We start from the raw sequence: 70,644 nt of genomic DNA, 5'->3' as shown, positions 1-70,644 counted from the left end.
TATAGCCTGTATATACGCTGGTTTATGCCTTTTTTCGATAGTTAGAGGCATTTGCTCGATTTCCGTGGGAATCCTAACCATTGAGGCTAATCTTGCCAAGGCATCAGCAAATTGGTTTTCTTCTCTAGGTAGATATGTATATTCTACCTTCTCTAACTGATCGGTAAGAGTTTCCAGATAGGTTTGGTAAGGGGCTAGGCTTTCGCTCCTTACTTTCCACCTTTTAGATATTTGATTGATAATCAGAGATGAGTCTCCGAATATCCTTAACTTCTTTACTCCCAATGCCAGGGCTGTTTCAAGGCCTACCACACATGCTTCATATTCAGCAGCGTTGTTGGTAACGTCGAAATCAAGCTTTATTGAGATTGGGACGTGTTCTTCTTTAGGTGACACTAGTAGCACTCCGACGCCACATCCCTTTTTGTTTGAGGCTCCGTCGAAATACAAGGTCCAAGTATCATCTTCGGTGACCATCAAATCTTCGTCTGGAAATTCATTGTCCTGTTTTGGTGTCGAGTCTTCTATTGGAAAGTCTGCCAGAAAGTCTGACACCACAGATCCTTTAATAGCTTTTTGTGGCATAAACCGCACATCAAACTGGTCTAGGTTGACTATCCATCTTGAAATACGTCCATTGAGTGTCGATTTCTCGAACAAATATTTGAGTGGATCCAATCGGGATACTACGAAAACGGTATGTACCAACATGTAATGTCTCAACTTCGTTGTGGCCCACACCAAAGCGAGGCACAATTTCTCGAGTGGTGTATAGCGTGTTTCGTATTCGAGCATCTTCTTACTTAGGTAATAGATTGCATTCTCTTTGTTCTCTACTTCTTGTGCTAACATGGCTCCCATTGTCTCTTTGGTAACCGTCAAGTATTACCTAAGAGGTATTCCGGGAAGTGCTAGCGCTAATACGGGAGGGTTTGTGAGGTAGGCTTTGATCCTATCAAAGGCTTTTTGACACTCATCATCCCATATTACTGGTACATTCTTCTTGAGCTTTTTGAAGATTGGTTCACATATCGTCGTCAGTTTTGATATGAACCTACTTATGTATTGTAACCGGCCAATAAATCCTCGAATCTGTTTCTCGGTCTTGGGCGGTGGCATTGACATGATTGCTTTAATCTTGGTTGGATCTATCTCTATTCCTCTAGAGCTTATGACGTATCCCAAGAGCTTGCATGAGGTGACTCCAAAAGCACATTTTGATGGATTCAACCTCATATTATATTTTCTTAGCCTTTCGAAAAATTTCCTTAAGGATACTTGATGGCCTGGACGGTCCTTTGATTTCACAATCATGTCATCAACATATACTTCAACTTCTTTGTGCATCATGTCATGGAGTAAGGCAGTTGCTGCACGTTGGTAAGTAGCACCTGCGTTTTTCAACCCAAATGGCATTACCGTGTAACAGTAAGTGCCCCACGGTGTGATAAAGGTCGTTTTCTCCATGTCTTCTTCTGCCATGAGAATCTGATTGTACCCTGCGTATCCGTCCATGAATGAGAGAAGTGCGTGATTTGCCGTGTTGTCTATCAGAATATCGATGTGTGGCAAAGGGAAGTCGTCCTTCGGACTTGCCTTATTTAGATCTCGATAGTCGACACACATCCTTACCCTTCCGTCTTTCTTTGGAACTGGGACGACGTTGGCGACCCATTCGGGGTATTTGGATACCTTGATGAAACCTGCAGTTATTTGTTTTTGAACTTCTTCTTTTATTTTAAGTGCTACGTCGGGTTTCATTCGACGCAACTTTTGTTTTACAGGTTTCATTCCTGGGATTAATGGTATAGTGTGTTGAGCTATTTCTCTGTTAATGTCTGGCATATCTTCATACGACCAAGCGAATACATCGATAAATTCTTTAAGTAAGTTAATTAAATCGGTTCTTTCTTGTTTATTCAACATTAGTCCGATTTTAACTTCTCTTTTATTAGTCGAATCATTCGAGATGTCGACTGTTTCAGTCTCTTCAATTACTGGTGTTTTCTTTTCAAGTGTTTCCATTGCTTTAATAATTTCTTTATCTTTTTCATCGTTAGCTAAGCAATGTTTGTCATCTTGGGTTAGGGAAGAACACGAGAAATAAGGAGAATGAGAAGTATTATTATACTCTGAGATCATTACATCTAAGAGTGATATGTCCTCAGGGACTGGATCACTAACTATCCTAGGAGAAGAAATAGGAAGGGGAGGCATTATTGTTAAAGACCTAGAAGATTCTAAAGGGAAAGACTCTGACTCAGACTCTGACTCTAACGATTCTTCGAACATTGGCCCTTGCCCTGTCGTGATTGATATCTTCCTTCCACTCGGAGTAGTCACTTTGATAGTCTCGCGCCACCCTTGCAATGATCCTTCGGCTGGAGTAATTAGCTTCGAGGGGTCGAATTTTTCGCTTTGTAGGACCGTTTGAATGAGTGAGGAGTTATCTTTCTCATAAGATGGCTCATTCTTTTCTCGCCCAAACAGTAATCCCATGACGTTAAAGTCAAAGCATGGGGGTGCTTTCTCCTTATGGACGGGAGTTGGGATTTCGTCAGTGAAGTAGCAATCCAAGAAAATCTCGAATCTCGGTTGTTGTATGCCATTTACAACAAATGGTTCGGGAAATTCATAGCATGGATAGTCCTCTCCTTCTTTTATAAACTGACCATTAAGCGTAAGAGGGTACTGATCCATTGGAATTGCCTTCTTTTGAATGCGAGCGTCCCTACGTGCTTTCCACTTGTCTTGGGCTCGCTTGAGATCTTTCCGAGTCGGTTCGAAACCAAGTCCGAAAGTATCTAATTTAAGGAGGCCAGGTGACTCCACCGATTTTTCTATCCCCTTCTTCTTTCCTAAGGTCATCCCAGGGAAGTGTCCTTGTTTCTTCAGCATGGTGTTGATAATCATGTTGGAATGGGGGTCGCGGCAAAGAGATGTCCTTTCATCCTCTTGGATTAAGGAGACTTCTTCGTTAAAGCCCCATAGGTCTTCGTCATCTTCGTCATGCTCCACATTGATGATTGGATTTTCTATTGATTTGATTCTCATCGGCGAAGCGTCAATAGTGATTGGAATTCCTCCAACTATGGCTTTCACTTGTTGGTGGAGAGATGAAGGGACGGCCTTTAGATCATGGAGCCAAGGGCGTCCTAACAACAGATTGAATGAGGCTTTGATGTCTACCACTTGAAAAATAGTAGCATGTTCTATTGCTTCTGCCGTCACATTTAGGGTTATTTTGCCAAGAGCTTGACGACGATATCGTAAGCTCTTATTCCTTGTGTGGACGGAGTTAAATCCTCATCCCTTATGCCAAGCATCCTCGCAGTCCTAAGTGGACAGACATTGATAGCTAATCCATTGTCTACAAGAGTCATGGGAACATTCATCCTTTTGCAGACTACCGTGAGGTTTAACGCCTTGTAGTGTTTGTCACCTTCTGGGGGTAAATCTTTATCAGAGAAGGTGATTAGATTAATCGGACTAGGGAGGTCACTTGTGAGGAATTTAGCTAGTCCCTCAGGAGTGGTGTTAGAATCTATCCCGATTTTATCCAAGGCATTCATTACAGCCAACCTATGTTCTCGAGATGTTGCCAGGAGCTTCCATACATTCATCTCAACTTTTGTCTTTTTAAACTGTTTAACGATGTCGTTGTCTTCGATGATAGGTATGGGAATTTGTTGTACAGTAGGCATAGGTTGTGTTAAAACGGGAGGTTGCATTCTCCCGGATCTTGTGAGGACGCCTATTGATGAGTCTTCTTCAGCCCAAATGTCGTCTGTGGTGTATGATACAGAAGGTGAAGGTCCAACTATGTCCTTTAGGTAGACATCTTCTTCATCACTGTCCCATACTCCATTAACAGTTATGTCCTCTTCTTGTTGAACTTGGATTAACTCCTTTTCATCAATCATTTTCTGCACCAAATCCTTGAATTTGAAGCAGTTTTCTATGGTGTGCCCCCCTGACTGATGGTACTGACAGTAATATCTATCTGTCCTTTTTAATGATTCAAATGGTCTCGGTTCGAGAGGTTTGACCTTGCCACTCTCGGAGAGCATTTCGAACATTTGTGCATATGGGATCCCAATTGGAGTGTAAACCCTATTGCTCCTCTTGGGTTTTTCGGTGACTTGTAAGGGAAAATACTTTGCCTCATAATTCGTTCCCTTGCTAGCTAGAGGTAAAGAGATCTTGTTAGCTTCCACAAGGTCTTGAATGAGGTTTTGAAACCTGTAGCATTCATTTGTGGTATGACCGTTTCCTTGGTGGTACTTGCAGTAGGATTTGGGATCCCATCTTGGAGATCGCTTTTCTGGTGTTGGATCCTCTGTTGGACCAATAGGTTTGATTATTCCTTGATCATAGAGGCGATCAAAAGTAGCATCGTAGGTCATTCCTATGGGTGTGAATTCTCTTTTAGGTTTATCCTTTGGACACGGAAGTTCATCATATTTCTTGTGAAGTTCGTTCACAACTTTGAGAGTTACACGTAATAGTTGCGATGTCTCCCTCATAAACAGTGTGAGCAATTGTATGTCTTCCTTGTTTGCTGGTTCCGGAAGGTTATCTCCGACATCGAAAAAGATCTCTTCTTTTCCTTCTTCGACATTGGTCGCTTTGACAGGCTTAATGAGAGATGAGGGGTCAACTTCGCTATCTTCATCGGAGATAGCCAAAGTATGAGCTAGAGGTGCATTGTCAATACTTGGCTTCTTACTGGAAGGGGGCAACGGCAGCTTGTTATTGTCAATTAGGTCTTGGATAGCTTCCTTGAGCTTCCAACAGCTTTCAGTAGAATGACCCCTACCTTGGTGATATTTGCAATGTGCATTGGGGTTCCAGTTAGGCGATCTCTTCTCAACTGGTGGATCTCCGAATGGTCCAATGGGAGTTATAAGACCTTTTGCATTTAATCGATCAAATGCGGTGTCATAACTCATGCCAATAGGAGTGAAATTCCTCCTAAATGGTTTCTTTTGTCCTTGATTGTTCATGGCGAGGACTTCTCCTAGATTAAAGGTGCTAACATTATTTGAGTGGGCAGTTTTGGAAGAAGAAGGATTGTCGTTCTTCTTTCCTTTCTAGCCACTGTTGGAACTATTGTTGGCAGCTTTAGATTTAACCAAGTCATCTTCAATATTGATCCCAATATCATAAACGGCCTTAAAAGTATGAAGGTTATTTTGATATTTAAGATGTTTGGAATATTTTTCTTGGAGATTTTTAATGAACATTCTCACGGACTCTTTTTCACTTGGTACCTCGATCATTTTAGCTGAGGTTTCTCTCCACTTGTTAAAGAAAGCAGTGAAGCCTTCATTCTCTTTCTGTTTGAGGATTTCAAGTTCTCTATGGTTAGTTTCGACTTGAATGTTGCATTTGTACCTATCAACGAAAGTGTTTGCTATGGATTCCCAGGTAGAGGTCTTTTCTTTGTCGAGAGAAAAGAACCATTGTTGGCAAACGGTCTCGAGAGATAGTGAGAACAGAGAAGGGAAGACTTTCTTATCGATACCCTTGATACTCATTATTGTTTCAAATGCTCTTAAATGGAAGTAAGGGTTGTCAATTGCCCTAAATTTTGGGATGTCGTTGGCGCTGAACTTCTGCGGAAGAAGATCTTTATCCACCGAGACCCCTTGGGATGTGAGTTCTTGAAATTTGTAGTCGCTGGACAACTTGCTTAGGCTCTCTTGCATGAGGTCCATTTGTTGTTGTTTCACGGGATCATCGATCTTAAGTGCGAGAAGCTTCAGTGTCTCAGTTACAGTAGCCAGTTGATTCTTGAGGTCATTGACTTCTTCTTGAGTTGCCATTATAACTCTCGCTTTCCTCTTGCGGGCTATAGGTTTGTCGAAAAGTTGGACTTGTACGAAGAGGTTATCTTTGATTAATCGTCCTTCCTTTCTTGACCACGCGCTGTAAATTAAGCCAATTTGCGTTTTAATTACTTGACTCGAATCAACTTGACTTTATGGTTTTTATTTTTATTTTTTTTTAAAAATAAAAAATGTACATATTTTTTTAGGGAACTAAGTATTATTATTTATTGGAGAATTAATATCCGACTTACCCCCCTTTAAAAAAAATGACGAAAAAAGCGCGCACACAAGACTTTCTTAATCATGGTCAAACATGTGTGTTGGTGTGTGCATTGAGTGTAAGTGACATGCTTGGACTCTTGTGTAAGACCATGGGACTTAGTGCCTAAACTCGAGCATTGATTCAATTAAGCATTAATGGTCAGCAAAATTAACCGAATTAAACAGAAAACTGATTAATTAGACATTAGGTGATGACTCGACAAATAATCCGAACTGTCGGCCAAGCGACAGGACTGGCGTCACACTATGGTGATTGGCGCCGACAATTTAGAAAATGTCTGGCGCTACACACTATACTGTGGCGCTACAGCTCAGACTTTGGCGCCAATATTGGAGCTTCGGTCCGGGACTGTTTTCGGTATTATTAGTCAACTGGGGTATGCCTAAAGTCGTACTAGGTCAATTTCGATTAAAAAAAAACTTTATTGACTCAAATTAATTAAATAATTAATTAATTAGGCAAAGTTCTTTAAGTCATTAATTTTAGTCTCAACACAAATCAACAAACGGTTAAGAGAAACATAGAATATATATGCACAATAAATAATGCACAATTAGTCAAGTAGGCACAATATGATGCAATGAGTTTGCAACCTAACCATGGCTCTAGTTCTCTAAAGTTCGGGATATGGTTTAGTCAATAGAGGGTCCATGGTTAATTGTCCGGATGCACCGCGCGGAAGCCTAACCGTGAAGGGTTGGCGCGAGTGGATGGGACACCGCGAGTTTTAGAAAAAAAAACTCGCTTCCATGGTTTGGTGAATTCAACATCTCGGATGTACCCTTTGTTGCCAGGAGCGTTCAATCGGGTAGATGGAGCATGAATTCCCAGAGGGTTATGTCCATCTGTTAAACACATATGGGTTTCAGAAAAGTGAGAAAAAATTCAATCAGGAAGTAGGATCGAGCAAACAATACGAAAAAACCGGTCGAAATTAGAACGCATATTTCTGGCTCGGTATTGGGGGAAATTGGCGCCAGCAAACAGAGACTGGCGCCAACTTTTAACTGTAGCGCCTGGCGCCAATACTGGCGTCTGGCGCTACGGCTAAAAGTTTGGCGCCAAGCTCTGGCCCCTGAAGCTACTTCCCACATGCCTCAGCAGCTTTCTGTGCTCAATAAAATCTTCCAGTTTCGCGCGGTGTTATTTCAGTCCTAGTTGTGAAAGACATTCCTCAAATTTCCTACGTGTAAAATCCTATGTTTTTGACTCATTACGGATGGTCTTTCCAATGAAAACCTTTTTTTATGCATATGACAATAATGTTAATCAAAATTACGCACATGAAATACTTAGAACTTTTCGAGTCTCATCCACTCATTCTAAATCATTGCCGAAACAAATTCAGGAATTAAAATAGAAATCCTCCCCGGTGGAGTCGCCAAAAACTGTAGGGAATAATTTCAAGCCTTTAAAATCCCACTAGCTTGAACCCCACTCTGATCATACATTAAAGTACGGTGGCGTCGGAAGAAGATAGAGCAAAAGAGTCGCCAACAAGTTTTTTAGGAACTTGTAAACCGTTCACGAGGTGAAGGTTACACCCCTTAACGATCCAAGAGATCGTCAACTCCATAAGGTCATGAACCAAATAAGGGTTCGGGGATGATGGTACAAATCCAACCTAAAAGAGATTGAACCTGCCCTAATAATAGGCCTCTACTTTATTCTGATCGTATTCATGTGCGCTTTCTGATTAACATGCAATCAATAGGATTAACCCTAAACCTATTTATCTATGTTGGTTGAATATAATGCACAAACAAACTATTATTGGCGATCACTTGAAATATAATCATATTAACCCTAACAAAATTATTAATTATCTTATTAAGCGTGATTACAAGTACAAATTCCCTTTAAACATGCATCAAAGGTGTGATCAAGCAATAAATAATAAATAATGTATCAAGCAACATAATAATAATCAATAATAATAATCATAAAAAATCATGACAATAATGAATATCATAATCATAGCAATCAGAAATATTAATAATCATAATTATAACAATATTCATGTTAAAGAATAATAAAAGTAAGATCCTAGGCATGATACTAACAAGATTAATAACAAACCTTAGCATGTCACTAAGCGATAAAAATCAAATCTTTAACCCTAACATGATACTAACATGAATAAATATTAGGAAGAGAATAAAAGGCATCATAGCAATCATATTTAATATTAAATATAACCTAGACATGATACTAGGAATCATAATAACAATATAAACATGATATCTACATCATAAAATCAATAAAAGTACTTACTTGGATGCCTCGTACCTCTTTAGTAACTTCAAGGAAAATAACTGAAATAGAAATTAATAATCAAAACAATTAAATTAAATAATTGAAATAGAAATTTGGGACCAAACCCTCAGAAATTAAAACCTTTCACGTCTAGGGCGAAGGCAACTTCAAATATGGCTAGGCGTTTCTAGATCTTGTGAATGCGGAATTTTATATGAAAAAGCAAGAAAGAATGAAAAGAATGCTAAAAGAAAGAATGTTTTTAATTAAGAATCGATGAAAGAAAACTTGTGAATAAAGAGAGTTGATGAATGAAAGATGTAGATGATGAAGATAGTTGGTGTATGAAAACGGAGTTTTTAATACAATATTTATAGAGAAAATCAGCCAAAAAAGATAATTTAACAAAACAGAGTCTGAAGATCACAAAACAGCATTGGCGCCAACCCTGGCTAACTGGCGCCAGGCACCAGTGGCTAGCGCCAGGCGCCAATGGCTAGCGTCTGGCGCCAATCCCTGTTCCAGGCGCCAAGGCCTGGGGTTGGACGCCAAACTGGATTTCAACGCGTTTTCGAAAATCTGATAAATTTACCGTACTGGAAGATAAAATAATATAATTCCTTCGAAAATGCTATTTGATCTTGATTAAAACTCTGAAAAGTCCTAATCGAATTAGGAATGAAAAGAACTTTCTAGAAGATTCTAGAAGACTAAAACCATTCCTAATTGCATTAGGAATGATAAATCATATTAGGCCCTCCCCTAGATCATTGGGCCGTACATAAAGCTCAAACCGGGCCCATTTTAGTAAATTGGCCATAACTTCCTCAATATTCATCGGAATTGGGCTTATAATATATCGTTGGAAAGGTCTTTGCAAGCCCCATCCAACTACACCACTATTGGACCTATATCATGGACCAACCAAACTGGATTAGCTGTTTTCTTAAAATAAAGTTTTCCAAAACAGGGAGAAAGAAAAGAAATAAAAACTTTCCGCAACACTAGACCTTTCCACACTTTCGTTTCATTCGATTATGATTCGACGTGAAAGACACTCATCACCGGGTTTGGTTTTGGGGAGACACAAATGGGTGTCTACACGGCTACTCATAATATTCCTTGGCTTATAGCGGGTGATTTCAACGACACCCGTTTCACATATGAAAGAAGTAGTTCATGCTCAGAAACTACTCGTAGGTCTGCTCGTTTTAATTCTTGGGTGGAGGATATGGACCTTCTCGAAGTTGAGTTCTCCGGGGCAGCCCATACTTGGGCAAGAGGCCTAACCCCGGAGACTATTCAAAGTGGGAGATTAGACAGGGCATTATGCAATGAAAATTGGGCTATGCGATTTGAAAGAGCTTCAATGAAACATCTCTTACTGCTTTCCACTTGGATCACTGTCCATTATTTATATCTCCGAACGGTTTTACCCCTTGCAAACTCTTCATCATCCATTCCGATTTCAGGCAACATGGATGTCTCATGAAAAGTTTAGTGATTTTGTGTGTAATAGCCGGGATTCGAAGAAATCTCTCATGCTGGCCCTCTCCAAGCTATCCACTAATTTGCAAGCTTGGAATATAGACGTTTTTGGCAATAGATTCAAGCAAAAAAGAACCTTGATAGCGAGATTGGGAGGATCATCAAAAGTCTCTAGCCTCGAAAATTGACAGGGGTCTGTTAAAATTAGAAGCACGCCTTCGAAGAGAACTTGATGAAATTCTTGATAGGGAGGAAACTCTATGGTATCAAAACTCTCAAATTGAGTGGCTTAAAAATGGAGATCGAAATACCACTTTCTTTCAATTTAGCACAATTGTAAGAAGATGGAAGAACAAGGTTCTAGCAATTAAAGACTCGAATGGGGTGTGGTTTCATGATAAATGTGAAATACAGAATCATATTATGAATTATTTCACTGTATTATTCACAGAGGAGGATGAGTTGCATTACTTTGATGTTCCCTAAGATATTTTTCTAGAGCTGCTCTCACATGATTGTTACTCACTTACTCGACCTTATTCTAAGATCGAGATCGACTTGGTAGTTAAAGATACGGGATCTTTAAAAGCCCCCAGACCTGACGGGTTTTAAGCGCTCTTCTTTCAGAAAAATTAGGATGTGGTAGCCTAAACGGTGTATGACACACTTATTCCTATTCTTGAAGGCAAGGGCATTCCTACAGGTTTCAATGAAACCTTTATTGCACTTCTACCGAAAGTTGAGCAGCCAGAATTGGCCTCTTAGTTTAGGACAATTGGGCTATGTAATGTCTCTTATAAAATCGTCACAAAAGTCATCATTAATCGCTTAAAACCGATTCTCCCATTCTTAATTTCCAACACTCAAGCAAGCTTTGTTCCGGGACGTTAAATCACCGACAACATTGTAATTATGCAAGAGGTTTTGTACACCATGAGAATAAAGAAGCAAGGAGCTAAAGGGAATATAGCTATTAAGATTGATTTCGAGAAGGCGTATGATCGGCTTTGTTGGTCTTTTATTCGTTATACTATTGTACAAATTCACTTACCTATCACTATGATTGATCTCATCATAGAATGTGTCACCACTGCCTATCTTCGTGTTCTTTGGAATGGTGAACCGTCTCAAATATTTACTCCTAGTAGGGGGGATACGACAAGGTGACCCACTCTCCCCCTATTTATTTGTTATGTGCATGGAACGCTTCTATCAAGTCATTGAAGAAGCAATTGCTAATAATTTCTGGAAACCCATAAGAGCAAGTCGGGATGGGCCAATTTTACCAAATTTATTTTTCGCCGATGACATTGTGTTATTTGTGGAGGCAAGATTGGATCAGGATGATTTGATTCATACATGTATAACTCGGTTTTGTACAGCTTTTGGTCAAAAAATGAGTTAACCAAAATCCCGAGTTTATTTTTCCAAGAATGTTGATGCCTCACTTCAATCTGATATTTGTTTGGCCTTGGGGATGGAAGCAACGAATGATATGGGTATGTATTTAGGGATGCCTACTCTCACTAGTAGGGGCACTAAAGAAACATATAGTCACTTGTGCGAAAAAATTGATCGACATCTCAGTGGTTGGAAGTCGAAGTACTCATCGTTGGCAGGACGTATCACTCTTGCTAAATCAACCCTTTCCACTATGTTGTTCTACTCTATGCAATCGACTAAAATCCCTCGATCCATATGTGAGGAAATTGATAAAAAGACAAGGAGGTTCATATGGGGTGGCAGCGAGAAGAAAATCCATCTTCTTTCGTGGAAATTGTTTCAGCAAAGCAAGCGAACACTGCCTTCCTAACTAAATTGGGATGAAGGGTGTTAACCGAACCCAATGCCCTTTGGTCTCGTGTTCTCCAAGCTAAATATTGCAAAGGCCGGTGCGATGTTGATATGTTTGAACCGAATCAAGGAATGCCAAATGTGTGGAGTGGTATTACGGAAAACACAAAGTTGTGCGTGCGGCTATTGGGAATGGTTCACGTACTCTTTTCTTGGATCATTTATGGGTGACTGATAAGCCCCTCGGTGATATGGAAATTTCCCATGTTCCTATGGAATTAGCTGGAGCAACTATCGCGAGAATGTGGGAAATTGGTCAAGGATGGAGGTGGAATATTTTTGCACCGTTCTTAAAATTCTGATGTAATTCAAACCATGAAGTGCGAGAAGATCCGAATATTGGCGACTTGTTCTACTGGGACGATTTACCATTAAGTCAGCCCTTAGCATCATGCGTCATGAAACCAATGTGCTTGATGAAGAGTGTTGGGATCTCATTTGGACATCACCAGTCCAACAACAAATTCGAGCATTTTTGTGGCTTGCTTGCCACGATCGAATTCTTGGGAATCAAAACCATTATAAGAGGCAGCTTACTGAAGATCCTAGTTGCTTTATTTGCGGTCACAGAGAAAAAAATACCATCAACTTGTTGCGGGATTGCCCTGCTGCCAAACAAGTCTGGAGATTTGTCCTTACTCCCACTTTATTTCAGGGTTTCTTTTTAAGGTTCACTAAAGGATTGACTTACTTTTAACCTTAAAGGTTTTGGCCATGATGATGATCATGGTTGGCCGACTCTCTTCGGCATCATTGTGTGGTGGATTTGGCGTTGGCAAAATTATTATGTTTTTAATCGACGTGATGAGATCCCCATAGACATGGGAGCTTTCATTCGAATTCGGGTAGATGAAACCTTTAGGAGTTTAAATGAGCCGAATGCTGGTACTTCCTCGAGGCCTATTAGGCAGCAAAAGTATGTGAAGTGGCATCCTCCTGATTTTGATTGGTATGTGCTTAATAGCGACAGTGCAACTAAGGGGTGTTCCGGGCCAGCAGGGGGTGGTGCTTTAATTCGTGATCAAGAAGGCAAGTTCATCTCAGGTTTTGCTGCTAATATCGGTCATTGCACAACCTTTAGAGCCGAGGTTTTAGCTCTAACCCGAGGCCTTGAATTAGCTAAGAATTTACAGATTAAAAAGTTGGAAATCCAATTAGACAACCTCGCATGTGTGCAAATTCTGAAGCAGAGGACAACTATTGGAGGTGAGAATGTGCATGAATTAAAAAGGTGTATAAATATGCTTAACTTACACAGTTAAGAGGTAAAGAAAACTCATGTGTATCGTGAAGGAAATCGCGTAGCGGATTGATTGGCCAACTGCGGAGTCTCTCAAGACACGGATTTTGATCTTCTTAGTTTTATTCCTTTAGGCCTTAATAGTATTCTAGAAGAAGACGCTAGCTATTTGCCAAAAAAAAAAAAAAAAAAAAAAACGACGCTAGCGGGGTGGCTTCCCTCGCCTAGTTCTTCCTTCTTAGTTGTTTGTTTTTGTCTTTGTATTTTTTCTTTATTTTGCTTGTTCTTTTTTTTGGCATTGCCTCATCAGAATAAAAAATAAATAAATAAATAAATTAAAAAAAAAAACAGAAAAGTGGCGCGAGTTCCACTAAAATGGTTATCAACCATTTTTAAATCTTCTAATTTTAGTAGTTTTCTACTCCACAATGTCTCCTATACAACTTCATAGTTTTCCATCCTCCTTTCTTCAAATCAATTTGAACCCTAAAACCCCAAATCACACTAAAAATTTCAACCTTTCCCTCAAATTTCCCCTTAAATCTTCAATTAAACCCTCAATTTCCCTTAAATTCTCTTCAATTCCATCATCCGCTGATTCACTCTCCTCTTCAATCTCATCTTTCCAATCAATCAAACCCTATATTCAATCGGAATGGAGGTTAATCCTTCAAGGTTGGACTTGCAGCGCAATTTCTGTGTTTTCTCTCTCCAAAATTGTTCCTAAAGCTGGGAAATTATCCCTAATTTTGGGTGATTTTAGTTCGATTAACAACGATGTTGCTATACTTGCTTCATACTTTGTTGTTCGATTGGTTGCGAATTACTTGCAACAGGCGTTCTTGTGGGAGGCAGCGTTCAATTGTGCCTATAAGATCAGGGCTTATGTTTTTCAGAGGGTATTAGAGAGAGATTTAGGGTTTTTTGAAGGCGGCGATGATCATGGTATTTTTGTTTCTTCTGGGGATATCTCACACCGGATCACTTCCGAGGCTTCTGATATTGCTGAAACAATCTTTGCACTTCTAAATGTGAGTTGGAATTTATCTTTTGATATTTTCTCCAATTTGAATTTCGTTTTTGCTTGGAATTGTTGTTGGTGATTGCTGGAATTGTTTAAATGCAAATTGGTCATGAATTTCAATGCTTGTTTTAATTTTGAGCATTTAAATTTGATATGATTTAGGAATTTTAGGAAGAAAAGATAGAAATGCAAAGAAGATTTGTGTAAATGAACTTTTGTAAGTTTGTTTATGGAATGGGATTTCTACCTTTGTACAATATGATGTCGTCAAGTTTAATGCTTGCGTCGAGGCACTTGTTTGGGTGTACCTGTACATAGTTTGAACCAAACTTATGCAATGAAAGTAATTCAATTTGAGTTTGGATATCTTATAACTGTTTTTGTTGATTCTTATGACAGACTATAGTTCCTTGCACTCTCCAGTTATCGGCTATGGCAGCACAGATGTTGGTCATCAGCCCTGTTCTGTCAACGATATCTGCCTTGGTAAGGAATAACTGACCTAAACCCAATTTTTTTATTTTATTTTATTTATTTATTTATTTATTGAACTGCTACTAAATGACTTAAAGTATTGTGTATATAAAGGTTATTCCTTCTGTGGCACTTGCTATTACTTTACTTGGTGCGAGGCTTCAAAGAATTTCAAGGAAGGCACATCAGAGTATTGCTGCTCTTTCCGCTTACTTGAATGAGGTTTGTTTAGGTACCTGTTGGAGTATAACCATTTCATTTTAGCATCTTGGTTGATATTTTTTTTTTCACTTGACCACATTTTTGGTCCATAATTGAAACCTTTTAGTGTGGAGGAAAAAGGAAAATTTTTACACTCTAGAAATATTTAAATGCAGTTATGTTTTTTCTAGCAGTTTTCGGGCCAATGCAGACTAATGTGTTGATCAGGTACTCCCCTCAATCCTTTTTGTTAAAGCTAGCAATATGGAGTGGACTGAAAGTGTTAGGTTCAAACAGCTTGCCCATGCTGACCTGAACCGACAGTTAAAAAAGAAGAAAATGAAGGCCCTCATTCCTCAAATTGTGCAAGCTGTTTATTTTGGAGCTTTGCTCATCTTTTTGGCTGGGTCGCTCTTTTTATCCAAGAGATTCTTCAACACTTGCAGCTTGATCACGTTTTTGACTTCCTTGGCCTTCTTAGTTGACCCTATTCAGGTAATAGTTTGGTCTTAGCTCTCTTACCCTCCCCTACCCCATCAACACACAACCGCAATTATTTTTTATATCAAAAGATACTCCTCTTGTTGACCTTAGAAACAAATCTATTAAGTGGAAGGCAGAGATAAATATTGTTTCTTGTAAGAATTAATGTCTCAGGAAGCCACAATAACAAAAAAAGACTAGAACTTTATGACCATTCAATAAAACTCATAAGGTTTCTTATGTAACCGGTAACCCTGTGTTTATTTCATTTTTTGTTCCTCCATCACACAATAAGGTGCTGTTTCATGCTGTCAAACTGAAAAATGATCATTTTGCAGGGTGTTGGAAAAGCATACAATGAGTTGAAGCAAGGAGAGCCAGCTATTGAGCGTTTGTTTGATCTTACTAGATTCACCCCTCGGGTAAGTAGTGGCCAGATTGGTTTTTCCCCCTCTGGCTTGGGGCATGGATATACCTTTTTTAAAATGCTTCTTACTATCTAGAAGTTGAAGTGCCGAGTTCCATGTTAACAAGATATGTAGGATTGTAGGGTTTTGTTGCCCCATCTTGAAGTGAGAGTTTTTTTTGTATTTAATGGAAATCTAGACATTAACTAATTACTGAAGCTTATCCTAGCTTCTCTCATGGATTAAATATCTAATTATAAATGTATGCCAAGCTATATTGTTCATTCTAACCTGGTTCTGATTGGAATTTCTTTCTTTCTTGTATGTTCTTTTTCTTCTTTGACTTATCTACTTGTTTCTGTAACGCCGTACTCATCATTCCCCAAACCCATGCTTGGTTTCAAGATATCTTTTTTTTTTTTCCCTTTCCTGGGACTATGGAGTTTATAGATGACATAATTTTGTGGAAATGGAAATCCCCTCACCAGTTCATTCCCTTCAACTTCCTATTTGTCTACGAAAACTTTACTCTTGTACTAGCTAGGCCACCACAAATAGACATATCAGCTAGAGGATAGTAACATCTGCCTTTTACTATTTGATTCCATCTTTCTTTGAAGGTTTTTCTTGCAAAATTGTACTAGCTGGAAGGTTGGCATCAATCTAAGTTGGAGTGAGTATCACTGGATAAGTGGCAGCTTTGTGGATACTGGATACCACCCCCACTATGAGGAATTTCACATTGACTTCCATTATATTGATAGTTTTAAGATCTTTAATAAACGATTTTGAAATTTGAAGTGACTAGACTTAACTTCTGAATGCAGATTCTAATTTGAAATGCTAGTATAACATGAGAATGTGACAAAAGATGGTAGATCGAGGTATCAAAAACTACTTGAAAAGTGTAATTTCATATAAATTGAGCGCAATGGTATAAGGGCTAATTTCCAAATTCTATGGTTTTCAGATGGTTTCAATGTGAGCAATATGATATAATAGACTTCAATTATGTAAAGGCTATGAATTTCTGTTGTTGTACATTTTACTACTTTATTGTGCCAAATCGCCATGCCTTTGTGATTTAATACTATGCTCGTTTCATTTCAATATATATATCTTATGCATTCTAACATCAACTATTGATATCATGCCTTTACAGTTTGTATTTCTGGAGGGCAATCATACGATTCATAACTGACCTAGCTTTTCAATGATGTTCTTTCTTTAATATATAGGTGATAGAGAGAGTGGATGCAATTCATATAAATTCTGTCAGAGGTGAATTGAAGTTTTGTGATATATCATTTCGATATAAAGATGGTTTACCCCTTGTCTTGAATGGTGTTGACCTCCACATTAAAGCTGGAGAAATAGTTGCTATTGTGGGCCCATCTGGAGGAGGGAAAACAACGTTGGCTAAACTTCTTCTTCGCCTATATGATCCCTTGCATGGTGAGTCACAACAGGCTCTCCTCTCCTCCTAAAAGGGCACATATCCTCATATCACAAATTCTATTAAGTTTTACTATTGATTTTGGTCTAACTAGAGATATTGTTTGTTTGCTTCTCTGTTTGGTAGGTTGTATATTAATTGATGGAATCAACATTCAATGTTTTCAGCTGGAAAGTTTACGGAGACATGTTGCTTTAGTGTCCCAAGATATTGTGAGTACAATACCACTAATTACCAATTTCTCTCATATTTTTTTTTACGTATTTGCAGTTAGAAAATTTGTATAAATAATGATGGGTTAATGTAACTTTTGGCTATGTAACAGTGTATAAATTAAATGAGTAATGAGTTAGAGTGTTAGACTTAGGTAGGTTGTATGTCATGAACCAATAACTGACAATTTCACTTTCTATTGGCTTATATGATACTTGATTTAACCTAGATGCCTTTGCTGACCACTGCTTAGTTTACTTCTCATCCAACTCCATAATGCTTTGGACCTCCGATTGGAGACTTTTCAGATTGATCCTCGTATCAAACAATTTTTTTTTTTTTTTTAAATCTTATTATTAAATATCCGGTGTTGTGCCCTAAATAATTAATACTGCAATGGATCTGAATCTGATTGTTAGTTGGGAATTGGGACCATGTTTCCTCCCTTTGCCTAACTATAAACTTTGAACACAAATTCCAGGTCTTTTATTAGAGAAAAAACCCTCTATTTTGTGTCTTGTATGAGGTTATCTCTGTGATGAAAAATGGTTTGTTCCTTGGAGATATTTTCTGATTAAAAATATATTTTCTTTCCATTTTGCTGGAGATCTACTAGATGCTGTTTTCAGGGACAGTTGCAGAGAATATTGGCTATAAAGATCTTATGAGAGGAATTGACCCAGAGAGAGTTGAGCTAGCTGCAAAAACTGCAAATGCTGATGAGTTCATCAATTTGCTTCCTAGAGGGTATGAGACTTATATTGGTTCACGAGGCTCAATATTAAGTGGGGGGCAAAAGCAAAGGTTAGTCCAATAATGAATTAATTGTCTTTGTGGCTATTATTTAAAGGTTAGTCCAATAATGAATTAATTGTCTTTGTGGCTATTATTTAAATGATTTATCACTTCATAATAAGTCTATGACGAAAAATGAAATGGAAATTAATACTTCATTTATATAGCTTAACACTGACTGTACCCCATATCATTTTACTTGGCTCCTGGCATTCAGCTGATGTTAAGACTGTAGGTCATATGCTAATGTAAGCAACTATATCCTTCTGGATGAAGAAAATTTAGTTCTTTAAGATCCTTAATCTTAAAGGGGTTGGCTAACTGAATATCACAAATAAAAATGAAGAACAGTGTACTTGAGATTTGGTCCATAGTAAATAATTCTAAAATTGCTGATGCTGATCCTTCGATTTCCGTTGAATTTAGAGGGAAAAAAACAGGTGAAACCTGACCTTATCCTATTCTAGGCTTTAATTGCGCAAATCAAAAGTTTAGCTTGACACAACAACCACTGACCACCATTCAGTAGCATATTACTAGGTCTTACCATTGAAAGTATTTTGTCCATAACTATTGTGATTTAATGCTTGTTACACCAATCAAACTGATTTCAGATAGCATAATAAGAAGAAATCTGTTCCAAGTTTTGTCCTTCATAAATTACACCAATTCGTATCTAAATCATGTGATTTTTGTTTAATTTGATATGTTGTATTTAAAGCTTTTTTTTGGGGTTTGAGGGCTGATGAATGATGATGCTGTGGGTTTTGTATTATTCTACTTCTGTTTATTTATCTATGTACTCACTTTCCATTTATGTTACCCCCCCCCCCCCCCCACCCCTCTTTTTTTTTTCCCTGCTCCACTCACTTCTATTTTATTACATTTTTGACAAAATACTATTTACATGCTCTTTTCGTATGTTTTCTATTTGTTTCTTATGCTCTCCCATGTTTTTACTCCATCTCTCCTACTTTATCTGCCTTTTTCTTACAAATGCCTTCTTTTTTGTATCTATCAAGTAGAATAAATAAAGAAAAAAGAAAAAGAAAAAGAAATTGGAGGTAATATATTTTATGGGGCAAATAATCTGCAGGGAAGGGGGCTAAATCTGGGACAAACTATAACAATTTATTTCTTTCCAGCTTCAATATTGTTTATGTCTTGTCATTGATAAAAGACAAATGCAACTCATCATATCTGTAGTAAAGGATTATTCTTTGGTTGACATTGATAGCTCATTTTCTGTTGCCCCTATGCAGGCTTGCAATAGCAAGAGCAATTTATCAGAACTCCTCCATTTTGATTATGGATGAAGCAACTTCTGCCTTGGATAGCAGGTCTGAGCTATTGGTGAGACTAGCTGTGGAGCGTGTGATGAAAAATCATACTGTGAGGACTTGTGCTTCTTCATATAGTATCTTTTTTGCACCCCCTGCCCCACCCCTCCCTCATCATCATTGAACTTTTTGTTTAATTTTCATCATGCTATATATTTTGTTTTGGCATTGAATTGGCTTCTTGTATCTTTCTTCGATACCTTGCTATTTCACTTGAGAAAAGTCCTGTATCTCATCATTGTACAATTGCTCCAATCAATTTAAGCTGTGCTGAACACAATCTAAGATTACAAACAGATATTCTGATTCAAATTTGTACACTTGCCTCTTTACTTCTCTTCGTTTGTCTTTATATCCAATTTTTTTCCTGTGCATATGGTTGCAAGCCTGTAACTATGATGGAAAAGAAGGGCCCCTGAAGACTTACTTGTCTCTCTGGCAGACTCATTAGCTTTTGTATGTTATTTGTGCTATGCGCTGTGTGTAATACTAATGCTCTCAGTAGATAGGTTCATAGGTGCAAGGTTGTGCATTGCATAGTCATAGTGAGCTAATTAACCAAGCTGCTGTTACTGGGTTGATTTCTGTGCTACTGCCTAGACCCTAGAAATCCATATGCACTTAGGAACTTTGATGATGTTCACAGAATCCCAACTGTTTTTTTTTTCCCAGCTTCTTAGAAAAAGAATTGCTTTTGTGGTACTTTTTCAGCTTTGGAGACTCAGTGGTCTATTAGATGCCCTGTTGCCCCATGTTGGTGCATCTTTAATTAGGATCTGCCAGAAGCACTGCCTCTACAATTAAGAGGATTTTTATGTATATTGACCTTCTCCTTACCAGGTAGGAGAAATCAATCTGCATCTGCTGCTAATAGGAATATGGTATCCTTTGTGTGGTCCACAAATTGTAAATACCATCAAGTCATGCCAAGTAGGTGCTTACCATGATTTTCATCCTGAGTTTTCTTAAGCCTTGCGTGGCTTTGTGGGATTTATAATGTACAAGTATATAACTTTTTCATATGTTTATGTTTTTATTGAAGATAAAATCAATAGCGACATCTCATGTGCTTGAGGTGATGGGACTGATGGCAATCAGCTATCTTATCCTTCTACTGTAATGGACTAGCCTAAGGAGGGGCAATATGGGTAGTCTAGTGTTATTACTTTATTAGGTTAATAGTCTTATAGTCCTTAGTTTTAGTATATACAGAGAGAGGGGGAAAAGGAGGAGTACGTAGAATTTTGGAGTGAATCCTTAGGATAGTTGTGACCTCAATTCACTGTTTGGAGAGTTGTGACCTCAATTCACTAATATGAGATTTGTAGGCAAAACCTACTACCTTTTGTAAGAGCATCAGCAGGTTTAATATAATTTCAAGCTTTCAGCCTTAAATTTCTGCTTATTTGTATAAATATACAATTCAGAGTGCTAGTCTGTTACATCTACTAGTCCGAATTAGGTTGACTGTTGGAAGGATTAAATGCAAGAGCTTTATAGTAGTGCTGGAGTGTGATTAGCTAGATGGTAGTGCTGATTATTCTGTTATATTGTCTATTTAATCATAGTTGAAATATATGAAGATAATGAAATGATAAATTGTTCTGCAAAGTTGTTAGCTTGTCACCAGTAATTGGCGCTTTGTTCCATTTGTGTGAACTCACATGCAGCTAACAAGATAATTTCTAGAACATTTGAGTAAATGTGGTTGAACTGATTTTATGTGAAATCTGATATAATAATATCAGTCTTTATTTTCCATTTTCAATGAGATTATTTTAAAACCTAATGATTTTTTTTGCAGGTTTTGGTCATTGCTCACCGGCTTGAAACAGTTCTGATGGCTGAGAGAGTCTTCCTCCTAGAAGCTGGTAGGCTGCGAGAGGTTGACCGTTCAATGATAATTAATAACTTCCACGACTTGCAATCATCAGCTAATCTTGTCATATGAACTAGATCCAGAAGAATGCCATGCACTGGAAGGACAGGCTAACCCCTAACGCTTCATTCATGGCCAACCACTGTATTCTTGTTTCTGGAGCAATTGTATTTCAAAGCTCTACAGTGTGAAGCAATTGGTGATTGGCTTTAGAAAATGTCACTGGTAGAAAATGGAAGATCCTGATCTAATTTTATGTGGTACTTTCGGGGTTAAAGATTTGGATTTCCAAATCAAAGTAAATATTGGTTGCAACTTTCTTGTTCAATCAGGAGTTAGGATACATTTTTTTGCTATGTTTACTGCGTATATAAGAATGCAAATTGTAATATTGTTTATAGATAATATTGATATAGGTAGCACAGGTTTTTTTTTTTTTGAAACCTGTCATCAATTTATTCTAATTGTATGACCGTGGAGGATCATGTCTTGATGTCTATATTACTATGTATGATTTATTTGCATTATTAAGATGGATTGTTAGTGTTTTGTCTCAATGACTATTATCAAACGGTTTGAAGGCCTTTGAGACCGCCTCAAATAAGACCAACTTCGAGGTCAGCTTAACCAATACGCTGCCTGTTTTGAGACTCTATTAGAGTTTTAGGTTGTAACTTCCTACTCAAATGTTCATATTTATATTAAATGTAAATATGGAGGACATATCCTTGAGCTTGACCAATGTAAATTTGGTTTGACTGTCAAAATGTCTGGTGCAAGAATTTTCACCAAATCCTAATTTCCATGTATTAGTGTGAGTATAAACTAATCTATTTACAGTAATACTAATTAACACAGTTAAAGCACATAGAACTTTGCTTTGCTTAACTAAGCTTGTCCACTTACAACTTTCAGATAAACATATATAATACGAATACTGAATAGGCAAGAGGTAAACTATTTTGGTCATAAGAAACTATATTAACTCAGGTTTTAAGATAATTTTAAATATGGGAAATTACATTCAACCTTTCTGATGTATATAACACGTAAAAATTATTCTCGATGAAATATAAAGAATATCTAGATTTAAAAATATTTCTAGAGTAAAGTATACACTACACAACAATAATAATTGCTGATGTAAAAATATAAAAAGTAAAGACAAAATTGATGTATTAATTAACTTGAATTTTGTTGTGATTGCCTTTTAATTTATTTCTCTCTAATCTTCTTGTTAATTGCAAAGATGACCCCTGCCAAAATCAAGATGGCCCCAGATACTATGATGGTTGTTTTCATTTGCTGCATTGGATCATTCTTTGCACATTTCTTCTTTCCTTGGGGCTTGTTTGGTTTTGATAAATCCTTCAATGACATCAAATATAAGTCAATATGACAATATAATAGAGTACTATTATGGCATCATATTGTAATAATATTTAACTAGATTAACCCCGTGCAATGCACGATTTTAAAATAAGAATTGAATTATAAACTTCTTAACACGTACTAAAAGAAAATAACCTCCTCATTTTTCCTAACTAATTTATAATTAAATATGAATATACAATTCCCGAAAGTGCATAATTTTCATATTTAATTAAGAATTTCAATTAAATTATATTACTCCGAATTAACTATTGTTAAGAACTCGTAAATAACCAAATAGCATAACATGGGTAGAAAAACCCAAAATTTAAAATTTAAAATGGAATATATTTTCCAATATATGTTAAATAGAGTAGTTTAAAAAGCAAAAAAATTATGACATCATCCTTGCATTTTGGAGGGAAAAAATTAAATGAAAAGGTAACACATAGGCAAGGGTGACATCATCGGTTGTTATTTTAGTATATACTAGGTTAGTCCCATGCAATGCACGGTTTTATCAAAATATATAACGATAAATATATCATCTTTAGCTATATTGAGGACAATCATTTTTTTTTTCTGTTTATTTAGGAAACAAAAAAAAAAAAAAAAAAAAAAGGCTGATTTCCTATGATTAGCAAATTTGTACAATTATACAATAGTCTGTAGAAGCATCTACTCCGTATTTGATGTATATATATTTTTAAATAGTGTAGTCATTATTTATAATCCAATTTTGAGAGTAATTTAAGGAAGTAGATTAGCTTTAAAATAATAATAAAAAAAATGATGATGTCATTAATGCATTTAGGCGGGAAAAAAATTCATAAAAAAGTGACATGTATACAGCTTTGGAGAAGGATGATTTCAGCGTTTTCTATTTTAGTTATATTTATAGATATAGATAGATGTTGACTCAACCCTAATTTCCCGTAAAAAGTAACCTTAATTTGTAGTACCTAATAAATTATTTTTCAAAATGAGTTTTTTTTTTTTTTTTTTTTTTTTTTTTTTTTAAAAAAAAAAAAAAAATTACTCTTTCGGGAGGGAAGCTCTAACCACTTGAATTATCCCTCACTCTCTAAGATATTAATTAGTGAATATAATATTTCTTTAGAATTTATAATTATGAGAGTATATCTTTTAGAAGATTGTTTCCTAATTTATATCTTATGATATACTCGTATAAAAGGCTTTATATAAATACTCTAAGATTAAAAAAAAAAAATACTAGATGAAACCCGTGCAACTCACGGTTTGTTCATGATAAATCATTTAATTTTGTTCATGATAATTTATTTAAAAACTGTATTCTTATGTGTCGCTCTGATAATATTTTATTTTTTTATTTATAAATCGCGCTTAAAAAAGAAAACTAATCTTACGCGACATAATCATATTGTAGCATTTTAAAAAATTAATTATGTATGTATGAAATATTTGAACTATATCTATAATAAAACACTATGTAACATTTTTATCTTAAAAAATCTATTCAAAATACTTAGCATTCTATGTGTCACAATAACACTTATTTATCATGGCACGACACTTGGCGAAACACTGAAATGCCAAGTGTCGCTGTCTCGTGGCCTAACTGCGAGACCGACTTTATATATTAGTGATGATTAGATTATTTAGATTCTATTATAATCCTAAATCCCATCTTACTATTTTACTAAATAATATCTTAAAATTGTTTCAAAAAAAAAAATAATCTTAATAACCTAAACAATTCTAAATACTCCATATATTAATCTCTAAATAAAATCAATATGAAAATATATCACACATATTTTCTGATATTGATTATAAAAAGGTTCAATCTTACCTTGGCCATATTAGAGGGCGTAGAATCAACTTCGAATTCCGTGTGATTGCCAGGATTCAATTCCCCATCTACATCTGTAGTCGGAAATGCTGCATCATTATTCATTGCATCAGCTAAAGTTTCTTCGTTTGCCATATTCTTATTGATTCAATTCTTTTTATTTCGTTATTCTATTTTAAAATGACTATGAAATTTGTGATTTAACAGAATATAGACTTTTTGGATTAGTGAAAACAATAAATGACAAAATCCAAATTTTATAAATCCTCCTTATTGCCTTGCAAAACAAGGTTCCTACGAATTTGTCTCTAACGACCCTTACTATAAATACTATTACTTGGGAATTTTTTTTTACTAAATTTAAAGTTTTTTTTTTTGTGCAAACATTAAAAATTCTATGTTTAAACATGTCATTTGGGCAATGTGTCTTGTAATTGTTGGCTCCTATTTTTTCAAAAATAAATAAATAAATGAACGATGGAGAGCGGGGTTATTGTCGTTTTTTCCATTAATTGAAAGAAGAGGTTATTGTCTTGTAACAATTTATTTGTTTTTCATATTTGTCAATAATCCATAATTTTACCCATTTAATCTTTAATTATGCATTTATAAATATTAGATATTATTAAGGTAGACACTAAGATTAATCTAATAAGATTCCATACGAATGTGTTATAAGCGATAAATCTCTCTTTTTTTTTAAATAAAAATGAGTATTAAGTTTAGATTTCGATTACAGGCTTGAGTATTATGTTTAGATTTCCACCACACTCTACGTTATCACTTATATATTGGCAGAAAAAAAATTACTACTCCCTCCATGTTTTAATAAGTGTTATAATTTGAATAACACATAATTTAAGACAAGAGGTAGTATTATGTAAAGATGTAAGTGGGGTAATTTAGACAAGAGGTAGTATCTTTAATGATGAAGGTAGATTGGAAGAAGTAGTTTCTATAAAAATTTATTTATTCGTAAACTATGTTCTACTACTGAGTCGGTTATCTTGGGTGATAAAAAAAAAGGGTCGGGTTGGCCCTTAACATGAAATGTCGTGCCCAAACCTGCAAAAAGTAACGGACTTGTCGAGGGCATATACTTAGCTGCATGCTTAAGCAGCTAGAATGGCTGCAACATCATCTAAATGCAGCCCAAAGCAGCCCACTTAACATTCTTCCAAATTTAGTTCATCTGTTTTTCGCGAGTAACTACTTTCCTTTTTAAAACTTTTTGTTTCCTTCTTTCAAATTCTCTCTATTCTCTTTTATTTCCTATAAAACTTTAGATCCAAATTATCATTAGAATGTCAATCAAAATTTTCATTATCACTTTCTTCTCCTCTGTTTTTCACTTTCTCTTCCCTTTGTTTTTGTTTTTGTTTTTTTTTTTTGTTTTTTTTTTTTTTAATTTTTTTTTCCTCCTTATTTTTTTTCACTTTTTTGATTAATTTATATGAATTGAATTTCAATTGATTTTTGGTTATGTCTATGTGTGAATTTCGATTTCTTATGTGGTATCTTTGTGATTAATTTCGATTGATTAGGTTATACTCCGTGTATGATTTTCTTATTTCTAACAAATTGAATTTTATCTGATTTGTTGCACTTTTTTTTATTTTTTATTTTTATCAATGAACATAATCATGCAAAATACGAACATATGCATAGATTCCCTTAAATGTGACATTAGCTTTTCAGAAAGTGAACATAGACATATAATAAAGTATGAACATATGCATTTCAGAAAGTGAACATAACAGTTCAATATATGAACATAAGCATTGGTTTCCTGGCCTTAAAGTGAATTAAGCATTTAAAAGGTGAACATATGCGTAAAAAAAAAAATAAACATATGCATTTAAGAAAGAAAACATATGCATAAACAGACTTAATGAGAATATTTCATTAACACATATTTACATCATGAATATTTGAAATTATCTATGAACATATAAAATATTTATTATGAATATAAGGCATTTAATTATGAACATAAAAATTGAAGAAATAAAAAATAATATTATTATAAAACATGTGCATTATAAGTATTAAAAATATGTACCTATTTAGAAAAAAAAAATGTGAATATATAAATTCCAGAAAAAGAACATAATAATGCAAAATATGAACATATTCATATGTTCCCTTAAATGTGAACATTAGCTTTTCAGAGAGTGAATATAGGCATAAAAAATATGAACATATGCATTTTAGAAAGTGAACATAATCATTCAAAATATGAACATAAACATTGGTTTCCTAATATGAAACAAAAAATTCGAACAAAGTATTGAAAAATTAGGACTTAAAGTAACGACGAAAGTCAGTGATATTCATAAAAATTTACATTAATTCAAACAAAAATTAGAGAAAATTTACCTCTTTTTAGGACAATCCTTTTAATTTTGCATATCTTCTCATATATCCATTGTTAATTTTTCGGTTTTAAGTGAAGTAAAATCATGTAGAGGAGAGAGAATGGAGTTTGGAGAGAGAAATTAATTGCAGAATTTTATTTTTGAAAAATTAATGAGAAGTAAAACGGTTTTTTTTTTTTTTTTTTTGAAAAAAAAAATTGGAAACCAAAATATGGATTTGGAGTAGGTTGCGTTTGGAAAGTGAAGGTTTGGGTTGGGTCGCGTTTTCGTTTCGGGGCATTTGGGTGTGTTTAGCAACTGGGCTGCTTCTTTATTGAGATGGTGTTGCATATATCCTAGCTACATAAGGATACATGTAAGACCAATTGCTTGTCGTGTCAAAGCAGACCTTTCGAGTCGGGTTTGGGCTTTTCTAAGCTTACCCATACCCCTATCTTCGGGCCTGGCCAATATCGATCAACTCTACTTGTAGTTGTTATAGAATTCTACTTATTCAAATATCTAAATAGTTTCCTATTCCTATCAAAATTGGGTTTTCTAAAAATAATCCAATAGTTAGTTGATAAACATAGTTTTATTTCCAAATTATGTTAGATAGCGATCACCTCTTATATAAATACTTAAACACCCATCACCATAATCTTGACGAAACACAATGACGAAACGTTTGCCAAGAGATATCCTAGTGCAAATAATTTGTAGATTGCCAGTTACTACTATCTTACGATGTTGTCAACAATTTTCATGCATTAAATATACATTTGACAAAATTATTTCAGACCCTATGTTCCCAAAATTATTCCAATATCATAATACTACTCGTAATAATTCATCTATTATTGCTTATGACAGTAAAACAAACTCTTCCATCTTAATTGACTATGATCATGATTACCATTGCGAGTTTCGCCTTGAAAATTTGCAATTTTTCGAAGATAGAACAAAAATAGTTTTAAGTGGATGTAATGTTGTAGCTTCTTGCAATGGGTGGCTACTTGTTTGCCAGTTGTTTTACCATATTCGGTCGTGGTCGGTGTTAGCTTTGTTACGCTTGGTGAATCCCATCACGAGACGTTGTGTAGTCCTTCCTGAAACACCATGTCAACTAGCGTGGCGAAACCTTAACTATGGGTTGGGTTACGGATCCAATAAGACTGGCCTATTGAAGGTGGTTAAGTTGTGTCAACAATATGGTAGTACTAAAATTGTAGCCGAGGTTTTGACAATAGGTACGGCGGCTACTTGTTCTTGGGAGGTCATGGATACTAAATGCTCGATTGGATTGATTCGAAGCAAGGCAGTGGCTTTGAATGGTGCTCTACATTGGCTTGTAGATGATAATTTGATACTAAGGTATGATCTAGACGATAACAAGTTCGAGTTTGTCCCAAAGATTATGGTTGTTGTTTCCTATCTAGGTGTATTGGATGGGATGCTTTGTGTAGGTTCTTCAACCATCGACGGAAAAGCTGTGGAGGTTTAGGTGATGAAGGAGTATGGTGTCGAGAAATCTTGGACTCATTTTACCGTCATACATGAACTAGATGTTAATAATGCAAGTTTCCAGCTAATTCCTGAGCTTAAAGATGGCAAGGTATTGATATTGACTACCACATTGTCATCTTCGTCGCGCAATTTCTTTCTAGATGTATATGATCCTAAAGAAAAAAGGAGGGATCGAAGGGTGCCTTTATTGGAGGGGATAGATGAAGTAACTAGAGGAAGGATGACAGTTGATCATATTGTGCCTAGCTTCTTGTCATTGAAACTAGCTTAATAATCTTACCAATTTTATTACTAGTAATGATTAAGAAAGAGACCAATTGTAAATAAAAGAAACACTAGTCTTTCTCATTGTAAATACATGTACACTAATATTCCAGTTTTTCCAAGATTTCAGAAGTGTGTTGAGATTTGAGAACTTTTCTTGACCTCTTTCTTAATTCTTGACTGTCAAAAATTACATGTGGTATAACATATCATCTGTTTCCAGACATATCAGAACAGAGGAATTGTTGAATTGTACATCAATAGGCAAGGGCGGAAATTCATGCGGTTGAGTTGACAGTTCAAGAACCACTTTCAAGCAGAATTTCCAGGTTACACCTTAGAGGTAAAACCTGATATGCGTTTTGGCATTGTTTCGTGTTTAGCATTTCTAAAGGCAAAATTTCCAATCAATTACTTGAACCAAAGCCACGAGGACTTGGTCTGGGTGAACCTGAATCTGCATATTGCTTTCTCGACACTGATCTTCTCTTTCTCCTTGCAGTTCCAGGTGGAGCCTATTATAGGAGAGAGACTATACCAGTTAGACATACATTGAATTCACGTTGATACAGACTTTGTTAATGTCTAACAAAACATACAAATACACTTTTTTTTTTTGGAAACCTACAAATACACTCATTACATATATCTTCAATCATCTATGCTTTCCAAAGGAGCCATATGCCATATAATTTTTAAACTGTTTCTTTTTCTGCCAATTCAACATAACTTGAGTTGTTTTTATTACCACAACAAAATATGTAATGAATTAAATGGAATTTGTTGTCGATCTTCATAAACACTTATTTTTATCCAAACTAGAAAATTAGGTATTTAATGTTTATAAAAGCAACTGAGGGACATAAAAACAGCACATGAGCATGCAGAATAGGGTTTTGCATTTTCATGAATACTAAGCAACCAAAGCTGTATTTTCATGCAAGTACTGAAGCAGCTCTCAGAAAAAAAAAACTTACATCAAGTGCTTTTTTTTAATTTTATTTTTATTTATTTATTTTTCAATAATGAGATGCTGAGAGTCAAAAGTATATTTATAGTTTATTATTATTTATCATAAAAATAATCACTTGCTCTATTCTCAGGATTAGAAGATGACTATGGATCATTTAGATGTAATTATACATCAATATACCTTTATATCAGAATAACATATATCAATATACTTTTATATTCCGTATCTCAATAAGAAGTCTCAAGTTCAACATGCCCAAATTGGAGAATTCAAGATCATATAAAACTTATTTATAGACAATAGAGCAAGGATATTTCTGAACCTGTTGTTCGGATTTAAGTGACTCTTGAAGATTTTCAAGGGCAGGTATAGATCCACCTTCCATTGCACCCATTAAATTCTTCATGCGGACACGCATCTGGAAAAGCTGAGCCACAAGCTGACTAACCTGGTTCATGATATTAAACCCAGTTTAAATTGCTACTTTTATGCTCCCATGAACATTTAGTTTTGCATTTTCTCAATATTAGGTTAATAGGAGTAGCCATGCATACCTGCTGTTCAGTTTTCCCTGATTCTTGGGCAACCCTTTTTCTCCTTGTTGGAGATTCAGCCAAGAGTTCTGGTTTCTCTCTTTCCTCTGAAAATCAAAAGCACTCAGAATGGCCAGAAAACATTATACTGACAGGTAGATCAAACAGACAGGTAATGTAATACATAATGTGAATGGACTCTCAAATATTTCTGCATAACTGAAACAAAATCCATCATTCTTACAAGCAGATGGATGGATCAATACCAACCAGTACATAGCATTCATGCTTACAAGTCATTATTACAGCAAGGGGGGCATACACACGATAATAAGAAAAAGGGAATAAATACATCTAAAGAGGAAGAAGTGTTAACCTAATGACTAATGAGGGCCTGAAAAGGCATCAGCTGCTAATCTTGCTATTAGGCTAACCTAAGCCAGCCAAACCCCAGAGCCCACCCGTAGAGTCATGCCATAGAGAAATAAGACTTACCCCACAAAGACTTCTAATAATGATTCTATTCATCGTCCAATCATTAATGTCATCCAGTCCCCTCTCCAGCCGATCCAAAAAGCCCATATCACGCACCCAATTAAGGCAGTGTGAAAAGAGTTGATTTATGGATAAATGATAGAGAGGTAAAAGTGGTATATCCATGCCAATTCCACACCGATGTTCTATTCCAAATCATAAATTCATAATAATTACTCTTTTACTCAGGCACCACTTTCTGGCGTGCACGAAATTGCCCACTGCTCTAATTCAAAATCCCTGGCAACCCCGAAAGAAGTCCCTGTTCCCCTCCTTCACAATACGGTACCTCTCACTCTCTCAGTAATTTGTCTACCTCTACTGCATCTCCATCTCTTAAAGTATCCAAGCAAAACCCAATTTGACATGGTTGCAGTAAGCAGGAAAGTTTCAGTAACTTATTGCTAGTGCCTCCCTTCTATCCTTGTGAAAAATAGTTCACTACATTAGGGATGTGGAGGCTATTATTAAGAGAAAGTTATATAGAGGCCAAGCACTTAAAAAGGCTTAGGCACTGGTGAGAATTTTCCTGACGACTTCACATCATGTAGCAGTGAGCACGACGACTAAGTTACCACGACCAAAATGATGTGGAGATCAGGGAGAAAGACACGCTCTGAAATAATCGATTATTGTCGAACCACATGTTGTGCACATCTGGGTCATCCTACAATGGGGATGAGGCAAGATGTCAAGCACTTTATAGGCTTTTACTTGAGTAGCTACTCCATTAACATTGCTTTTGGGGTGAAACCTCCTTTGGGCTCGTTAGTGGCCTAAACTCTCCACCACCTTCCTAGGTAGCCTAAGCCCATTTTCAATATTCTCCAAGCTTGAACAATCATCTACAACATTTAACTGAGAAATTTCAAGACAAATTTAAATACCTGCCCGGCTGCCCCAACCCACAAGGCCCTCCATGCCTAACCTTTCTTAATTGAAAGTCCAAATTCTAAACATCATGATATAATGGTAACCCAAGGTTTTTTTTTTTTTTTTTTTTTTTTTTTTTTTTTTTTTGTGTGTGTGTGTGTGTGTGGGGGAGTTCTTACCCAATCAAGTAATTAACAACTAAGAAGCTTGTCAATGAAGAATCTTAGCTAAGCCCCTATAAGAAAAGCTAAATCCCTGAATCATGACAATCAAACTGTAAACTGACTCTAATTGGGCACTAATCAGGGACATGGAATCATGATGTATAAATACTTGATCCATTGGAACAGTTGAAGACTTGAAGTAAGTTTGGACAATCAAACAAAACTAAAAATAAAAAAAAAAAAGTATGGGAGAATGGAGATAAGTAAAATGTCTAAAAACAAGCACTAGATTTCCATGACAAATCAGAATAGAACCTGGGGTCATTGCTTCAATCATTGCTTCCATTATCTTCAAGCTCTTCTCCGCTTCCCGAATTTGTGCAGGGGTAACCTAAATTTATAAGGCGGTGGAAAAGGCTTAATTCCATACATCTCAAGTCCTCAAAAGGATTGTTGAAATAAACAAAAACAATTTATACATGGATTCATAATCAAGCAGTTTTCAGTTTCTTACCTTGGACATGCCTGGAATCATCCCAATAACACGGCTAACGGAACCCATCTGTGCAACTGCACGAGTTTGCTTTAGGAAGTCGTTAAAGTCAAACTTTGCACTCATGATCTTCTTCTGAAGGTTTTCAGCATCTTCTTGTTGCATCTGAAAATGGTTTAAGACATGATGTTGAATTGCAACCTTCAAAAAGTGTAATTCTATCATTATGTATTACACTTACAACTTCTTGTGCTTTCTCCACAAATGAAAGAACATCTCCCATCCCTAATATGCGTCCTGCCATACGATCTGGGTAGAAAGGTTCAAGATCCTCCATCCGCTCCCCTCGGCCTACAAGTTTGATCGGCTTTCCTGAGACCTAAAACCAATGGAAAAATCAACTATAGTAGGTTAGTAGATGCACATAAACTCTTGAGTAGCAGAAGATCTATCCAAAACCATGATAATTAAGCATTATTGCATAAATTATGACTGAAAAAGGATTTAACTGTTCGCATACCAACATAATGTGTAAATATAGAAGTAAAATGTCATAGGTCAGATACACATGCAAGCTTATTCCAGTTGCAAGGCTGACTATATGCAGAATAGTAAAGGGATTTTAAATTTGTTCTAACATGCTTTAAAAGGGTTCAATACTATTTTGCTTCAAAAAAAGCTTCCTAGCTGAGCTATCAGGATTCAGGAATTAAGGATGTACCCATCAATTATATTATATATAAAAAGAAAGAAAGCAGGATGTAGCTTCATGTGAGTTCCTTGGGTATTTTAAAGCCTTGGATTGGAAGAATTGGTGACTAATGGGTGTCCCAAGAATTTAACTTGAAACAAAAAAGAACATGCGAATAAGAGCACTAGTTATTTTGTTATGAACCAAAACAGATTATTCAACAAGCAAATGTTGTTCATTTATAGTTCCTTGGGTATTTTAAAGCCTTGGATTGGAAGAATTGGTGACTAATGGGTGTCCCAAGAATTTAACTTGAAACAAAAAAGAACATGCGAATAAGAGCACTAGTTATTTTGTTATGAACCAAAAAAGATTATTCAACAAGCAAATGTTGTTCATTTATAGTAACCACTATTTATGAATTATAATAATACCAAGATTAACAACCACCACTAATGAATTATAATCACACTAGTCAGACCCTAAATTCCAAAGCCTATATTTCCACTGCTGATACAACACTATCTAAACCAAAGATCATACTTCCATTTGAAGGAGTATTGCAAAATTCACTTCAAACCCAATCACCCAAATCAAAATACAAGTGAAATGAAAGAAAAGTATACCAGAGAATAGCCTCCTATTCCTAGTTTGAGAACTAATGGCACAGCTTGAATGCTTGATGGATGGTGCCATCAATATTTCATTTATAATATTGGACATAGTCACATAGATGTTGCATAGAATGAAAAGTAAATAGTAGCTCTCTTTGGATAGAAGACTTTACACATACACTTTATAATCATCATTACCTCTTTGACACTGAGAGCAGCCCCACCTCTAGAATCTCCATCAAGCTTTGTTAATATAGCACCAGTAATACCAATTTCCAGATTGAATGTGGTAACCAAAGCTGCATTTTCAAAACCAGCCCACAAAAAAAAACAGAGAGAGATGTAATTGGGAAACAACAGCATGGTTAGCTTCATTATCCTAGAAGAGACATAGATAGGCTCAAAATTATCTTTGCCTTGATACAAATGAGTCATAAACTCGTAATGGAATACATAGATTAAACAAGCAGCATATAATTCTATACCTGCAGCTTCTTGACCAGTCATTGCATCTACAACCAGTAAAACTTCGGTAGGATTTACTGCTCGTTTCACTTCTTTTAACTCATCCATCATTCCTTTGTCAATCTGCCAAAATTGAAGCTACCTAAGTCCAGTTTATGAAGCCAACCATGTAATAGCAACTAGACCATGGGATTGGATTGATGCAACATCACCTGAAGTCTACCAGCGGTATCCACTATAACCACATCAATATTTTTCTTTTTGGCCTCTGCTAAACCTTGCTTAGCTATATCTGAAGGATTTACATCAGTACCTGCTGTATAGACAGGCACATCCACCTGTCACAAGCTTGATGATAAACATGAGAGTGGATATACTTCATGTATAGAGAGAAAGCACATCAAAGCTATTACCACGCTATGAATGTTGATATTATGATTACATAAAATCAATTATTCTTAAAAGTCAAAGAAACAAATGATAAATTCTACAGTTTTACAGAACCATTCAAGAAAAGTAGATTAAAATGGCCATAAGCTTTTTTTCAAAGAAAGGGATCTAATTGTTCCATCTTTTCTTAGAAAAGGCTGTACACTTTTGCCTCCCACTCCCTTCCCTCACATTTGGCAAAAGCATCTTTAGAGGCAGTTGAATTTCAAAAATCTCCTTACACAAAATCTAAGAGCACTTAGTGCCAATTCCATACTATCACGGTACTATTTTATCTTCCCTTACAGACTTTTTATCTTTATTTTTATTTTATTTTATTATTTTGAGGATCTTTTCAAAAATAACCATCCTTACTAACAAGGGGTAAAGCTGCACAAAACTTAATACCCACCAGTCCTCCTATCCTAAACTCAAAAAGATCCCTGATGTTACTAGTTTATACAAATAGTTGCATGAGAAAGATCTATAATTTTTATCATCAACTGGGAAAGATAAATATGTGACAAATTCAAGTACCAACCAACTTCTCCAGCTTCAATCAATTTCACATGAGAATGAGAAGCATGGTATTGCAAACTCTGTATCTATCAATAATTAGCAGAAAGTATTAAGGTTTGTAAGGTAAGAGGTCGCTATTCAAAAGATGTATGGGTCCAAAAATGCATCTAATGAAACAATGTGAGTTTATGGTAACTAATAAAATTAATATTATTTACTCTTCTGGTTTGGTCCCATCATGTCAGAAACGAAATAGCTTAATTCACCATATTGATTTCAATGCAAGTTTTCTCTTTTGAACATTCAGCTGTTTTGCATTATGAGTTCACAAAAAGACACTAAGAATATTGAGCATTTAGAGTTGAATCTTCGACATCTCAAGCACAGGTTATTTGGAAAACCAAAATGGGAAAAAAAAAATTCCAAAATGCTGATACTCCTCAGTAACTTACAGAGACAAGAGAACAACACATAATACAGGGAACTTTAGGTCATTACCTGCTTTCCTAGAATTACAAGTTGGTCAATTGCTGCAGGTCTGTAAACATCTCCTGCAACCAGCATGCAACTCTTCCCCTGAACGTAAATCCACATAATTTTTACACAATAGAGCAGCAGGAGAATGTGTAACAACAAAATAGTTTGTAAGCTCAAGGAAAGAATTCATTTACGTACCAGCTTCTTAAGATAAAAGGCTAATTTGGCAGAAACAGTTGTCTTCCCAACACCTTGCAATCCTGCCAATAGTATCACAGTGGGACCAGACTTTGAAAAAACAAGCTCAGAAACCTCTCCTCCCATTAACTTTACAAGTTCATCTTTTACAATCTGCAGCAGTAACCAGGCAGCAAGAATTACAATCAGTGTAACTAAAACATCAAGCTAGGATTGTGCACACATTCTACAGCTACAATCTACCAATAATATGAAGGAACCAGAAAATTAAGCCTTAGATTTTTATTTTTTTTTCCTAGCCATTGAAAGTCTGATGCATGATGAAAACTTCAGTACATAGTCATATCAGGTCGATGCAGTGAGAAAGAAACAGGGGCAAGAGAAAGGAAAAGATAAGTAAAAGTAGGCCAATAAGTGGCTTCAGCAAATCATACTTTGACCAATTGTTGATCAGGTTTAACTCCTCGGATCAATCCAACTCCAACTGCTTGATCACTTACAGACTGAACAAACCTTCTTACTACTGGAAGGCTCACCTGTCATGACATGAATCAAAATAAAATCACGTTATCCAGGATCCAGCATGCTTTTACTCAACAGCATCACAACTGACTATAAACTCACATCCGCTTCCAAAAGAGCTCTTCTGATATCTCGCATAGGTTCAGCAATGTTTTCTTTGGTCAGGACCTCTGTTGAAAAACATGAAAAGAACATGGGTTACCATCTCTTTTCACACGAATGGTTTATATATTATATATAATCAATACATCATCTACAATTTCATATAATAATTCATTAGCACAACATAAACATAAAACTGAGGAAAAGATTTTGGATATTATCTGAACAATAGCAGATTCTAAGAAGCTTCCGTGATTTAGCATTAAAATTTTCTAAGCTGCCAATACTTATGAAAAATAATAAAACCAACATAGATGTGTTACTCCAGATCATCCAATTTTCCAGCCACCACGGACGTGCTTATTCTTGCACGGACATATCCCATGGATACACAACACCACTTCACTACCTCAATTTCTCCAATCAAAGCCAGCATTATGTCTTCAATTTTATGTTTGAACCATCTCACATAAACCCAACAGACCTCTCTACACATCTTAATAAGGGAATTGGTGTAATTATTTTGAATACAATAAATCAACTTTGAAATGTCACAAAATAATTTCCATATCGTCTCAAATTCTAAACATTCTATGATTATATACATCAATATAATTAAAACAAAATTAAAAATCAAAGCTAACAACCCAATACAATATGATCATAAAATTTACCAAAAAAACAACACTGCCTAAACGAAATGCAGAGTAATTTAAATTACATTTTCTCGGTTTCTTATTAATTGCAACATTTTAATGACTAAATAAAATACCTTGGCCTCGGAGTTTGGACCAAGCAGCTTCGAGGCCAGTGGTAAGCTGTCCGAACATCTCAGCCCTAATAACTCCTCGCATATCTCTTTGACTAGTTACATTCACCGCCTTCGAATTCACAGCTCTCCATAATTCCCTCTGTCATTCAAACCCCAATTTCTCCTTCATCAATCAAAAAAAAGTAAAATCCCTAAAATTGAAAATTAAACCCTCGAAATTGGGCGAAAAATTGAGAGCTTACAGAAAAAGGATTCCGGGACGAGAGGCCGACAGCAGGGGTAGAACCAGTCCATGAAGAAGAGAGAGAATTGGTGGTTTTAGTGGTGGAGGAGAGAGAAGAAAATTGGCGGGAAAATGGCGATATTGCAGTGAAATGTAGAGCTTCCATGGAAATGGGTAACTCAGTTTTCTCTCTCTAACTAAGTTTCTCTCTCTACTGTGTGAATTGGGAAGCGAAGAGAAGAGCTTAGCTAAGGTGGTACTGTAATGGTGATGGAAGAAAAGGGGGAGAGAATATCTTATCCAGCTGAAAAAGATGAATATCTTATCAACTACTAACGTTATTTTTAATTGAGATACTTTGATTAATACTGTAGTAACGGGGTATATTTTTTAAATGTTACTCGTACACGTCTACACTTGTCTCATTTGACCGTTAAGAAAATAGCTAGTTTTTAAAATCCATTTTACTTACCGGTTGTACTTAACTTAGGCCCCATTCGTTAGAGCTGCTCTGCTCTGTCCAAAAGAAATCTGTTCTGCGCTGCTCTGCTCTGTCCAAAAGAAATTTGTTCTGCGCTGCTCTGCTCTGTTCTATTTTCAAATAATAATTAATAATAACAATAATTAATATTGTATTGATGATAATAATTTATTATTTTGAATAATTATAATAATTATTAATATTAAAAATAATTATTAATATTAATAATAATTAATATTTATTAATCATAATAATAATTAATAATAATAGTTATCATTATTAATATTTAATAATTCAAACTATTAAGAATTAATATTTAATAATATTATCAATTAATAATTTTTAATAATTACAACAATTTTTTCAAATAAATAATAATAATAATAATAATAATAATAATAATAATAATAATAACAATTAATAACAATTTCTTTTATAAATATTTGATATTAGAATCACAATGTGTAGAAACATTATATGTATGTGGGTATTGATTGTTAGTTCATTGAGTTAAATTAGTAGTAGCAGTAGCAGTAGTAGCAGTAGTAGGAGCAGGAGTAGTAGGAGTAGCAGTAGCAGGAGTAACAGCAGTAGCAGTAGTAGTAGTAGTAGTAGAGTTAGTAGTAGTAGCAGTAGTAGTAGTAGTAGAGTTAGTAGTAATAGTAGTAGTAGTAGGAGGAGGAGGAGGAGGAGCAGTAGTAGTAGTAGTAGTAGTAGCAGTAGTAGTAGTAGTAGCAGTAGTAGTAGTAGTAGCAGTAGCAACAGTAGGAGTAGGAGTAGCAGTAGCAGCAGTAGCAGTAGTAGTAGCAGCAGCAGTAGGAGTAGCAGTAGTAGGAGTAGCAGTAGTAGTAGTAGCAGTAGTAGCAGTAGCAGTAGTAGTAGTAGTAGCAGTAGTAGTAGTAGCAGTAGTAGTAGGAGCAGTAGTAGTAGGAGCAGTAGTAGTAGTAGTAGCAGTAGCAGTAGCAGTAGCAGTAGTAGTAGCAGTAGTAGTAGCAGTAGTAGTAGCAGTAGCAGTAGCAGTAGTAGCAGCAGTAGTAGTAGAAGCAGTAGTAGTAGTAGCAGTAGTAGCAGCAGTAGTAGCAGCAGCAGTAGTAGCAGCAGTAGTAGCAGCAGTAGTAGTAGCAGCAGTAGTAGCAGTGGCAGTAGCAGTAGTAGTAGTAGTAGCAGTAGTAGTAGTAGTAGTAGTAGTAGTAGTAGTAGCAGTAGTAGTAGTAGCAGTAGTAGTAGTAGTAGCAGCAGCAGCAGTAGTAGCAGTAGCGGTAGTAGCAGTAGCGGTAGTAGCAGTAGCAGTAGTAGTAGTAGCAGTAGTAGTAGTAGCAGTAGTAGTAGTAGTAGTAGTGATAATAATAATAATAATAATAACAATAATAATAATAATAATAATAATAATAATAATAATAATAATAATAATAATAATAATAATAATAATAATAATAATAATAATAATAATAATAATAATAGTATTAATAATAATGTTGAAATCTGCTCGGCTCGGCTCTGCTCTGCTCGGCTATCTTGAAATCTGCTCTGCTGAAATTTAATCTGCTCTGCTCTGCCCAGAAGGTAAAAAGAACAGGGCCTTATACTCCCTTTGTTCCACGATGATGTTCTTGTTTGGAACCTTTGACTTTTTTTAAAAAAGAGATAATCTTCTAAATTTCTCTTAAGGAAATTTTTGAAAATAACACCTCATTTTTTCAAAAAAATGGACTATAATACCACCTTTTTTTCGTTTTTTTTATTATAACACCATCTAATAAAATTAAATTAAGAAATCACCACCAGAAATAGTACTCCGTTATTGAAACTGTTAATGGGGCCCACTATAACGGATACTTTTTGGAAACCTTTATACATATCTTCGATTTTCTTCATTAACGTTCATAATTTCAATTGGGAAAAAAATTAAACTCTTAAATCTTTTCAATTGCAGAAATTAATTAACCAAAACTGATCTTAGCACTACGAATTAACATTCCTTGAAGATATCTTGGCTGGGGGTGCTGAAATAAGGTATGTACACCGATTTTGAATAAGAGTAGAACTTTGATTTTGATTAATGGAAATCTGAAATGCTATTTGCAATTTAATCGTTGATATACTCGATTGAGCATGCAATGGATTTATAATTGGAGTTAAACTTGTTTGAATTGGACCCATATCATCCCAATTTTAAAGTTAGGGTTCGTCCTATATCTAAATTGGGGTTTTTTTTTATTTCGGGGACTGTATGAGGCTGAGTCCTATTATATGTAATTCCATATTTAGTTCAGATCAATTGGATTATAATGGAAGGTAATTTGTTGCAGGTGATGTCTTTCATGAACTCATCTCCTTTGAAAGAGAAGAAGTGTCAATGTGGTGTTCCCTTATCAAAGCTGACAAGCTGGACAAGGGAATCCTGGGAGAAAATTCAGAACTTGCAAGTTTTATGATCCAGTGACTGAGAGCAGGGGGTGTAAGGCCTTTGAATGGGCTGATCAACCTGATGGGACAACATGGCAAACAGAGGTTATCAACAAGTTGTTGCTTGATAAGAAACTGTTAAAGGGTGAAGTTAGTGACTACAAAAGGGAAGTGGAAGATCTAAGTGGCCAAATGAGGTGCTTACTCAATGAGGTTGACAATTTGAAGCTAAAATGTAAGGCCCTCAACTATGTCAGAAAGAGAATGAGCAAAGATGGTGAGGGCAGGGGATGCATGGATCAACAGTTTAAACTATGGCTTGTTGTTATTATTTGTATTGCTGTTGCAGCTGTAGTGTCTTTTATGTTTAAGTAGGTGTAGTATGAGTAGGTTACTAATGTATTCAGTAATATGCAATGGACATGGGAGCACTGGTTGTTATGTATTGTAAATGAAGTGGGTTGAATCCACATTTGCTTTTAATGAATGGTGAAGTGTTTGCAATGTATGTTTGGAATGAATGAGCAATGTTTCAAATAACATAAACAACTTTAATAAATCAGCCAAAACAACAATTTGCACAAAAGTAGTTATATTGACCATTACGCCAGAATTTGCACAAAGTTTGGCAACAAAAGAGGCATACAAAAGACTTAAATCAAGTTATTTGTTCAAAACTAACACCACAACCTACTGACTTAAACAAACTAACAATAAAGCACCTAAATTATTTTCTGCAGTCATACAAAATGAAGTTGATTACATATTAATCACTGAGTAGGATTAAGCTTGTTAGCATTTTGAAGCTTTCCCCTCTTGGTTTGTACTCCAACTTGGCTGGTGGTGGCTGTTTTGCTTGCAGTTGGCTGACTAGAAGAAGGCCTTGTTTGGGCTGCATCCTGGGATTGTTGTTGTGATACTGGAGCCTTCCTTTTGCTCCAAGGTTCCCATCCAGGCCTCTCTTGTGGAAATGTCCTGTTGCCAATGCTGGTTGGCCCAGCTCTAATGGCATTCTGTCATAGGTTTTTTTTAAAAAAAAAGAGGTCATAACTGGCCTGCAGACATGTGCACATAAACATAAATTAGACAACATGTGCTAGCTAAAATGTATTACCTTCCTTGCAGCTCTTTCCTCCTTCTTCTTCCTTTGATCCACTACCCAAGGCGAGTTTAAGGGAGGCCTGCCTGCTGCTTTTTGTTCAGATGGCTCAGGAACAACTTCAGCTTTGCAAGTCTTTGCATAATGCCCAAACCTACCACATTTTCTGCATTGGTTCTTCCTATGCTTGGGCTTCTGTTGCTGGGCCCCTTTTGATGATCCTTCATCCTGCTCCAACTTCCTTTTTTTCAGTTTAGGTCTTCCTAGTTGTATCTTAACAGCTGGTGGAAGTGGTTCTCTAACATTCACCCTGTCCCAATGCTTAGGACCTGGCATTGGCTGAATAGGGGGTTCATAAGCCTTTCTGTAGGTGTTCATGTTGTAGTATGGGTGCACAAACTGCTCAATATCAGATCTCTGGTCCATTACACATGCATAAGCATGAACACAAGGATAACCAGTAAGCTGCCAGTGGTAACAAGTGCAAGTTCCCTCACCCAAATCCACCACAACTTGGTCATCATTCAGCTTCACTTCATAAGTGTCACCCCTGGATGCTTGAACAATACAGTTCCTAGAAACAAACTCCATTCTTTGAAATATTTTCCTCACATATGGGGTCAAGTTGCTAGTAATGATCTTAGCATCTTCCCATTTCTCATTATTCCTATTCATCATGTACCTCCTCATCCATTCCATTTGGGTGAGGATTGGTTTGTCTCTAGCATCTTTAATGACTGCATTAAAGGTCTCACACATGTTGTTAAGCAACATGTTTGACCTGCAGAGGGGTGTGAAGGCATGCCTCACTAGTAGAAAAAGATAAATGGGCACCGCGAAATGCCCACCGGTTATTGAAAACCGGTGGTAAAAATGTAAGACAAGACAAAAAAAAAACACGTTTAATAGAGAGAAATGCCCACCGGTTAACCGGTGGCCTTTTCCCAAATAAATAAAAATCCCTAAATTATAACACTCACTCTTTCCTTGTTATTCACGAACTATCTCGTTCTCTCTCCTCACTCTCCTGTTTCCTCTCTCCTCTCAAACTCTCTGTTTCCTCTCTCTTCTCGCGCCACCGCAGCCACCACAAGCGCAACCATCCCCTCTCTCCTCTTTCTCCATCTTAGCTTCCCACCACAGCCACCACCAGCGCAACCCTCCTCTCTCTGCATCCTAGCTTTCCACCACCACCACCACCGCATTCGTCACTAATGAAGATGTCAAAGCAAGTCCTTAAAAAACTTGGAGAACGATCCCTAGATCTCTAATGGTGACGCTGCTCCTCACAAGGTTCATCCCTCTTTTTTTTGTTAATTTTGTATAATTTGGGTTAGGGTTTCGAATTCGTTGAGTTTTTGGGTTTTGATTTTGGATTTTGTGATTTGGTTATTGTTTTTTAGTTTGAATTTGTATGTGATGGTTGATTTCGAGTTTGATTTTGTCCCTGTACTTCGATGATTATTGTAATTTTTTATCGATCTGATTCCCAGAACCCCCTTTTTTATTTTTCTTGTAATTTTTATATTCAAGTGTTTTCACTTAGTTTAGATTATGGGTTTAATTGGGTTTTAGTAGCCTTAGCAGACTTGATAGTAAGTTTCGGAGTTTGAAATCAGATTACACAACTCGGTTTTATTGCGATTGATCTAGGGTTTTGTTAATTTGTTTCAATAATTTCGATTGATCTAGGATTTTGTTAATTTGAGCTTTTGGAACTGTGACATACAAAATGAATTATGGGTATACGGAGTATTTGAATTGTGAGTATTTTTGAGTATTTGATACTTCAATCTTTAAAATTTCAGTAGTTTGGTTTGTGGATGTATTGTGAATATTATATTGGTTGTCATTTAATTTGATTTTGTGGGTATATTTTGACTTATTTTTTCATTATGGACTTGATGGTATGGGTATATATTTTGATTCCTTTGAACTTACTATTTTATCAATATTCTGATTTCTTCGTAAGACCATAATATGTTGAGTCTGAGTGCGAATATTGTCTCTTGGAAGGTTAACATGATACTTGATAAACTAATACTTGACTGACTACTCATGTCAATCACACAGGTGTCAATTATCAATTTGGATATTTACGAATTTGGCACTACACCTATATTGAGGGGCTGAGATTGGAAATTGAAGGGAAGATAATGAAGAGTCCAAGTATCAATGAGTTCATCTCTACATTACTTCAGTGCATTCGGAACAACATCAAACTGTGTATGCTTCTTGTGTCTTATAAGTTTGTGCTCCCTGGCCCCTGCACTTTGCATTTGTTAGTTTCAATTTGTGCTACATATTATAATTATTTGTGATGGTATAGTAATGTGATGATTTGTTGTGTTGTCTTTCTTATTTAAATTTAAATGCAATATTTTGACAGGGAATGTTTGTATTTTCCTTCTATCTGGAAAGGGTTGTAGTATTTTTTGTTTGGATCTTGGTTTAGAAGTTAAAGAGAGATTTTGTAATGCTCTTGTGTGCATAAAAACTTTTAAAAGGTGTATCTTTTCCGATAGGGATCTTGATAAGAAATGAACCATAAGATTTTGAGGTTTATTGCCAGAATGCAGAAGCTTAGTTGGATTTCAGTTCATCATTTGGTTTTTGTAGTTAGTTCATGCCTGATATAAGTATCTATAATTCAGATTATTTTATCAAGGTATAAGATTATTGGAAGCTCGTATGATTGTGTAGCCTGTGTCATGATATATTTTAGATTTCCCCAGATTAAAGCAACTCCTTGGCACATGGTATATTACTTGTAAATGTGTTTTTTTGTATTTTTTGTTGAGTTAATTTTGGAGGTCATCATATATTCTCCGTGATCTTATATTACTGTACCGCTGACTTCTCGTCCTCCGTGATCTTATATGCCTAGATGATGGGACAAGTTGTGTTTTTGTTTTACGAGCACGAGGGGCGGTGCAGCTGCTGCCTCGCAAGGCTGAATTTTGGTTTTTTTTTTTTTTTTGCTGAATTTTGTTTTGTTTTTTTTTTTTTGGATTCTTTTGCTGAATTTTGGTTGGTTTGATTTTGATTACAGCCAACAAAATGATGTTTGTGATTCAAAAGTTGGTGCTGATCTTCTTGACATGATTCTTTGCAAGGTAAATTCCTTTTTATTATTTTTAATTTTCATAATTAAATATTTTGTTTTGGGCATTAGAATCTAGGTTGATATTGCGCTCTCTTTAATGGGGAGGATAAAGAAATGTAATTTATTGTATTTATTGTATATGCTTTTGCTCACTTACAAGATGATGAAGTAAATAGGTAAGGAGTGGTAGTGTTTTATGTTGATTGTATCTAGCATTGTTATTCATTCGTTGCTTATGTGTAGTAGTTGCATCAGGTATAATGCGGGAAGCTGTAGTTCTTTGAGTTGAAATAGCATTAATTCTCCCATAATATCTAGTGATATTGAGGTTGTGCTATCTGTATGACTGGTCTAAAAAGGTGATTTCACATTATAGTCCATTACATATCTACCTGTCAAAATTTGCAAATTTGGCCTACTATTTTGTAATAGTCTCTTGATGTTCACTACTAGTTTGGTTGTTGACAGAAAACTTCTTATGTGAGCATAATGTTATTAATTTCATTAATTTCGAAATTTAATCAACATCTTTAGTAGTGCTCATTATTTAGCATGATAAATATAATTAGATGATTTGAAGATAATAAAATGGATAATTACAATTTAGTAGTGCTCATCTTTCACAGTTGCGAGGACTTTCTATTTCCCTTTTCTTTTCTGACATTTCTATCTTATGCATTCGAGCTAGTAGGGAAGCCTGAACCAAAACCTTCACCAACTTTAGAAAGTGGTACATTTATTCTCCATACTTAATCTGGTATAATTACAAGGGGCATAGCCTCGCAAGGCTGTTGGTGCAACTGCTGCCTCGCAGGGCTGCTGCTGCTGCAGCTGCTGCCTCGCACTATATGCCGACTTTGCTGCTGGTGTTCTGCTTCTGTGCTGCTCCTTATCTGGTGTTCTGCTTCTGTGCTGCTCCTTATGTGCTGTTGTTATGCTGGTATTCTGCTTCTGTGCTGCTCCTTATGACAAGTCTCGCATATGTTTGTAACCTTGTATTTTATTTTAATTTTTTAGACAAAAATTGTAATATTACAACATTTATTTATGAAAATATGTAAGTTTATATATATGTTAGTGTTTATTTACCAATTTAAGTGGAAAAAATGCAAAAAAAAAAAAAAAAAAAAAATTTATTTTTTTTGCCCATTATTGGCACCGGTTTTGAACAGGAACCGGTGCCAATAGCCCCTTAAAAAAAAACCGGGAAGTGCTATTGCCACCGGTTAATCGGTGGCAATACTTGTTTTTGCCACCGGTTTTGAACCGGTGGCTTTTTATACGAGTATTGCCACCCCCCAAATGCCCACCGGTTCAAAACCGGTGGCATAAGGGGGTTTTGAACCGGTGGCCAAATGCTTTTTTCGCCTAGTGCCTACACCAATGCTGTGTGGGAATACTGTCCAAGTATTCATAGGCTTCTTCATTCAGTGCCTTTATGGACTCCATAGCAACCTCATACCCAAACTAATCACAACAAAAAACTATACTAATTACCATACAATAATACAAAACCAAATAAGTTCAAAAATGTTCACAAGGATAGGGCAGAGTTACTTACATGGGTGGTTGATCTAGCACCACTCCAGAATAAGTCTTTGTATACAGAACTAGTGAATATGAGCTTGAAATTAGCCCAGATGTGTCTGACACAGAATCTTGTCTCAGCTGCAGGGACAACTGCATTCAAAGCTTCAACCAATTCCTATTAAAGGAACAAATGAAAAAAAAAAAATTAGTTATCAACTCCAACTTAAATCTGACATGTAAATGTAATACATAAACATTCAACCAAGGACACACATACCTTCTGTCTATCTGACATGAAGGTGAATCCAGCTCCATCATCACTTCCTAGTAGCTCAATCAATGACTCTAAGAACCATTGCCATGTTTCTCTGTTCTCTATTTCCACAGTAGCCCAAGCTAAAGGATAAATGACATTGTTCCCATCCTTAGAAACAACCACCAGAATTTGCCCTGGGTATGCACCCTTGAGGTGGCACCCATCCACCCCAATTATAGGCCTACAACCTCTTTAAAATCCATCCTTTAATGGCCTGAGGAAAACAAACATCCTCATAAACAAAGGGGGATGTGGATTACCAAGAGAATCAACCACCACATTACAACCTGACCCAGGATTATGCTTTATCACAGCCCTAGCATAATCCCACACCCTAGCATATTTTTCACTTGCTGAACCATATATTATGAGCTTAGCTCTACACCTTGCCATCCAAGCTCTATAATAACTGACCTGAATTCCAAAATCATTGAGATCCCTATCCCTTATCTGCTTAACCTTCCATTCAGGATTACTCCTAAAGTCCTCAAGATACCTGTCTGCAATCCACTCTGAAGTCACCTTATAGTTCTCCTTTCTCCTCATACAGTTATGCTCTAATCTCAGACTTCTAATTTGCCAAGTTTCTTGCCTAAGCATTTTCCTAGCATACACCTTGAAATTGCACCTAACTCCACCTACACATGTACAAAGGGGCATCCTACTTGTCTTTGCACTAAACTGACAGCCACATCTATTCCTACATTGAATAGTGATCCTAGTGCTATCATTATGTAAGAAGTAGAATTCATACCTGTTTTCAATGGCATGCAATCTTAAAGCTTTCCTCAACACAGTAGCATCCTTGAACTTCAAGTTTGGAACCAGTTTTACAGCCTTGGTGAAGTCAACCTTATCATTAAATACAGGAATGTGGTCCTCTTCATCAGATGAACCACCTAAACTTCTTAACTCATCAGAATCTCCTTCATCTTCTACTTCAATCTGAACCTCAGCAACATCCAAGTTCTCACTAAGGCCCCCGCCTTCTTTCTGTAAACCCTTTCTTAGTTTCTTGTCAACCTCCTCAAGAATCACCCCTGCATCTTATATAAACCGCTGCTCATCACCATCATCATACTCCTCTTCAGTTGGTTCCCAATTTATGTCAACATCACTACAATCATCACTTGAAAACTCCTCACTCCCAGATCTGTCATCATCACTATCACTCTCAAACAACAATTCTTTCCCAACTAGCTTCCCTTTCCCTTTATCCTTATCCTTCCCACTACCAGAAGCTCCATACAACCCTTTGCAAGTATCTACTTTCCCTTTTCCCTTGTTCTTTGTGGGAGGCAATATAGATCTAGGTTTGGGTGAGCTCTGTTCCCTTTGACTTTCCTGTACATCAGTCTTATGTACTCTAGGGCTTCTCCTAAGCTGCAAACTCTTACATGCACTCTTCCCCTTTGGTACTACAACCTTCTTTGGAGTGTGTTGGGCCTCAACAATATTGGGCCTCACTGATTCATCTGAAGACACAAACACTTCAACATACCCTTGCTCATTAACTGTTTGTAAAAGTCCCCTAATTTCATCTTCATTGACTATTTCCCTTTTCCCAGTATTGAAGGTTTTTCCTTTTTCCCTATACCAACAGCTGTAAAGAGTAGGCACGTTGACACTAAAGTTGACAAAACCATGAATTGCAGCTTCCCTAATGTAAGGCACATCAAGCTTATTAACTTTCACACCCCTCCTCCAATAACACAACCCACCACAGTAGACAATTAAACTCTTTTTTTTGTGCACTCTCTTGGGAACAAAAGCACCCCCCACTCTAAAAACAATATCAACCACACCATCTGTTGTGGCCATTATCTAGACAATAAAGAAATGCAAAAACAGTCAACACAACTACCAAAAGGGAACATAAGTTAACATATTATATCCCAGTTGCACAACCACAAAGCAAGCACTAATTCCAACATAATTAACAATTCAGATTTACATCAATTTTCAATTAAAGTAAAGTACAGATAACTTTGCAACAAACTAATGATTTCAATTACACAAAAATCACACAATTAAGTTCAATGAAGCACTACATAAACAAAATTACCCAATTAAACCCTAATTACCCATAATTCACAGTAATTCAAACAAAAGTTTGACTATTTTATAGTCAGCGACATTTTTCCCCAAATTAGCCCTAATCTGAACATCAATATTGCAAAATTGACACCAAAAGTAAATTCAAAGTAAAATACAAGTTTCATGTGGTACCTTTTTCAGATTCTTCTTCCTGTCGTTGTCAGAAACCCAGAAAAGTACAAGCTTTATGTAGGTCGAAAATGGCTGACGAATATGGCTGAGTTGTTTCGCTCAAACACTGACACCTCTCCTTGCAATTCACTCTCCCAACTACACAAATTATCCTAGGGTTTGATTCTGATTCGCAATTTTGGTGGTTGAATCTTTATCACTGAGAAATTAATGAGGGAGTAGTTGAGTAATGAATGAGGGAGAGTGAGTAATGAAACAGGGAGAGAGAAAATCGAATTCAAGAACTCAAAAATTTGGAGGGTAAGCTAACCTGTGGGACCCACACACAATTTCCGTCACAGAATCCGTTTTCTTAATTTAATTTTATTAGATGGTGTTATAATAAAAAAAACGAAAAAAGGTGGTGTTATAGTCCATTTTTTTGAAAAAAATGAGGTGTTATTTTAAAAAATTTCCTTCTCTTAATGTATAAGAACAAACATAGTCATGTGAAATCTAGTTTGATTCGTCTTGGTGAGTAAATTATTAATATCTAACTTTTATAATTTTTGCTAGTGTGAGATTAAAGATATTTGCGGTCAAAGATGGGTAAAAATTTACATCGATTTGCGAAACAGGAACATCATTCTAAAACGGAAGGAATATGAATTAGTAGTAATAATTGTAGAAACAAAAGCTTAAAATTGTAAAATTAAATCTTTATTTGCATGATAGTTAATCAACATTTTGTAATTAAAAAAAAAACACTAAACTTCCCTATCTTATTAATTCTTTCATTGTGCTTCCTAAACTTTTTATATTTTCTTAAAAAAAAATACAGTATGAATATTAATTAACCCACAAAAATCAAAACCAACAAAATAGAAATGCATCTTGAGCTTCATTATCTCCCACGCAATTCATCTTCATCTCCCCTTTTTTAATTCAACCTCTAATCAAGCTTAATTGTCCATTTTAGCCTTCAATTTTAGTCCACGGCTGCTTCATCTTCCAACTGGTTGGTTTGTGTCAACTCAGTCATGTTGACAACGCACCGACGCCACCGAGTGTTAAAGAAGCGATTAAGGAACATTTCTTCCATTTGCTCCCAATTGTCGATGGATTTGCAAGGTAGATTTCTGTACCAATCGAAAGCAACACTCTTGAGAGAGCGGAAAAATTGCTTTACAAGCAAATCTCCAGAGGTCCCACCATTATTGCAGGTCTCTATGAAATGTGCAATATGTTGCTTGGGATTGCCCCATCGAATTGCTGAAATTTCGGAGGTTGATAGACGCTTGGCATTCTCATCTTATCAACCCTCTTGGTGTAAGGTTTACTGTAGCGACCATCTTTGTTGACGTCTCTGTTGAGCTGTTGTTTAATAACATTAGCTATCATCTCTTGGATTGCTTGGAAGCTGAATGAATCACCACGAACTTAGCTTTGTCTTCGTGCTAAGTTCTGACCCGCTGCTATCACCTTCACTTTCTTCGATTAGGCGCTTCTCGAGTCTTCTATCAAGTGCAGCAATTTTGTTCGCTTTGGAGTTTGATTTGTGCTCTCTTTTCTTCGTTGTCTTTAACAAGTTTCTCAAGAAGCAACTTCATATTTGCTAACTTGTCCGTGATGGTGTTTGCTTCGATTGCCATGACATTGACGACGTCGTCTTGTGCACCGTCTTTTGTCATCATTTCTTCTACGTGCTTCATCATTTCGATTCGTGGAGAAAGAGATGAGAGGTAGAAATGGTCCCATCGAGCGTGCCAAATTTGTAAACACAAAATTTAAATCTGCTAAATATAGACTCAAAATAAATTCAACAAAGTATTACTTTTATTAATTTGATAATTTTGGGTACAATCTCTAGTTTGCTCCTCTAATTTGATCTCCACTTTGACTTTAAAGTAATTCACGGATTGACTTGATTCTTGAACGAGGGCCGTCGAAGCTTGATCTCGATCGAAGATTTGATGTAGACCTTTGATTTGTTGTTGATGTAGACCTTTGACTTAATTGAATTCTTGATTGAGGGGCGACGAGGCTTGATCTCAATCAATGACTATTTGATGTAGAGGTTGAACTGGTGTTCTTGATTATTTGAATTCCTTCTTTTCTTCGTGTTGAGGGCCGTCGAGCCTTGATCTCTGCCACGGGTGATCTTCTAGAGTAAAACGGTACGTTGAATGCTTGTTGTTCTTCTAGGTTTGAGAAGTTTTCTATTTTGATTCTCTTTGTTTTCCTCTAGGTTTTTCTCTCCTTTAGGTTTTTCCTTTAGGTTTTTCTCTCCTCTACAAATGAAAAGAGAGCCTCTATTTATTTATAGAGTGAGACACCCCAAGGTTAATTAGTTTAGGGTTTGATATGTATTGGGCTTTTGAGGTAATCATGACACATTTCCAATAGTTTAACCCATTTTAATAGGTTTTCACTTTTAAATAAACAAATTATAATTTAAAATAATTAAAATGGGCTCCCGTAAAAAAATAAAATAAAATAAAATGGGCATATTTAATTTGTTTCACCCAAAATAATTAAGTTTAATTAGTAGTCAAATAAATAGGATTCAATACCTTGACTTTTGACCCATATAATATCTGAAGTGGCACTTTAATAGATTTATTCGTGCCTACAATTCCGTAGGTAACGGTTTGGATAAATCGATCTAGGATAGGACTACCAATACCAGAGGATCTACTTAAATTAATATAGATCAAACTTATCCTATTAACAGCTGTTTTTAGTATTGTTTTAAATTAATATGGAATGTTTCCATTCTTACTAGTTTTAATTTTTTTTTTTTTTTTTTTTTTTTTTTTTGGTTTGTCGTTGACAAGCCATTCTAACTAGTTAACTACTGGTCTAATAGTTAGTTAGTTACTACTACGTTTAAAACTCAACGACTATGATCAAACAAAGCAACACTTGCCGCCAAGCCCGATTTATATGTCATCTTCCCGCCACTCTCACCGTTCAAAACCCATCAAATCGTCCAACTTCCACCACCTTCGCCGCCACCGTCAACGAATGGAACCTTCAATTACGAGAGCTTTCGAAGCAAGATCAATTCTTAAATTCCCTTCAATTATACCTCCGAATGCTGCGATTTGGGCAATCCCCAGATTCCTCTACATTCCCCTTCATCCTTAAATCTTGCGCCTCTCTTTCTCTCTTTTTCACCGGCCAACAGCTCCATTCCCATGTCCTTCAAACTGGGTCACTCTCAGATACCTTTGTAAGAACCTCTTTGATCTCGTTTTATTGTAAATGTTATCAACTTGATAGTGCACGCCAAGTGTTTGATGAAATTCCCCAACCATTTCAGCACCAGCCCACTGTCTGTTACAATGCTATGCTTTCTGGGTATTCGATGGAATCCCGGGTTTCCGATGTGGTGTCCTTGTTTGGTGTAATGAGGTTTTTGGGTGTGGCTTATAATGATGTTACCATGCTTGGGTTGGTCCCTGTTTGTAGTTTGCCGTCGCATTTGAGGTTTGGGATGTCTCTACATGGTCTTAATGTTAGGTGTGGGCTGGTTAATGATGTGGCTGTAGTAAATTGTTTGTTGACCATGTATCTACGATGTGGGTCGGTTGATTCTGCTAGGAGATTGTTTGACAAGATACCAGAAAAGAGTTTGATTACTTGGAATGCCATGATTAATGGATATGCACAAAATGGATTTCCTGCTCGTGTTTTGGATCTTTACCATGAGATGGAGTCCTTGAGGATCCGTCCTAATGCTGTAACGTTAGTTGGGGTTTTATCCTCTTGTGCGCACCTTGGTGCTCGTAGTATTGGTTGTGATGTGGAGAAGCAAATTGAAACCTTAGGGTATAGTTCGAATGTGTTCTTGAGAAGTGTATTGATTAATATGCATTCTAGATGTGGAAATTTGGTGAAGGCTCGTGCAATTTTCGATGATTCACCCAAGAAAAGCTTAGTCATTTGGACGGCTATGATAGGTGGTTATGGCTTGCATGGGCAAGGAGAGGTTGCAGTTGATCTGTTTGATGAGATGATTAGTAGTGGAGTTCAACCTGATGGAACAGTTTTTGTGAGCGTTTTATCTGCGTGTAGTCATGCAGGCCTAATTGATAAAGGTTTGACATATTTCTACTCAATGGGAAAATATTACAATTTAGTGCCCAAAAAAGAGCATTATGCATGTATGGTTGATCTATTAGGACGAGCTGGTTGTCTTAGCAAAGCTCACGAGCTCATCATTTCTATGCCAATGCAACCTGATGCAGCTGTTTGGGGAGCTCTTTTGGGTGCTTGTAAGATTCATAAAAATGTTGAATTGGCTAAATTGGCTTTTCAAAGAGTTGTTGAGATTGAACCAGCAAATACTGGTTACTATGTCTTATTATCAAACATATACTTGGATGCTGGAAATATTGAGGGTGTAAAGAAAACCCAAGTGATGATGAGAGGGCTGAAACTTAGAAAAGATCCCGGGTATAGTTATGTTGAACATGAAGGGAGGATTCATATGTTCTTGGCAGGGGATACATCCCATCCCGAGACAAATGAAATCTGCAAAATGTTGGAAAGATTGGAAAAGTCGATAGGGAATCTTGGTGAGTTCAGGCAAAGCAATAGTAGATTACATAGTGAAAGGCTGGCAATTGCATTTGGGCTACTCAACACTCTGCCTGGTGCAGAAATTGTTGTGATAAAGAACCTTCGAGTATGTGAAGACTGTCATTTGTTTATAAAGCTAGTTAGCAAGATTGTGGACCGGCTTATTGTTGTTAGAGATGCAACTCGCTTCCATCATTTTAGAAACGGAGCATGTTCTTGCAAAGACTATTGGTAGCAAACTAGCAACTGATGAGAATAATTGATCTTTCAGCAATCCTACCTCAGAATGTTATGAGCTGTAAACACTAAACAGATTACCAAGATTATCAAGGTGTACCTACAGTATAGGAGACTGAATGGTAGGATTCCTGAAGATGTTGCTACACAACAGTACGGTGAGTATGTGACAAATGCATTAAACCAATAAAGAAATGAGGACTGATCCATTTGACTAAAGTTTTTGGTTTTTATAATGTGGATTCTAAAGCTTTAATGTACCCATCTCCTAATTATTACTTTTTTTTTTTTTTTTTTTTGAGGAAACCATCTTTTAAAATATTGGAGTACTCCATCTCCAACTACAATATACTTTAGAAATATACTTGTACAGTTGTATTTGGTATGGTGTTAAAATTAAGGTTAAACCTTTATCATCGAAAAGAATAATCAAACTATCAAAATGATTAATTTGACTGAGCCGTACATGTTTATTGGTTTATTATTACATATTTCACCGGAATTGATGGATGTGCTCATTTTCCCACATTAGCTATTGGATGCTTTCACTTTTTTTTAGTAATGTACTTTTATTGGGGTCTTTGTTTTTATTTGAAAGATACTTTTATTGAAGTCCTTAAGCCCTTGAACTTACAAAACACAGATCAATCCCATTTCTCATTCTTCTTGTAATCCAGTGATTTTTCAGTGATTAACTCAATGGCAGACCTTGGAATCACCATTGCTGCAAAGCTCATTGAAGTAACTGGTTCTGCTATCATTAAAGATATTTGTGACATGTGGGGCTACAAATCTCAATTGGCAGACCTTAACGAAACTTTCACCACCATCAACAATGTTCTCCTTGATGCTGATTCCAAGCGTGAGCTCTCACACGAAACACGCGGTTACATTGATCAACTCAAGGCAGCTGTTTATGATGCTGATGATCTATTTGATGAGTTTTTCACCCTTGCTGAGTTGAAGCTGCTCGATGTCAATAATGATGGTAAATTCCTTAATAAGGTACGCAGCTTTTTTTCTACTAAGAAGAGGGTGAGTAATGCTCGTAGAATGTCTCATCAGGTCAAGGAAATTAGAAAGAAGTTGGATGAAATTGTTAGCAACCATCAGAAGTTTGGTCTTAGTGTAGACTATAATCCTATTGTTAGGAGGAGGGACGACACTTGTTCCTACGTGGACGCACAGGCTATCATTGGGAGAGAGCATGATAAAAAGGTAGTCATTGATATGTTGTTAGGTTCGAATGATGTTGATGAAAGTATTCGTTTCTTGAGTATTGTGGGAGTGGGTGGATTGAGTAAGACTGCTCTTGCTCAACTCGTTTGTAATGATAAAGAGGTTGAAGCAGAGTTTCCGGATCCCAAGTTGAGGTTGTGGGTTTGTGTCTCTGATCAAGAGGGTGAGCAATTTGATGTCAGATCAATCCTTTGTAAGATTTTAGAATTAGTTACTGATCACAAGCCTGATGCTACAGCCACAATGGAATGGGTGCAGAAGAAATTTCAAGAGAAATTAAAAGGAAGGAAGTTCTTGCTTGTTCTTGATGATGTATGGAATGAAGATTGTGAGAAATGGCGTTGCCTGTACAGGTTCTTAACGTTGGGTCGGCAGGGTAGTCGGATTGTGGTGACCACACGTTCGGAGATGACTGCAAAGATTATCGGGGAAAAACATGTGCACAAATTGCAAGGTTTGTCTCCAGAGAATTCTTGGCTCTTGTTTGAGTCTATAGCATTTGACAAAGGGGAACAAGAGCTCGTTAATCATCTCAAGTTAGTTGATATTGGAAAGAAAATTGCTGAAAAATGCTACAACATCCCGCTTGCTATAAAGGTGGTCGGAAGTCTTCTATTTGGTCAGCCTCTGAGTAAGTGGCAGACATTTGTGGATAGTGGATTGGCTAAAATTGGACAAGGTGATAATGAAGTTATGTCTATACTTAAGCTTAGTTATCACAACCTTAGACCCTCTTTGAAGAATTGCTTTAGCTATTGTGCATTGTTTCCCAAAGATGCTTATATAAAGAGGGTGAGATTGATTGATCTTTGGATGGCACAAGGATTCATTGTGCCATTGGATGGAGGTCAAAGCATAGAAGATGCTGCAGAAGAACATTTCCTGATTTTGGTACGCAGATGTTTCTTTCAAGATGTAAAGAAGGATAAATATGGTGATATTGAGGGAGCGAAAATCCATGACTTGATGCACGATGTTGCTCTAGAAGTGGTGGGAGAGGAAATAAGTGTAGTGAGTTCTAATACAACCATATTGGGAGATAAAGTTCGTCATGTGTATTTTGCTAGTGATCGATGTCCACAAAGTTTCTTTTGTAAGAGTAAGATTCGTTCGTTTATTTTAAGCTCTCATTCAACATCTCTAGTGGATACACCAATTGACAGTTGGATCTGTTTAAGGGTGTTGTACTTGCGGTCAGCAGGTATGATAAGGCTGCCTGATTCAATTGGTAAGCTACTGCATTTAACGTATCTTGACCTGTCTTCAAATTGTGATTTAGAGACACTCACTGATTCTATTACTAGACTGAATAATCTGCAGACATTAGTGTTATCTGATTGCAATAATTTGAGGGAGTTGCCAAAAGATTTTAGTAAATTGGTAAAACTTAGGCACTTGGATTTAAGAGGCTGTGATGAGTTGAGTAGAATGCCTTCTGGAATGGATAAATTGACCAGACTTAGGCACTTGAATTTACGACGATGTGAGTTGAGTAGTATGCCTTCAGGCATGGGTAAGTTGACCAATCTTAGGGTGTTAACATTGTTTGTGGTGGGTAAGGAAAAGAGAGGTTCTACAGAAGAGCAACGTATGGGAGACCTCAAAGACCTAAAAACCCTGACTGATTTAAAAGGTGGCATGCGGATTGAAATCGGAAAATATTACATGAATGATGGTGAAGGAAAGTATTTGAAGAGCATGAAACATCTCAGCAAAGTTGAAATATATTTTTATTCAGATGATGATAGATGTTCAGAGTGTGAAGGTGTGATGGAAAAGCAAGAGCCATCTTCGAATATCAAGGAATTTGTCTTGTTGAAATACATGGGTACGAAAATTCCAAGGTGGGGTAGAGCAGAGGATGATTGGGCAATTTCTTTCCAACATCTTGTCAACATTAAGATTAATTTTTGTAGAGAGTTGGAGCAAATACCATTGTTGAGTAAACTGCGCTATCTAAAATCACTGTCATTTTGGGGCTTGGAAAAGTTGGAGTGTATGGAGATTAGAAGCAACAACACGAGCAGTGACGGAGAAGAATTGACCACATTCTTTCCCTCCCTTGAATCTCTTCAGATTCAATATCTTGGAAGTTTGAAAGGATGGTGTAGGGGGGAGGAGTACGTGGTTGATGAAAAGGATGATGATCACATCTTGAGGAGTAGATTGGCATTTCCCCGTCTCTTAAAATTAAAGATAGAGTGTTGTGATAACTTGATGTCAATTCCTTCCTGTCCAAGCCTTAAAGATTTGAACTTCCGTTGGAAGAACAACAGGGTACGAGTTGACTGTGATGGAGATTCACAAGGTGAAGTCAGATTAAGGGAGGTGAAAATCAACGATATGGACTTTCTCAAGTTAATACAGTCACTCTGTCTTACTGCCCTATGCATTGATTCCAATGAGAACGTGGAGAGTTTGTCAGAATTTGGAGAAGTACTCCAGAGCCGAGGGTCTTCCCTACGACAAAGCCTTCAAGACTTAAAAGCTTTGCGTAAACACTATAATTCCTGAATTAACTGGTCAGGACTTCACAACTTTTCTTCGGGCAGCATAAAACCCTTACATTGATTTGGCTGAATTCTTTGACTGATTAGAGGTAGGCTCTCTTTCTTTTTCTAATAAACAATATCCCAATTTGATTTAAGCACATAGTAGATTAGTAGTTAGTAGTTACTTTCTATTTTCTATTTAGTATCAGTTTTGCTGAAGTGCTTGTTTGATGTTGCAAAATATGGGTAAACATTCAGAATGATTGAGCAGATGAGCTTATGATAAGTTTTCTTTCATGACCTTTGATTTTCATCCCCTACTCCATAATGATTTTCCAACAAGTCAGCAACTTATTACAAATATCTGGTTATTTTTGCTTTCTCTAAAGCTTCTTGGATTTGATAGTAATGTAAGGTAGTATACTAGTTCGCGGGGTGGCACTATTAGTTGAGTTCTGTTTTATATCCTATCTCAATTTGCATATCTTTCTTTTTGTGCAGTAAGTTTCAAGTTGTCAGGCATCAAAACATCAGTATTTACTGCCTTGAAGTTTTACGTTGTTGCTGCAAATGTCGATGCTGCTGCTATTGATGCTAGTTAAAAGTATCTACTGTATTTGCTCCCAAGATTTTGCATTTGTATGCTGTGCTGAACAGCTGAACTATGGAAAAATTGGTGCAATTCCTCTTTTTATGCCCTCGGATTGAACTGATGTATACAGTTCTAGAGTTCAAAGATAGCAAACGGTGATGAAAATGCAAATGAAATTGAAGCGTCTGCTATGACTTTCAGCACTGTCATTTTGTCGTGGCAGATGGTTTATGCTGAGGGTCAATCTTTACTAGCTCACTTTTTGTGCTCAGTATATTCTTGGTTTTAGTTTTTTGTAAATTGTTGAAGCTCAATCTCCCCCTCCATTGAGGTTGTGGTTAATCTGATCAACATAATTTGCTGGTTTTGAATTTTGATGAAGTCTTAAGCATATAGTTTCATTAGTCATTTGGCTGACATCTATTCTTGTTATCTAATTCTAAACAACCGTTCACCTTTGTTTTGATCACTGAAGCATAAGCAGCTCACTCCTTTTAAACATCTTATACTTTTTTTTTTATACTAACGTACAACGTATGTTTTTGAATGATACACCCAAGTTTGGTCATTTGGATGGCTAAAGGTGATCATGGCTAATAATGAAAAGCTTTCCAAGGATTAGGTCTCTGTGTTCTATGATGCTTGCTTGTGCAGTACCCCCAAGGCTTAACCGGCCAAGCTATTGACATTTTAACATACTTTATATCGACCAACACACGGTAAACAGAGAGAAAATTGAATTGGCCTCTTAATTAACTTTGAACAGATGGGGCAATTTTATACTCGTTTTGACTCAATACAATATCCCAACTGCTATAATGTGGAATGTTGATTAATAATGAAAAATACTGTAATACCTAGCTAAATTTTCTGCATAATGTTGGAGGGTTATACAAATAAAATGAACTAATGTTGGAAGGTTATACAAATAAAATGAACAAAATAATACAGAGCATAAAGTACAAAGTAACAGCCTCTTGAACACCCTATAAGTTGGTTTTAGCTTCTGCCCCAATGATCAGATCCACTGTTAATATGTACTATCAACAATCCTTTTCTTGATTCTCGATTTAGCTCTCTTCTTGTGTTCACTGTTCTGTCAAAAAACTAATTTCACCATATTTGTACTTACATCAGAAAAATTGAACAATCAGAGTTGCTTGACAAGCCCACCAACAGTGATAACGGAATGAGTCCTAGACATGCACACATCTTCCAAAAATGGAATCGTTTTCCACACTCTCAAAGCCATAGGTGATAGGTTTTCTGCACAAGTGGACCAAATTAACAACTGATATCCCATATCCATGTTTTGAAACCGGTAATTTGATAAAATTATACCTTACCTTCACTGAAATTATCATTCTGTGTGCAAATAGCAGCATAATGAGTATCAGCCAAGTCAAGAAGGGCCAACTGCCATTCCCCAGTTTGAAACTGAGATGATTCAACAGCAATATCAGATTCCTGGTAACCCATGAGGTGGAAGTGACCAAACATGTTAGATTTTATGGAATAGAAAAGAAAAACAGAAGGTAAGCTGCAAACACTCGTACAATATTAGCTTTAAGAATCAGCAATATGTTAAACATTTAGAAATGGTAGCATTTTTTTATAGTACATAAATAATGAAAACGCACTAATAATCTACCCAGATCCTGATAAAACCAAAATCAAGTTAGACAGGATATCGCAAACCACATCTGGATTGAAGATTGAGCATTAACGCTGAAATATTAAGAAAAGCTTCTCAAAATGAGCTTAACAACATATTAATATACTATTGCATTCTAGGATATTAATCTCCCAATTGAAGGTTCTTCGTAAAAATACAATGAAAAGGTAGAAAATAAATCAGAATCACATATTGTCAAAAGGAGCTCTTGAAAATCATGCCTTACTTGAAAATCAGACCAACTAAACTAGACCAAACCCGGAACACATGATTCTGCTCCAGTCTTCAGCTATAACTTTTGGCAAACTACAAAAACGATTTGCTGTCGAACTAATGGAACAAGTTTCTATTGAATTCTTTTTTTGGTCAAGTCTATTAACTTGGTTAGCTGACCAATTTCTACAGTGACTATATGTCTACATGTATCTCCCATCCCCTCTTGGACAACAAAGCCCTAGTCAAATTTAAAGGGTTTACATTAAGCTTAAGTTATTATACATTAATAACTTTCTTTTCCTTCTTGTCAAAAAAAAAAAATTTCTTTTCCTAGCTATGTACTTTCTGGAATTTATAATGCCAAGTGATATATAGTTACCCACCCCCTATTTGTCGACCCACTTATCTTCTATGTTCTATCCAATTGTCTGCTTTTTTGTAAGATCATTTGGTGAATAAAATAACTAAAAAAAATTGATCACATATTTATACAGATATGCTAAATAATTAAAAATCATGTGAGATTTTATTATAAGCTTTTTACAAATTTTACATACTTGTATATGTTATTGATTATTTAAGATAACATTGGCCAAAGTATGCATTGGAGTCTGTGAAAAAGATATGTTGTGATTGATTGAGAACATAGGAGGTATATTCAAAAGGCACTATAGCAGTAGGAATTGGCAAAAGATAGATAAATTTAAGGAACCAGACAATCAGCAATCCGAGTCTGGACTAAAATTACTGAACCATTCTAGTCCAGATTGGTTTTAAACAGATAAATTAGTAAGCCACAAACTTTCATTTTTCAGTTATATAATAACACTAGCTACAAGATCTATTGAAAGGGAATCAACTTCATCAAAAAGGACAGAGAACATCTGAAGGAATACCTCAAGAGCAGCAGTTTTTGAAATATTAGACTTATTTTTTGAAGAAGCTTTGAAGTGAATCCTGAAGGTCTTAAATGGAGTAGCCGAAAATCCCCTTCCTATTGCTTTTACGAAAGCTTCCTGGAAGTTTTAATTACACGTGTAAGGTGAGATCTGAGCATCAATATATTAACTGTCAACTACAATTTCAAAGCCAAAGAAATACTGAATAGAAAGGGCCAATTCATGAGATTTAAGAGCTTATGGACTGTCAGTCCTGTCTACATACATAGATTGAGTGTAATTTAATTAATGCTTTTCATTCTTCCCCTTAACATTGCAGACATTTACTGATTCAACCTTTACATGCCTTAGTTAATGGCAAGAAATGGATGGTTCTTTTTCCTAAGCAATATAACACTCAGATACTTCACAATCTAAAAAGGTAAAATTGAGGCAAAGTAAAGCAGTTTTACAATTATAAAACTGTATTTTTTGTAGCCTGAAATTTTCAATATAATGAACAGTTTTTCTCACACATGTCACGCTTGTGCATGAAGTCTTATGATATATTAGTCATTACCTTGAGTGTCCATAATTTTATAAATTCCTGGCGCTGTAATTCCGGTTCTGAAATATTGGCCAAGTGATCGACTTCACAGGGAGAGAAGAAGCGACGAGCAAATGATATGACATCATTTTTTGTTGTTCTATTCTTATCTTCAACATCAATTCCGATCTAGATGGCACGGAGAATCAAATCAAAAGTTTGCATCAAGTAAGCAGTTTTCATAAGCTAAAAAGGCAGAAAAAGGTATATCTCACAGGAGAATAGGTTGTAATTCCACAGGCAATCAAGGATGAGGTGTGTGACAAATTAAAATGCAATGGTGGCCAACTTATATCAGGTACATCTTGCCAATCAACCTGCAAAATATAGAGCAACCATAATAAGAAAAGATAGACATATGACTAACCAGAGTAATGAAATCAATAGTTAAATAAGGGAAGACGACAATAACCTCGGGTTTTCCATAGGTGTTTTTCTTAAACTTCAAAGATCTTGGGTCAACAAAAGAATTTGTCTGATCTACCATGAAATGCAATCAGAAAATCAGTAATTCATTATTTAAGGGTGACGTTTCTGTTACAAACAAACAGATGACATAAGAATTGTGAAGTCCACTGCTTGCAATAATAATAGTCCTAACTTAGAAGGTCAAGAGTACAATTTCAGACCTCTTTTATTGTGGTTAAACAATATGGAGCTTATCATGGTATCCATAATTCCATATGCTACAATAGCATCAAATGAAAGAATGCACTCTAGAAGCCTCTGTTTGGTGTGGCCCAGATTTTAATAGGCCCATTACTTTGAAGGAGTATTGGTTCATGTTTTAGAAGCTTCCGGATACATGTAGATTGTAGAGTGGTTGGTATTGCTCCTCAATTCTCTAGATTTTTCTACAATCTCGTATAGTCGTATCATACAAGCTACTAAAATAATCTAGAGAATTCTTGACATGTGAATTTTCTAGAACCTCATGAATACAACAATGATGGAGGAATTTTTGGAATTTTCAGGCCATTTCTACCAAGCTCCATCTAAAACTATAAATATGAGTCATAGGCATTCAAGACATACACGCATAAGAAGCCATACCATACACACTAGCCTTCCTACACCTCCCTATACTATACACATATCTACAAATCCACTATTCCTTTTTTGTACTACTCCATTGTGAGTTTCTATGGTGAGAATTATCTGGATAATTTTTTGATGTTCATCGTTCGTGGGTTTTTTATTAATTTTTCCCACGTTAAATATTATGTGTCCATTTTTTTTACTAATTCTCTTGCCTTCATCTTTCTCCTATTATTTTATCAATCTCTACCTCCCCTAACAACCTCTATAACCATGCTCAAATTAAAGAGTCAGTTAGCCATTTTTGTTCCAGACATTGAAAGATACATACAGGTAGCACATTAACACAACTCAATATCCCAATGAAGCATTAAGTGTATATTAATCAAGCATAAAAGTTTGTACATTAATCAGTAAAAACTCGATATCATATCTTTATTGAAAACAACTAATAAATTTGGTTGCTTAGAAATGTCCGATTAGCAAATATTTCTAGAAGGCATTGCAATCTAAAAGATCACCTAATCACTGGAAACGCAAAAACCCTTTAAAATGCCACGACATACCGACCAATTAGATTTACACAAAACAATTAAAAAAAATTTAAACAAATTGAGATTAGTACTGACATCTAGCAATGGTAGTGCGAACCAAAGCACGAGCTAAAAGAGCTTTCTTCCTGATATCGTCTTCCCGAAAGCTAAGAACACTTTTTTTCTCAAAAGGGGAAAGGATATCCAGATACTGTTTCAAGAGTGATGAACTCTTTATTTCATCAGGAATGACATACCACAAGTGAGTTTCCCTATAAAATTTCACGAAAAAATCAAATTTTTATTTATTACATCATTGAATTGAACAAGCCAACCAAGTAAAAGTTGGAGAATAAAGGTAGCACATATATACCCTCGAAGTGGAAGAGGTAGAGGATGCAAAGGAGGTTGAGTGGAGAGAGAAAAATGTCTATTGAAACAGCGCATGTTATTTCATTAGAGTTATAGAGTTGACAGTTGTTGTGAACCAATACAAATTACAAAACACCTGTAGAATAGACATATCAGATTATCATGATATATACAATATACCAATCAGCCAAAATATTTAGCATATAGATAATTGGCTTAAAAATGAAAAATCAATCGTAATTATTTTAGTACTCGAATAGATTATGTGATAGCTTTGTAATTCTCTGTACAATTCTCAATTACATTGAACTATAGCAACCTTTTAAAAAAAAATACTACCCGGGTAAACTTAGTAGATTATTAAATTATTTAAGTCTGAAAAGTAACATTATATAATAAATTGTCAAATTAAATTCTTCTCAATTATCAAATTAAACTCCAAAGATCACATTGAATTCTTCTCCCTTAAAAAAATCAGCGTACATTGCACATATAAAAATTCTAGCAACAAAATTAATCGTCATAAACATTCATAACTTAAGCAATTATAACCAAAAGTTTGATAATCCGTTTTTTAAGAACCCTAAAATTGAATATACTGACAATTAAAGCAATGATAAACCCTAGATTGTGAAATTGATATTCAATGAATTAAAAAAAGCGTCTTACCTCAGAAGCAGCTTCAATGGTAGAAAGAAAACTCAGAAACCTCTTCAATGGAGAATTCGTGAGTACGCTTCAATGGAGGCGAGACGGTGAATAGGTGGCGAGCCAATCAAAAGGGGAAATTCCTAATTTCTAACTTTGATACTCACTTCTTCATACTCAATTATCAAATTCCAGCAATTTTGAATCAATGGCTGCACGGCTGCACCTCTGACTTTCTTTTTTTTTACAAATACCTCTGATTTTCTAAATTGACTCGTAGAATCATACAAGATGGCTCTGGGTCGTCCCTCATGACAAGCCCATGTGCTTTAAAGATAGTTAGGCCCAGGCCATGGCTCGGCCACGAGTTTCGTGTCCGCTGGAGTTTTTAAAAGTTTGGCCCGGTCGCACGGCCTAGGGCCCTAGGCCCACGTGCCATCGTGCCGAACTTATATAATGCCTAGGTTAGGGTGTAAAAAATGTACCTGACCCGAAAATATCCTTGAAATCGAATTGTTTTCGAACTAGTTGGTTTCAAAAAAATTTCATCTAAATCCGATCTGGAATCAACCCGTATTTAACTCGAAATCGATTGTACCCAGTAATTTACGATCCAAATTCAACTCAGTACCGACTAATTGTTTATCCAATACGTAAAAAACCCGATAATTCAAGACCTGGATTCGATTTAACCCGAACGAAATCTACTCGAAACCATATATACCCGAGAAATACCTCATTTTACCTGACCCTTATTCAACCCGATCCAAAACTACCCACGACCCCATTGAACTCGACCCAAAACTTATTAGAAAATTTGTATCGACTTGTTGATTATAACGGAGAGCAACGAGAGAGATTTTAAATATAAAGTATACTTAATGGGGGTTATATTTAATTGTTAATACAAGAGGGAAATTCTAAAACACTTGTTATATAGGGTTGACAGGATTAAAAGATAATTTATATACTTGTATAGAAAATAGCTTAATAATGAGTTTTTTTTTTTTTTACACTGATAATGAGTTTAAAATTACATAATTGATTCAAACTGAGCTCTAATCAAAACTGAATTGATTTGAACCAAATCTGAAATAACCCAATACTAAGTCTAATAAATCCATTTTTACCCAAATAAACCCAATTAAATCCGTCTCTAAACTCACCTAAACTCGACATGACTTGACTTAAATTTGACTTGATCCAAATTTGATTTGTATCTGACCATACTTGGACCCACTTTTGACTCAAATATAATTAAGTTTGACCCGACTTGATTTGGTTTGTTAGGATAAAATTACCCGTCATTACCCGATCTAAACCCCCCGACCCATCATGGGACAATCCAAACTCCATCTGAGTACCCTATTTAAGATAGACAAAGTCAGTAATATGAAGTAAATAAAAACCCATCCTACACGTTCACAATTTAGTAATAAAATTCAATGAGCGCTCATGTGGAACACATTAGGTGAGTCTAATGTGTGTTCAATTCTTGTCATGTTGTGTTACTTGTGTACGTGCCTGATTGAACCTATTTCTGTGTGTTATTGACTTTCTAATAGAAATTAGGAAAATTTGATAATTACCACCATCTATTGTTGTCAAAATTGAAAATATCACCTCAAGTTTTTTTTTTTTTTTTTTTTTTGAATTTTACCACCTAGTTTTTTCCAAAAGTTTTGAAAATCCCACCACTTTGTGAGATGACGTCATTGTGGGACCCACAATTTCGTTTTCCCTCTCTTTCCCAAGATTTCCCCTATTCTTCCACTTCTTTCTTTCAATTTCATCTCTCAAATTTGATTTCAATTACACAAATTTCGCAAATTAGGTTATAATTTCTACCATCTAACCTACAACGAACTGAATTAATTAGTTTAATTAGGGTTTAGGTAATTAATTTGGGGGTTTTGCTAAATTTGACAAATTAGGGTAATCAATTTGGGAGTTTTGCTAAATTCGACAAATTAGGGTAATCAATTTGGGGATTTTGCTAAATTCAACAAATTAGGGGTTTATTCGTGGTAATTACTTGTTTAATTGTCCACTTATTCATTCAATTTTAACTTCATAAACCCTAATTTGTCCAATTTAGCAAAACCCCCAAATTAATTACCCAAACCCTAATTAATCTAATCAATTCACTTCGTTTTAGGTTAGATTGTAGAAATTATAACCTAATTTGCGAAATTTGTGTAATTGAAATCAAACTTGAGAGATGAAATTGAAAGAAGGGAGTAAAATAATAGGGGAAATCGTGGGAAAGAGAGGGAAAACGAAATTGTGGGTCCCACAATGACATCATCTTACAAAGTGGTGGGATTTTCAAAACTTTTGGAAAAAACTAGGTGGTAAAATTTTTTTAAAAAAAAAAACTTAAGGTGATATTTTAAATTTTGGCAACAATAGATGGTGATAATTATCAAAATTTCCTAGAAATTATGTTAACACTATCATTAGAAGTTTCAACTACTATACTTCATAGACTATAGAAGTTGTAGAAGTTCCCTTATTTTCCTGCAAATGATATTTACGTCATAGCATGATAACATGCCATATTGTCAACTATACAATGTTATTAGCAAATTAAGGACTTCATTCATACAAAAATCCAAAGCCTAAATATGCTTTTCAAACATACAACTGTTAGCTCTTCTGGGGTTAAAAAGGAAACATCCCAAATCACTTCAGAACAGGTTAACAGCAAATCACCACTCATACAACATATAAAATCATCCAAGAAAAGCCATAATAGATACTAAATACATTATTCCAAAGCGAAACTACAATTTCGACTTTGGATCACCAGCCAACAAAAGATGTAGACAATACAACCATTCCCCCAACTGAAGACATGGATCTATTAAAAAGCGGAGTAAGCACAACAAGATTTACCGCCAAGCTTCAATTCTCTCATTCCTCGGTTTCACACTGCTAACAAGGATGGATCCCTTAGTTTTCTCTGCCGACTTAGAGGCAATCTGAACAACCAGTTTTTCGTTACTCTTTCTAGGTCCCTTTTTAGTTGTAGAAGTCTGTCCATTTTTACTATTCTTCTGCTTGTTAGATGGCTTGGGTTTGGTGTCTGCAGGTGTTGATTCTTCTTCTCTGTGATTCCTAACTGAGGACTGATTTTCTCCAGGAATGACATTAATGTTCTCAGCCGAGGTGGCTGGTTGACCGGCTGCAGCACGGTTCATGGCTTCAGAAGTACGGTTTTCTACAACTTCTGGCTCACTTTCAGTATTCTCCTCATGAATGGTTTGCAAGGGAGTGTGACAACCATTGTCACCTGAAGGATCCCTGCTGTAAGAATCAAGAGCAGAATCTAAAACCGAATCCTCTCTTTCTTTTAGAGTCCTTTCAATGAGTGTCTTAAGGAAATTCATCACTTGGACTGCATGCATCAATGCTGTTAAAGGGTCTGCCATCTGCAATTTATGACAACAGCATTGTAAATCGAATTGTCAAAGAATAAAAAGAAAGAAAATCATACTAGAACCAAAGTGACTCGAGATGGTATAAAACTGGAGACAGCCTAAACTTTTTAGCTCATAGACACACTAATTAGGTCCAGACAGAATAGAGAAGCACAAACTCAAAGTACAGCATGATTAAACAGAAACTATAATTAACCTTCAGAAATAAACTTTCATTATTCCCACCTAAAATCATTATATGTGATCACTGATCAACACTTATGTTTTAATTGCATGGCTTTAGAACTTTTTTTTACTTACATGAGTCATGTTTGGAGCAAACACCATAGCAACATTGCGTGCATTCATTTTGTTCATATACTCAAACTGTGCAACATCAGCCATCAGATTGACAGCCCAATCCAGAAGAGCAGCTTCTGTTGGGGGAAGAAGCCTTGCAAGCTGAAAGCACTCCTCTTCTGTCTGCGATTCCATGACTTGCTCCGGGGAAAGACAGTCTAAAACACCAGTTGGAAGTTCTCTGAACCAAGCCTAAAAAAAAGCACAAACAATCTGATAATTCACCATTTTTATTCCATGCCATAAATGTGAAGAAGCTATAGCTGATAATATTTCAAGCATTACCTTAATTAGACCTGCCAGGCAATGAACATCGACATCATCAGGAATTAGTCCTCGGTTTAGTTGATCTCTGACAATATCTTCTTGCCCATTATCAGGATTAATTCTGAAAATTCCTTCGGCCTAAGAATTAACATTTTAATTTTAATCAATTGCAAGCCAAGGGAAAAAAAAATAAATAAAAAAAATAAATAAAAATAAATAAATAAATCGTTAAGGTGATGTTTAGTACTAAATGGTAAAGAGAAGAAAGAAAATGCTTACTTCGAGACCTCCTAAAGCATACAACCGATGTTGCATCAGCAAGAGTATTGTAGGCACACTGTTTCCTCTGGTGTCAAAGGACAGTTGCATGGAATTGGTCGAGACTCCAAAAACTGTGGTACTATAATGAAAAGCACAACAACCAAATGAATTTGCAAGCTTAGTTCCATAACAGTCATAATAAACAGATCGAAAAATCATGATTCATTTCAAAACCAGCCTTATTTTCCATGTTTTATCAGCAATCAAACTGTGCAAATCTTGAATTCTGAGACCCGATACCAACAACTAATTGCGAGATCAACATCAAAGTATTGTTCTTGGGGTCTATCTTTTTTAACTACTGATTCAAATTTTCAAATTACTATTCAAAACATATTGTAAGAAAATATATATTGGCCCACAAAAAAAAATTACTTCTGCCCCAGCAAATCTACTTGGAGGTCCCTAGATTGAGACTATGATGAACCACCTTTACCTCTTTATTATCCCCTACATACAACTTTATGGATTGAAGATGGTCCCATTTCTCAAGACTATGCATCTTTTACCAGCAATTAAAACACACAGTAACTTAAATTATGGTCTAAAACATGGTGATTAATAGTTAACAAAAGCCGGAAAAGGGGGGAAGGGATTTGTAGAATTATATATTTATATGGCATATCAATAGCTAGATTGTAATAATTCATACACATTTGTCGGACCGACTAAGAAAAATCTTATACAACGGTTGTACCACATATATTACCATGTCGGAGTAGGTCTACACGAGTTATGGTGAACACAACCTTAGCATAATAATGAAATTAACTTCGTGTTGTTTTAGAATTTATATATCAAACTTAAATTTCAAATTCAAAACTGAGAAAAGGAGAAATTTTTTTAAAAGTGCTTAAAACCTCTAAATAATTCACTCACTTCTTAAAACAAATGAAAATAAAAGACATTGTTTACCATGAAGAAAGTAATTCACTTTAATGTAATTTTCAAAAAAAAAAAAAACAGTCAAATATCAATTCAATTCAAACAACAAAACAGATACAAAGAACATAACATAATCAATCAAAGAATAGCATTTAAAAAAAAAACACACTACATCCGCCCAAATATAGTTGTCACATTGCGAACAAAGAGATATAGTTGTCACATTGCGAATTCAAATTATACAATCAACACGACTATTAATTCCGAACAAAGAGAGTATACGTCGTAATTACCTAGCACTAGGAGCTCTTCTAGGGACTTCAGGCTCAAATTCAACAGGAAGACCAAGAAAGCCATTGAATCGATCAAATGTGACATGAGCAACATGCCTCACATTAGTAGGCAAACCAATTTCCATCCCACCAAAAGAAGTATTCGAACCCGAATTCGAAGTTGAAAACCCTGATTTAATATCACAAGAAGAACACCCAAATACAGATCTCCTAAAAGCAGTGAAAAACAATCCAACAAATTTCAACTGAAATTCTCTTTCTTCTTCTTCAACTTCTCTCCTCCTTTTTCTCTCTCCTCCACCCAACTCTTCTTCTTCAGAACAAGTATTACTAGTATTGATATTACTATTATTATTATTACTACTATTACTATTATTATTACGACTATATTGTTGGTACAAACCATCATTTCTAGTGGGGCTACTTTGAATTGAACTTATACTTGAAGATTGCACTACTTCTATACTCATTTTTTAAAAATTAATTAATACCCACTAATTTTTCTTCAATTAAAATCAATACCCACAATTTTTTTTAAGGAAAAATCCTACCTTTTTAGGAAATTGAGTAAAAACAAAGAAAGATATGTTGTGGGTATTTCTTTTTTTTAATAAATTTTGGGGGAAATTTAAAAAATTTGATGAAGAAGTGGAGTTGGATTGAAGAAAGGGATATGGTTATGGAAGGTGGGACTAAAGCATCATCAATAATTTTTTAAAATATTAAAAAAATTTCCCAGAAAATACAATTGCTGGTAAATTGATTGAGCCTGAAAGAAGCAAAGGAGAGATTTTGCAGTTTATGATTGGTGAAGAAAGATGGAGGAGAGAGAAAATGAGGAATTTAGTATGCAAGAAAGAAACAGAGAGAGGAGAGAGAAGTTTGTTTGTGTGTGCTTCAGCGGGAAGACACAAACTTGGAATAGGTGAGAAAGAGTAATAATCAATAATCATGAATTATGAGTAATTAATATAGTGGGGGTTTTTCTTTAATTTGACTACAAGTTCCTTAACCCTTAAATTCATAATTAGCATTATCTAATTATATTAACAAAAAAAAAAAAAAAAAAAAGTCATTTCGGTTAATTTCTAAAATGTTATGTTATGAGTTGTGAATGGCTCGAAAATGAATTGTGTTTATGACCGACCTAAGAAAAACCAGGAAAAAAGAATTAAAAAATACTCGTATTATGTCAGCAGGCTTCATTTGGCAATTGGCACCGTTTGAACAAAAGATTGCTGCTAATGAGGACATTTTAGACACGAGATAACATTAATTTGGGTACAAGTGTATACCATTGTTTAAATTGGGGGTAATTAGATAATCTGACTCGGATTATGTAATTAAAAAAAATGTATGTGAAATGGTATTGATTACATAATCTTCGCTTTATCAGGATGATTTATTAGGGTGGATTATCATTATTGTATGATCTTCTATGATTTCTATTAATCTGAAAATATATGAATATTAGGAGGAGGATATTGTGAGAATCGAAAAAACTAATTGATTGCAAATTAGCCTTTTTCACATTCATATCTTTGTTGAAAAATGTAAGTTTAATCTCTTAGTTTTTTTATTATCAACATTTGACTTATTATGGTCAAATTTATCATATTCAATTATGTTACAAATTTACAAAAAAATATAATGATAATTCATATGGCCTGACAA

At 35.7% G+C, this 70,644-nt stretch overlaps 7 protein-coding genes and 1 pseudogene across 8 annotated transcripts; 4 read left to right on the top strand and 4 right to left on the bottom strand.

Moving 5' to 3' along the window:
* Nucleotides 1-13,323: 13,323 nt before the first annotated feature.
* Nucleotides 13,324-21,754, top strand: LOC145610950 (ABC transporter B family member 29, chloroplastic-like). Its single transcript, XM_081666210.1, has 10 exons — nt 13,324-13,986; nt 14,379-14,465; nt 14,568-14,675; nt 14,883-15,149; nt 15,476-15,559; nt 16,783-16,999; nt 17,127-17,212; nt 17,830-18,017; nt 19,271-19,400; nt 21,153-21,754. The coding sequence occupies exons 1-10, from the start codon at nt 13,384-13,386 to the stop codon at nt 21,297-21,299; spliced, it is 1,917 nt and encodes a 638-aa protein (XP_081522336.1). The 5' UTR covers nt 13,324-13,383; the 3' UTR covers nt 21,300-21,754.
* Nucleotides 21,755-22,262: 508 nt separating this feature from the next.
* On the bottom strand, nt 22,263-24,689 carry LOC145610939 (uncharacterized). Its single transcript, XM_081666199.1, has 2 exons — nt 24,433-24,689; nt 22,263-22,595 (listed from the first exon to the last, which is right to left on the bottom strand). Exons 1-2 carry the CDS (start codon nt 24,565-24,567, stop codon nt 22,443-22,445), a joined length of 288 nt encoding a protein of 95 aa, XP_081522325.1. The 5' UTR covers nt 24,568-24,689; the 3' UTR covers nt 22,263-22,442.
* Nucleotides 24,690-27,465: 2,776 nt separating this feature from the next.
* On the top strand, nt 27,466-28,293 carry LOC145624757 (putative F-box protein At1g47790). Its single transcript, XM_081677848.1, has one exon. It carries the CDS (start codon nt 27,466-27,468, stop codon nt 28,291-28,293), a length of 828 nt encoding a protein of 275 aa, XP_081533974.1.
* A 340-nt stretch (nt 28,294-28,633) lies between these two features.
* LOC145623757 (signal recognition particle subunit SRP54, chloroplastic-like) lies at nt 28,634-37,503 on the bottom strand. The gene is made up of 15 exons (XM_081676620.1): nt 37,182-37,503; nt 36,940-37,078; nt 36,168-36,235; nt 35,978-36,079; nt 35,544-35,696; nt 35,367-35,444; nt 34,133-34,258; nt 33,941-34,043; nt 33,654-33,754; nt 32,392-32,529; nt 32,172-32,315; nt 31,973-32,048; nt 30,108-30,193; nt 29,876-30,001; nt 28,634-29,095 (listed from the first exon to the last, which is right to left on the bottom strand). The coding sequence occupies exons 1-15, from the start codon at nt 37,326-37,328 to the stop codon at nt 28,988-28,990; spliced, it is 1,695 nt and encodes a 564-aa protein (XP_081532746.1). The 5' UTR covers nt 37,329-37,503; the 3' UTR covers nt 28,634-28,987.
* A 13,637-nt stretch (nt 37,504-51,140) lies between these two features.
* On the top strand, nt 51,141-53,613 carry LOC145610930 (putative pentatricopeptide repeat-containing protein At3g11460, mitochondrial pseudogene; annotated as a pseudogene).
* Nucleotides 53,614-53,831: 218 nt separating this feature from the next.
* On the top strand, nt 53,832-57,556 carry LOC145610919 (putative disease resistance protein RGA1). The gene is made up of 3 exons (XM_081666184.1): nt 53,832-55,762; nt 55,835-56,970; nt 57,365-57,556. Exons 1-2 carry the CDS (start codon nt 53,832-53,834, stop codon nt 56,883-56,885), a joined length of 2,982 nt encoding a protein of 993 aa, XP_081522310.1. The 3' UTR covers nt 56,886-56,970; nt 57,365-57,556.
* A 674-nt stretch (nt 57,557-58,230) lies between these two features.
* On the bottom strand, nt 58,231-63,690 carry LOC145610908 (uncharacterized). Of its 2 annotated transcripts, none has more exons than XM_081666171.1 (9): nt 63,444-63,690; nt 62,776-62,910; nt 62,499-62,674; nt 61,244-61,311; nt 61,047-61,148; nt 60,805-60,960; nt 60,243-60,362; nt 58,802-58,922; nt 58,231-58,721 (listed from the first exon to the last, which is right to left on the bottom strand). In XM_081666171.1, exons 2-9 carry the CDS (start codon nt 62,847-62,849, stop codon nt 58,606-58,608), a joined length of 933 nt encoding a protein of 310 aa, XP_081522297.1. In that variant the 5' UTR covers nt 62,850-62,910; nt 63,444-63,690; the 3' UTR covers nt 58,231-58,605. The 2 variants fall into 2 exon arrangements, with proteins under 2 accessions (XP_081522297.1, XP_081522301.1); XM_081666175.1 differs by having other exon boundaries at nt 58,802-58,892.
* Nucleotides 63,691-66,122: 2,432 nt separating this feature from the next.
* Nucleotides 66,123-69,915, bottom strand: LOC145610900 (rho GTPase-activating protein 4-like). The gene is made up of 5 exons (XM_081666164.1): nt 68,971-69,915; nt 67,751-67,871; nt 67,490-67,609; nt 67,166-67,396; nt 66,123-66,856 (listed from the first exon to the last, which is right to left on the bottom strand). Exons 1-5 carry the CDS (start codon nt 69,438-69,440, stop codon nt 66,317-66,319), a joined length of 1,482 nt encoding a protein of 493 aa, XP_081522290.1. The 5' UTR covers nt 69,441-69,915; the 3' UTR covers nt 66,123-66,316.
* Nucleotides 69,916-70,644: the final 729 nt, after the last annotated feature.

Source organism: Chenopodium album, chromosome 3, assembly GCF_948465745.1.
Source record: "Chenopodium album chromosome 3, dcCheAlbu1.1, whole genome shotgun sequence".
Classification (NCBI taxonomy): Eukaryota; Viridiplantae; Streptophyta; class Magnoliopsida; order Caryophyllales; family Amaranthaceae; genus Chenopodium; species Chenopodium album.
The sequence above is the reverse complement of the archived record's forward strand: the minus strand, read 5'-3'. Positions and strand labels throughout refer to the sequence as shown.

What these genes read in the sequence shown, in the direction of transcription:
- LOC145623757 (XM_081676620.1), bottom strand. Translation starts at nt 37,328, where the DNA reads ATGGAAGCTCTACATTTCACTGCAATATCGCCATTTTCCCGCCAATTT. An exon ending in CGTCCCGGAATCCTTTTTCT is followed by an intron (nt 37,079 to 37,181) that starts GTAAGCTCTCAA and finishes TTTGAATGACAG; the next exon opens with AGGGAATTATGGAGAGCTGT. An exon ending in GACTGGTCAAGAAGCTGCAG is followed by an intron (nt 33,755 to 33,940) that starts GTATAGAATTAT and finishes TTGAAAATGCAG; the next exon opens with CTTTGGTTACCACATTCAAT.
- LOC145610939 (XM_081666199.1), bottom strand. Translation starts at nt 24,567, where the DNA reads ATGGCAAACGAAGAAACTTTAGCTGATGCAATGAATAATGATGCAGCA. An exon ending in CGCCCTCTAATATGGCCAAG is followed by an intron (nt 22,596 to 24,432) that starts GTAAGATTGAAC and finishes ATGTCATTGAAG; the next exon opens with GATTTATCAAAACCAAACAA.
- LOC145610950 (XM_081666210.1), top strand. Translation starts at nt 13,384, where the DNA reads ATGTCTCCTATACAACTTCATAGTTTTCCATCCTCCTTTCTTCAAATC. An exon ending in TGTCAACGATATCTGCCTTG is followed by an intron (nt 14,466 to 14,567) that starts GTAAGGAATAAC and finishes GTGTATATAAAG; the next exon opens with GTTATTCCTTCTGTGGCACT. An exon ending in AGTGGGGGGCAAAAGCAAAG is followed by an intron (nt 18,018 to 19,270) that starts GTTAGTCCAATA and finishes GCCCCTATGCAG; the next exon opens with GCTTGCAATAGCAAGAGCAA.
- LOC145610900 (XM_081666164.1), bottom strand. Translation starts at nt 69,440, where the DNA reads ATGAGTATAGAAGTAGTGCAATCTTCAAGTATAAGTTCAATTCAAAGT. An exon ending in GCCTGGCAGGTCTAATTAAG is followed by an intron (nt 67,397 to 67,489) that starts GTAATGCTTGAA and finishes GCTTTTTTTTAG; the next exon opens with GCTTGGTTCAGAGAACTTCC. An exon ending in TTGCTCCAAACATGACTCAT is followed by an intron (nt 66,857 to 67,165) that starts GTAAGTAAAAAA and finishes CATAAATTGCAG; the next exon opens with ATGGCAGACCCTTTAACAGC.
- LOC145610908 (XM_081666171.1), bottom strand. Translation starts at nt 62,849, where the DNA reads ATGCGCTGTTTCAATAGACATTTTTCTCTCTCCACTCAACCTCCTTTG. An exon ending in TCGCACTACCATTGCTAGAT is followed by an intron (nt 61,312 to 62,498) that starts GTCAGTACTAAT and finishes ATTTCATGGTAG; the next exon opens with ATCAGACAAATTCTTTTGTT. An exon ending in TAAAATTATGGACACTCAAG is followed by an intron (nt 60,363 to 60,804) that starts GTAATGACTAAT and finishes TAAAACTTCCAG; the next exon opens with GAAGCTTTCGTAAAAGCAAT.
- LOC145610919 (XM_081666184.1), top strand. Translation starts at nt 53,832, where the DNA reads ATGGCAGACCTTGGAATCACCATTGCTGCAAAGCTCATTGAAGTAACT. An exon ending in AGTAAATTGGTAAAACTTAG is followed by an intron (nt 55,763 to 55,834) that starts GCACTTGGATTT and finishes GACCAGACTTAG; the next exon opens with GCACTTGAATTTACGACGAT.
- LOC145624757 (XM_081677848.1), top strand. Translation starts at nt 27,466, where the DNA reads ATGACGAAACGTTTGCCAAGAGATATCCTAGTGCAAATAATTTGTAGA.